The sequence below is a fragment of the Crocodylus siamensis genome, chromosome 6, assembly GCF_052110815.1.
Source record: "Crocodylus siamensis isolate JL-2025a chromosome 6, ASM5211081v1, whole genome shotgun sequence".
Classification (NCBI taxonomy): domain Eukaryota; kingdom Metazoa; phylum Chordata; order Crocodylia; family Crocodylidae; genus Crocodylus; species Crocodylus siamensis.
Window position 1 is genome coordinate 61243705 of NC_143400.1, and position 72089 is coordinate 61315793.

Consider the following 72089-nt stretch of genomic DNA (forward strand, 5'->3'; position numbering starts at 1 on the left):
GACCCTATACTTTTCTTTTTTTGGCGGAGCTTAATACATTTTGACAATGTTACAGAATTATTAATTGCCTTGGTAAAGGCTGACAAGGTTCTTTGGGTGAATCTGATATCTTTTATTAGATCAACTTAAATCCAGTAAAAGCTCTGTTATCCCGCATTGCCCAGGAATGGGGGATACTGGATAACAAAATATGCCGGTTAATTGAGCAGCCTGAAAAGGGGTCCTTACCTGTTCAGGCCGCCACTTCTCCCACTGCGTCCAGGGCAGCACTGCCCCTCCCACGGCAGCACCACCCCTCCCATGGGGGAGTCGGGCCCTGTGCAGCCTGTTATGCTCCCGGGCTGTGGTGGCTTGGCAGTACAGTCTGCTTTGCCCTGGGCTGTGGGGGTTTGGAGAAACCAGAAGTGCCATGGTGGGCACTTCTGGTTTAACTTTACCTTAAAGTATGCCATCTTGTAAGGTGCCAGTTACTGGAGCTTTAACTGTAGTTGGAAAAAATATTTAAGCAAGCTTTTGGGTTTAAAAACCCTTTGTAGGCTGAGGAAGTATCTGCAGCTGGTGTGTGCTTTTTTTGGATGGAATGAAAGGTGAAGAAGCCAGAGGCTGGGCTGGTATGCATACAAGATAGTATGCATACAAGATAGGTGGCTGGGGATAGAGGTCACTTCCATCACCAAAGTTATCCTGATGCCATTCTAAGCCATGTTAAATAGCCAGGATTTAAACATGATTTTAGTCAAAAGCTTCATGTGCATTAGGGAAATTGCCCATTGCTGAAAATCAGTGCAGTGGAATCAATTCTTAAGACAGGTTAACTTTGAGCAGAAGCAGCCCTAGTTTATTTGAGCCTTCAAAAGCAACTGAATCAAATTCAGCACTTGGTCAACTTCACCCACGACAATACAAAATAAGAGAAATTCGGCAATATGCAGTTTTATTTGTGTCGATGGATCAGTGCTAACAGGAGGGAGGAGGACACAGGACTGGGGAGAGAGGCTTTGCTGACTCTTGTCAGTGACAGCCTTGGGGCAGGGCAAGGCTGGCCCAGTGCTTGGGCAGAGCAGACGAGCTCTGGCTGAGGCTAGAGCGCTGCCCTGGGGGGAGGGGGGAGGAGGGGGGTGAGCAAGGTGCGCAAAGCCCCATGGACTGTCAGCTGAATGTGACCTAAGGTGAGTCGCAATGGGTTCTGGTACAGATGTTCATTACAGTGCTCTAACCCAGTGGTCTCCAAAGTGGGGTGCACGCACCCCGGGGGTGCGCAAGACAATCCATTGGGGTGTGGGAAGAAAATATTAGAACTTCTATTTCAATTTATATATATATATAAATATATATATATTGGGGGTGCATTCTCAAAAATTTTTTACTGAGAGGGGTGTGCAATCCAAAAAGTTTGGAGACCACTGCTCTAACCTACACCGCTGTACTGTGATATCAGATCCATCCAGGGAGATCTTAAAGTGGGATCTGGCATTTTTATAGCACTCTATGTGCCCTGACCATCTGTTCGATTATGGGTGTAAAGCACTATTTGTGCACTTATCATGCAATAAATGCAATGTCTGTACCTGGCCAAAGTCCCTAAAATGTACACAGGAGTACTGATGACGTGTTAAGGCCAACAGGTGATGTGATTTTTGAGTTGCTGATAACCTTCCTCTTCATGCCCTTCATTACCATGTTTGTGGTGCTACATGTTGCAGAGGTGAGTGCATAGCTTATAATTGATATTTATGGCTACTTGAAACTTGCCTTAAATTGGACACACCACGAGATTTTTCTATACTGACAATGCAATTTACATGGGAAAAATCAATGTAGGGAAAGAAACCAAGTTAAATAGCATGGGGTTTTTTCCTCCCCGCTTTTAACAAGAACCTTAATTTGCATGGCCAACACTTCATTAGAAGCAAAATCCTCAGAGTGTACATTTCACTAAAATGGAGGCATGGGACTGAGATCAGAAGTTCATATGCACCCAAAACCATTTATTATCAAACAACAAAATGTGAGTAAAAGCCAAAATGTGTTGCCTGTCTGGCTGTATTGATTTGGTGCAGTATTATATACAAACAGTGTAGTTTGATTGTCCCTTCTGATTAAACTTACAGTCACTTCATCTGATCCCCTAGTTCCTGAAAAAGAATTATGTAGAATGACATGCTGCATCAGCAAAAAAGGAAATTTAAAAAAAAAACAGTTTGCACTGTGACACAATGTAATTAAAGAGCATGGTGGTTTAATTAATAAAAAATAGGCAATTATTTTGGCCTTTTGCTTTAGTTTTGTAGGTACAATTTAGGTAGAGTAATATAAGGGTAACCCCTTTTAAAAGAGGATACTTCTCATGTCCCTGCATGCTGGAATCAATGAATTCATGATTTCTGGTAGAGCTTTTGACCTTAAGGAAAACCTATTTTTGATTTCCTGTTCAAATCTATCAGACTTTCATTTCTGTTTCCCCAGAAATGATATTTATGTATACATGTTTTTAGTTTATGCAATTGGATAAGAGCCTAGATCCTTGTAACTTATTTTTGCAAACAGGCTTATGTTTTGGTGACCATTTTGGAATTGATTCACAATAAAAGAGCATTACCATGCTCTGGAAACTAATTTGCAAATGTTCTTGTACATTAGCCAGGTGGTTTAAAAGGAAAGCATAACAGTGTTCATTATTATGGAAACAAATTGGGAGTACAGAATATACTGAGATGTGTCTGTGCATGTGTGCTGATCAAGTGTCTCAGTAAGATGTTCTTAAGGCCACTGTAATATGACAGTCTTTGAAATTTGGTAGGATGACACAGTTTAGACTACTGCTCTTATTGTCTTATATGGTGATGATAAGTTATTATCTCAGGTCTCTCCTATAGCAGTTTTGTAACGGGAGACAAATTTAGTTACTTGAGAGGCCTTAAAATAGTCACTCGCTGTCAAGTTAGCACAATTGTAGTAAAGGTTCTGGGCAAGCCACTTCTATCAATAAGATACCAGTTAAGAAAGAATGTTCCCCTTACTAAAAAATACACTGGGATGTTTTAAATATAATCACAGAGCTAGGTTTTCAAAACTGCTCACTACTGTATGCTGGCACCCAAATCAATGGTCTTTACTAGAAAAAAATGTTGTGGACAATTTTTCCAGAATTCATTTTTTTAGCCTCTTGTTTATGTTATTTTTTTACTTCCTACTCTTCAACAGAATTGCACTAGAAACTAAGGTTAACTGCCCCATTTGTTTGAAAGGAGAATGTGAAAGGTTATTTCTCATGGCAAAACATCATGAGTACCCTTTTCCTACTTATTCATTCACTTGCCCTCAGTATGTATTTTTCAGTGAACTGTTTCCCTTGAGGGGCTCCAAGCAACACCAACTGGCTCATGCTGTGATTTAATAAAGGACTCAGTCCAGGATTTTTTGTGCAACAGAGACTAAAAATAGGTTGACAAAATTAACAACATATTATATAATAGAAAAAAAAATCTTCTATTAAAAAACCATCTCCTGAAAAAGCACACCTCATTTTGAAAAAGTTGAGGTTGCTAAGTGATGGCAATGTAATTATCCACCATATTCTTTACTACCCTGAAGCACTTAAAAGCAAGAAACCTTAAGACCATTTTCAAAATAAACAGAAGCACGGGTGTCTTGTTGAGTATAAAGAAATGCATATTTCAAAATATTGCACCAGCCTTAACAGTGATCCCTATGTTGTTTTCCTATAATGTAGAATAATTATCTTGATTTTGGTACCTGTATGTTTTTGGACAGCATTCTTGAATTATGGTAATATTATTGAAGTGTGTAGACTGCATTTAAAGCTGGTCACCAGGAGTCACTGTTGGAAGCATCTATCATTTTTATGTTTCTTCTTCTGAAGTATTGTATCATGTTTAGTTTTTGAGAGTACTCCTGGAATTTACTTTGGGTCAGAATTAAATTTGTGTTGTAATGAATAATACACTTCTGTGTATGTTTGTGACTATTATGGAGGCAGTCTAATGTAACCCATCTCATGAGGTGGGATAGGTGTGTGGCAGTGGTGACTCAGTTTCCCCCAACAGTACCTCAGTTTAACAGAACGGTACAAACAAGTTTGATTTGTTTACGCACGTAAGCATCTGAACAGCAAGCTGTAACCCAGCATGGAAACCTAATAATACAATTACCCCTTTTCACAGTGCAACTTCAAAGCCACACTCCAAAGAGTCTCACTGGGCCGCCCCAGAATGAGAATTTTCACCCTGTGCACATATCCCAAATGGCACATGGACTTCCACTGCATGAGTGCTTCCACAGTCACACTGACTGCATTAACTTTTGCAGCCTTTTCAGGTCTTGAGCTGTAGCAGCAATCCATTTCTCTCTCTGCTGAGGTCTCATCTGTGGGGAAGCTGATCCTGCACACAACCAGGGAGAGGGGAGTTCAAGAAGAGTGGTTGCTCCTCAAGGGAGTGATCCTCAATGCACAAGCTAATTCTATTCCATCTCGGAGGAAAGGCAGCAAGAGGGCACAGCAGCCCCCATGGCTCTCCTAGGATCTAGCAGACCTATTGAGGCTAAAAAGAAAGGCCTATAAAAGATGGAGGATGGGATTCACATCCAAGGAGGAATATTCTGCACTGGTCCGGTCCTGCAGGGAGCAAACCAGGAAAGCCAAGGCTGCAACTGAACTCCAACTAGCTTCGAGCATCAAGGACAATAAAAAGTCCTTTTTCAGATATGTGGGGAGCCAGAGAAAAAGCAAGGGCAACATTGGACCCCTGCTGAACCAGATGGGGCAACTGGCAACTGATGCCCAGGAAAAACCCAACCTATTAAATGGATACTTTGTATCGGTTTTTCATCCGTCCCATGGGATGCCCATGCCCGCTACGGGACAGGAGGTCCAGGTGAGGGAGATCCTCTGCTTGCCATTAATGCTGACCTCGTGAAGGAACACCTTGAGAGGCTGGATACCTTCAAGTCAGCTGACCCTGACAATCTACACCCCAGGGTACTCAAGGAGCTTGTGAGCATCACAGCCCAGCCTCTGGCACAGATCTTTGAAAATGCCTGTCACTCTAGTGTAGTGCCCAAAGACTGGAAGAAGGCCAATGTGCTGCCTATCTTCAAGAAAGGGAGGAAAGTGGATCCAGTTAACTATAGGGCCATCAGCCTGATTTCTATCCCAGGGAAGATCTTAGAAAAGTTTATTAAGGAGGCCATCCTTGAGGGACTGGCCCAGGCTAACATTCTAAGGGACAGCCAGCACGGGTTTGTTGCAGGTAGATCTTGCTTGACCAATCTCATTTCCTTCTACGACCAGGACAAAGGAGAAGAGATTGATGTCATATAACTTGACTTCAAAAATGCCTTCGATCTGGTATCCCATCATCACCTCTTGGCGTAACTGCCCAGTTGTGGCCTTGGGTCCACCACGATCTGCTGTCTGGAAAATTGGCTCTATGGTCAGACCCAGAGGGTAATAATAGATGGAAGTCACTCATCATGGTGTCCTGTGACCAGCGGGGTCCCCCAAGGCTTTGTACTTGGACCCATATTGTTCAACATCTTCATTAATGATGTGGACATTGGTGTCAGAAGCAGACTGGCCAAGTTCGCCGATGACACCAAACTTTGGGGCAAAGCATCCACGTGAGAAGACAGGCAGGTGATCCAGGCTGATCTGGACAGGCTCAGCAAATGGGTGGACGAGAACCTGATGGTGTTTAACACCGATAAATGCAAGGTTCTCCACCTTGGGAAGAAAAACCTGCAGCATCCTTATAGGCTTAGCAGTGCTATGCTGGGTAGCACTACAGAAGAAAGAGACTTGGGGGTCATCATTGACCACAAGATGAACATGAGCCTGCAGTGTGATGCTGTGGCTACTAAAGTGACCAAAACGCTGGCTTACATCCATAGATGCTTCTCAAGCAAATCCCGGGACGTCATTCTCCCCCTGTACTCAGCCTTGGTGAGGCTGCAGCTGGAGTACTGCATCCAGTTTTGGGCTCCCCAATTCAAAAAGGATGTAGAGAAGCTTGAGAGAGTCCAGAGAAGAGCCACGCGCATGATCAGAGGTCAGGAAAACAGACCTTATGACGACAGGCTGAGAGCCATGGGGCTCTTCAGCCTGGAAAAGCGCAGGCTCAGGGGTGATCTGATGGCCACCTATAAGTTTATCAGGGGTGACCACCAGGATCTGGGGGAATGTTTGTTCACCAGAGCGTCCCAAGGGATGATGAGGTTGAACGGTCACAAACTCCTGCAAGACTGTTTCAGGCTGGACATAAGGAAGAATTTCTTTACTGTCTGAGCCCCCAAGGTCTGGAACAGCCTGCCATTGGAGGTGGTTCAAGCACCTACATTGAACACCTTCAAGAGGAAATTGGGTGCTTATCTTGCTGGGATCCTGTGACCCCAGCTGACTTCCTGCCCTTTGGGAGGAGGGCTGGACTCGATGATCTTCTGAGGTCCCTTCCAGCCCTAATGTCTATGGAATCTGTTAAAGTTCTTAACTATATACAGTTTATTAAGTTATAATATACATAAACATAAAACTAAATATCATATACATATATTTACACAGTGATCACTAACCATTAATCAAGTCAAACCCTAAATAACACTATTTACAACATGACAATACAACACTTCAACTACAAAATATAAGGTACAAACATGAGCAATCTTAATAACATCTATTCCTTAATATAGTTCCTGACCCATAGCCCTCCTTCCAATGGGGTCTCCTGGGGGGTGTCCAGGAAGCACCCATAGGGCCTTGACTATGCAAGTGGCTGCTCACCCAGCCCCTTCTCTGGGTTTGCCCGCCCCAAATATCTTTCCCTTCTGGGGCCCAAGGGCCCAATGACTCATACTTCCTTAGGTGGCGGTGGTCAGGACACAGCTTAATGGGGTCTCCTCTGCTACAGTACCTCTCCAAGCCTCTCCTGCACTATTGGGCTCCTCCCCACCCTGTGTCCTGCTCTGGGCACCAAGTGCTCAGTTCCTCTCAGCTGCTGCAGCACTGCTGCTGGCTCCTGGGTGTTTCATGTTTTCATAGTTGGTAGGGTCAGAAGGGACCTGAGCATATCATCAAGTCTGACCCCCTGCCCTGGGCAGGAAAGAATGCTAGGGTCAAATGACCCCAGCAAGGTATCTATCTAGCCTCCTTTTGAAGACCTACAGGGTAGGAGCCTCATGCTGCAGTACTACTATTTCCCCGTCCCCTATTTCCCCAGGCTTGGCCTGAGGGCTCTTTTAGCACAGGCTGGGCCCTTCAGGCCCTGGCAGTCTGTTCTCATGCCAGGTGGCTAACCCAAGGAGCCTCTGCTGCTCCCTGGCTCCCAAGGCTCAGGCCTGTGTGCCGCCCTGCGCACTGTGGGACCTGGCCGCTTGCTGGGAGATGGGGCCTGAGCTGCCTCACTGCATCCCCAAGGCCTTTGCCCCGTGCGTTGCCCTGTGCACTGTGTGGCCTGTTGGCCCTGCTGGGGTTGAAGACTCGAGCTGCTGCTTGTGGCTCCCAAAGCCTTGGCTAATTTCACATATTTTTTTAACTTATACTGATAGCAGCTCCATAGTGGGATTGTGTAAAAACAGCCAAAGACTTAAGTCCCGGTTGTCCTACTGCAAATGATGCCCAACAAGTGATGTGGCCAACCATCTCCTAGACCACAAGAGACTTTCTGGCAGTTGGTTACTTTCTCTTTTGAGGCAGTCATTTATCACTTGCTCATCCCCATGAGATGGCAAATGGGCCAAACAGCCTGCGGCAGTAAATGAAGGAAAGGAGTGCGTCAGCTAATGAAAGCTAGAAAAGTATCATCATGTGTTAAGTTTGATTGCTATGAATGTGCACTCTCCGCACACCTGCACAATGCTTCGGTACACAAAAAGGAGAAAACAGTGATATGTAATAGTTCACGTGTTTGGTTTTTTTAATTCTATTTTTATTATAAATTACCTGCTTTACAAATTATTCTTTTCCTTATTACTACCATATTCAGTATCAGGAAAATTCACACAGATTTTTGGCAATCGTGTGTCTAGCTACTTTGAACTAGAAATGTGCAGTTATTCAAATGAAGTAGGAATCCACCAGAACTTTAATCAACATTTAAACAACCATGACCCTCTCCTGGCTCTGCTGACTTGTTTGATCTTTTTCCCCCATTTTTCATGCATCTCACCAGCTCTAGCACTATATCCTGGTTCACTATACTCTTGAAATGGGAAATGGATATGTCACAAGATTATACCAAAAAGGCAGAAATCTGGATACTGTTTTTTTTTTAATCTGTTCATATATAAAAGAAAATGATATATACACTGTAAAATATTTTTGTAGTTACTGCATATAAGCCAGTACTGCTAGAAATGGAGGGATAAATACATATAACTTAGGAGTTCTTTGAGCAAGCAATTCTTCCTGTCTTCAGCTTTATTGTCTACAAGTACTACCATAGCATATGACTTAAAACAACATAAAACAGCAGGAAAACCACTTTCAGGAAGCCTACGTATTAGGTAGTCATTCAAAAGTTCCCTCTCCTTTGCACATATTCTCTTGTTTTACATAAGTGATAATCCTGTCTCCTGAGCCAGGTAGAGATATACAAAAAACCTAAAGGGGAATCATAGATTCATAGATGATAGGTGCTGGAAGAGACCTCAGGAGATCATCGGGTCCAGCCTCCCTGCACTTGGGAAGGAAAGACTGCTGAGGTCAGATGACCCCAGCAAGGTGCGTGTCAAGATGTTTTTTGAAGATCGCCAGGGTAGGTGACTGCACCACCTCTGAGAGAAGTCTGTTCCAGACCCTAGGCACTCAAGTTGTAAAGAAGTTTTTCCTTATGTCCAGTCTGAAGCAATCTTCAGTCAGTTTGTGCCCACTGTTTCTTTATCTTCCCCTGGGGTGCCTTGGTGAACAGATGTTCCCACGAGCTTTGACATATGACCCTTACATAGTTATAGGCTGCCACCAGGTCCCCTCTGAGTCTTCTTTTCTCCAGGCTGAACAGTCCCATGTCTTGCAGCCTCTCCTCATATGGGCTGCTCTCCACATCTTTAATCATGTGCGTGGCCCTCCTTTGGACTCTCTCAAACTTCTCAACATCCTTCCTGAAGTGTGGCACCCAGAATTGAATGCAATACTTCAGCTGTGGTCTCACCAAGGCCGAGTAGAGCAGGAGCATGACATCCTTAGTCGTGCTTGAGATGCATTGGTAGATGCATGCCAGTGTTTGATTCGGTTTGCCAGCTACAGCATCTCATTGGTGGCTCATGTTCATTCTGTGGTCTGTCAAGACCCCCAGGTCTCTTTCAGTTGTGGTGCTGGCAAGCACGCCTGTAACTGTGTTGTGGATTATTCCTCCACAGCTGAAGCACTTTACATTTCTCTATGTTAAACACCATCAGGTTATGATCCGCCCACCTCGCAAGCCTGTCCAGGTCAGCCTGTATCTCCAGTCTGTCCTTAAATGTGACTGCAGTCACCCATAACTTGGTGTCATCTGCAAACTTTGCCAGTATACTTTTAACACCTAAAACCAAATCACTGAACATGTTGAAAAGCACTGTCCGAGTTCTAAACACTGAGAGACACCACTGGTCACCTTCTACCATGTTTACTCAGTTCTGTCTCTTAATACTCTCTGGGTCCTACCTTAGAGCCAGTTACCTAGCAACCGGACCGTAAAGTAGTCAAGGCTATGTTCTCCCAATTGATCTAACTGACATGGGTTTCTGTAAGTGGCCAAAGTTAGACTGGTAGGGAACAGAACATGTATTTGCATTTCCAACGCCAGCAGGATGGGGACACTGCTGCACACCTTCCAGAAGACACTGCAGGCTCCCCAGCATAGGCAGCAGAAGGCTGGGGCTAATGGAGCTTAGCCCCCCCAGATTTTTCATGGCTGCTGGAGGCAGCGGAGCACCACTGTCCCATGGTGCCCAGCACCACTCAGCATGCAGCCATTCCTCTACCGCCACGTACAGCACTAGCATGTGCTGGCCCCACAATGGCCCTGTGGGAAGGAGAGGCAGGACTCAGCCCCTCCCCCCCCCCCCAAATAATATTTTCCTCACTGCTTATGCTCCCCAGGCTGCCAGAGACTACCAAGCACAGCTGAGTGCCTGGATCCTTCCTGATTTATTGCCCCCAGCTCCCTGCAGCATCGGGACACACCTCACCTACTCCTGAAGTTTCCAGGGGCATCTGCTTGTTTGTCCCAGCTTGGATGCTCAGTGCCCTCGTACATCTCCCCTGCTATAGTGCTCTGGGCCCTGTAGCTGTGAGCCAAAAAGACCTTGACCACCCCAGATTCCCATGGCCTCCATCCCTGCAGGCAGTGGTCAAGAGAGGTCACAGTGTTGCCTCTGTGCAGGGACAGTCCTGATGTTTTGCCCCCTGCCACTCTAACCCACCAGACGTCGTGTCTGTGTGTATATCGTGGAGTGCTCCATGATTGGGTGCAGGGCACAGCTCAAGGATGCAGGTGCCCAGGTCATGGGGCTTGTTCGGGGGACATAGATTTCCCCCCTACTGCCTGCCAGTAGCTGACAGATGCCTAGAGCAGGAAGTGGAGCTGTGGAAATGGTCTGTGCTGACTTTGCTTTGGGAGAGCTCGGGGGTGGGGCCTGTTGGGTATTCAGCTGGGGCAGCTGAGCGCAGGCCAAGTGCTAGTGTGTCTCCCTCTGAGGAAGGGTTGCAGGAAGCCACAAAGGAGCCTGGGATGTTGGATGACAGTGATCTAACTTGAATTGATAGGGGGTCTGGTACAGAAGTTCAATTAACCAGTCCAACCTAAATCAATTATGTTTGAGTGCACATTGAACTAGGTCTTAGACTGGGTTCTGCCATTTTGAGACCAATCTATGTGCACTGAATTTCTGTATGGGTATGGGTTTAGATTGGTTTTCAATTACTTGACCAGTTTATGTGTAATGTCTGTACCTGGCCTAGTGTTTAATTAGGAGGAGTAGCCATGTTAGTTTTACCTGCAACAGGGAACTTATAAATATTACTGGAATCTGTGGCTTCAAGTGGCTATTTATATTTTTATTGAATTCAAGAGAGTTTCTAAATTACCATTCCTTAAACATGCACAAGGAATGAGTGGTGTACCCAGCATATGTCTTCATAACATTAAGCTATTTTGTTGGACATCTGCACAATTTGAATAGCATTTTCTTGTCCCTTAATATTGTGTATGTGCAAATATATTCCCTTGTTCTTTGCCTATCTAGTAAATGTGATTGATTCCACATTTAAATAGCACTTCTTTTACTTTTTATCCTTTTATTACACGTGGTTAAATCTTGACCCTTTGCACTTAGACTGAAGAACATGTCTTTTCTTGAAGCGCAAAGTGAAGTTTCTAACTAGGAATAGGTCCAATCATACTTGACTGCTTTTAAATAAAAGTACGATGGGGAGGGCAAGGATGGGGCCCATGCCCAAGGGAACGGGGTACTCGGTCCTCAGTGGCACCTCCGGTTTCACCGCTGGTGTTTCTGAGCTCGGCGATTGGCTGTCGGGGGACCCCGCCCCGCTCAGTGATCAGCTGCAGGGGGACTCCCACCCACTTGGTGATAGGCTGCAGGGGAGGGGAGCGCAAATATAAGCATAGGCCCCCAGATGCTGGAAACCCATGGTATGCCACTGACAAACAGTAAATTCTTGTTACTGTGTTTGGTTCTTAATCGTTTCTCTTGGCCTTCGCAAAGTTGAACAAACTTGTATGACACATTTTTGTGCATTGTTCTCATGTTTCAAATGACATATAGGGGAGGCTTTCTGGAGTTTGAACCTTTATTTTTGTTATACCTTCCTGTTACTTTCTGGATTCTTATGCAACTTAAGTATAACAGCCCTTCTAGATGTAACAGCCACAAGCTCTCTGTAACTGAACTTGCGGTTGAAATCACTCCTGCACTATGACTAATTTATGTCAAATTGAAACCCCTGGTTCAATGCTCTCCACACAAGTTTCTGTCCATTGGAGGCACACTGCAAATGGAGGGTGGCATGGACCTGCCTTTACTGCCTCTACCTGCTATTTTCCAGCTGCTACAAATCAAACAGGGGCAGGGTGCAAGAGCGAGATACAGCTATCCCAACCACATCTGTAGCCAGATTGCTGCTAGTAGTCCAAAAATCAAGGAAGTACAAATTGCTTACCCTCCATCCTTTTTTCAGGCTCAGCATCAATGGAGGAATGCTGCAGCCTGGCTGTTTTCATTTTGTGTGTATTTGAGAGAGGAGAATGTACAGGAAAGCCTTTCCTTTGATTTCTTGAAAAATATTCTTTCTTTAGTTGTTCACTAAAAATAACTCCACACTTATTTTCTAGACAGAGCCAGATGCAGATAGAAATAGCAACATGCTTTCAGTCATTGTTTTAGTGATGGAATACCCAGCAGCAACAGTGAAACAAAATCTACAATGGCAGTAAAAGATCAGCTTGTCCCTCTAAGTTCCTGGAGGCCTTTTTTAGCAATAGTAAGGAACCTACATGTCTTTAGCCACAAGAGAATTATATCCAATTTATTTTAATAGGAATCCAAGTTATTATATTTCATATACAGCATATTTGCAATTGCACATGGCATTGTTAAAAAGATCTAATGTGACAATATATGGACCTGTAGTGTTCATGATGATGGCATCTATTCTAAATGGTTATTTTATTTTATTTTTTTTATTCTATAAAACAAATGATTATTTATTTTATTTAATGGTTATTTATTTTTTTAATTTATTTTATCTGTTGTACTTGGTTATTGCAACTCTGAGTTAGGGACTCATACCTTGTTAACTGCATTTAGGGCATGTAGCATAATGAATCTGGAGCCAGAATATGCAACTACTAACAAATAAGAAGTAAAACACATTATATCTTTCACAAAGCTTATTTTTGATATAAGAAGATTCATAGCTCTGCAGCGGTTTGACATGGTGTTCAAGATGAATACTTGCTGCTTAAAGTAATCGTTGCGTTACATCAGTGATTCCTTACAGTCAGTTCATTGGGGGCATTCATACTTTGGAAACATCTTCCCTTATATTAAAGGAAGAAAAATCCAGGCCTAGTTGCTGCATGAAAACTTGCCAAAACAGGACTTCAAGGAAATGCTTGTAACTCATTAAAATTCGACTTGCTTTCTGCTTAAGAAACAACAGAAAGCTGAACACAATGGGTAGGGACAGAAATTACACTGAAGTGGGTTCAAGTGATTGGAAACCAGTTCAAATCTGTAACACAACAGAAGTTCAGTGCACGTAAACCACTTTCAAAATAGCCCAAACCAGTTTAAGATAAACCTGGATGGATGTAGTATCAGACTTAACTGATTTACTTTATTGAACTTCTGTCCCAGATCCCCTCCAGATTCAAGTTAACTCTCAGTCCCCCAGCATCTCAGGATGCTTCTCACCTCCCCTGTAACCCTCCCCCCTTGCAGTGTGGGCAGTCTAGCCTTGGCTCAGGATGTCTGCTCTAGCCAAGCAGGGAGGCATGCTCTAGTGCTCCCCAGCTTCTGGCCATGGCCATTGCAGGCATGTGGCTGAATTTCTGGAATCAAAAGTGAATGTCTGTTCACTTGCTTACTGGTTCAATCTATGCAGCTTAGACTAACCTGGAAAGATTGAACTGATTCAGCCTTCAGCTTTTTGACCATCCGTACTTAGCCAGTAATGTTGGGGAATCCAAATGAGGGCAAGAGAACACCTCTAACCTTCACTTACTGCAGTGCTACCACCAGATAACTGAATGCCAAAACTATTGCATCTCACCAGGTGTGTCTACATGAGACATTTCAAACACAGTATACTAATTCCACTGTACATTAGTGAAGCAGGCAAACCCTGTGCTGATGCACTAATGCCTGTCATTGCAGGTGTGGCGACCAAGTTGGTTGGTCACAGTCTGGGCCGACACAATCGAGCAGGTGGGGGCTAGTGGCGGAGAGTCAGGCAGCTTGTATTCGTATGGTTGCAGGAAAAAAAACTTTATTAACTTACGCTATCAAGGTTCAGCGTGTAATGTAGACAGTTCAACTTGCGTAGTTACAGATTCAAGTTCAGACGACAGCTGCAAGTATTAATTTTGAAAGCTATAAACGAGTCGTTTGAGCATGCAGGGTGGGGTACGCCCAGAAACAACGGTGGCGGAGAGACCTTCACAAGTGGCCGGCTTGTGAGGTAGCCCAAGGTATCTCTGAGTTAGTCTCTGCCTGGGTGGAAACTGTGTTGATTTAAGTATATTGTGGGTAGCCAATCACAACGTGAGCTGTACGGAATATTCTGGGTGATCACGCACTGGCTATGTGCGCTGTGCATGACTGAGCATGCGTAACTTAGGTGGATTGATTGACAGTTGGGAATTTCCGCCTTGGGGTTTTTCCACTTGAGCTTCTAGCTCTGTGTCATCAGCACACATGCCTATTTTGCTGAGACAGCAGGTACTAAACTTAATGTGCTGTAATTATGGCCATTTAATGAATGTGTAGATATGCCCTCTAAATATTTACAGTAGTGTAACTAGGGGTGGGTGAACAGGGCATTAGACTTAGTTGCTGCCTTAGAAGAGGTGCCAGAATGGAGTCCCTCTGGGGAATCAGCTCTGCAGTAGCGGCAGTAGCAGTAGCAGTTGCTGGGTTTGGGGCGCCATGATGCTTCTGTAGCAGCAGCTACAGCCGGGGTGGGAAAACTCTTATTACAGCCTCTCTTGCACCTCCCCTACAACAGCCACTGCTTCTCTCACCACCAAATGCTCTGCTTCTCATTATTGCCAGTGAAGGGAATTGGCAACAGTGTTTAGCAGTGAAGGAAACTATGGCAGCAGCTGCAGTAGGTGAGATGCAATACTGCCTTAATTCACTACCGTGGGGGTGAGCCCACCAAGTTTGGGAAAAAAACACTGACCCAAAGTACAAAATTTCTGAGTTACCCCTCTATGTATTTGTGCCACTCGTTTGAGAAAGACTAATGCTAATTTGAAATTAAGAGAGAGCCTTAAAAAGACAGATTCATACTTTCTTTGTGAAACAATTCTGGTATCGTCAAACACAGTTAGCAGTGGGAGACCTGAGGGAAGGGCATTATGTTTTCTGTGTTTCTGCTTGTGGTCATTTGTTTGTTGTTCTTTCTGAAAATACTGCTTATGGACGTACCCATTCTAGCACTGAATTTACAACACCTCTAGTACCGCCATATTGACTTTACTATATCTGCATTGTTTTCTGTAGTGGTATGATCTCATCCCTGAAAAAATGCTATTCAAAATGCACTGCTTCTGGGAGTGGTATCATAAGCAAAGCAGTGAACTGTATACTTTATTTTTGCCTCCTTTTCTGGAACCAACCACAGTTTCTTCCCCGGGAGTCCAGTCCTACAGTCTTGCAAAGAGATTAGGCCAGGGCAAGAAAAAGAATGGCCTAAATTGAAAATATGTGAGCACTCCTGGTCCAGCTTGCTTGTATGGATGCCTCCATATAAGCTTATAAACATAACGTGGAAAAGAGAAAATGTTTTCTATGTTTAGAAGAAATGGCATATACTCTATGCTAGGTATGTCACTAGCAAAGTATAAGCATGTACTTTACAGATAATGTCCACTATTGCCATTAATTCCCGTGTCACTGTCAATAAAAACTTACATTTGGATTGAGAGAAGTACTTACTGCTGAACTCTACCTCATGAATGATAACCATGATTGTCATTGAAGAGTCGTTATTGTGGAAGGTTGCCTAATTACTATCCAGTACTATGTGAGATTAAAAAAAAATTAAATGGTGAAAAAATTGTGGGAAATAATTATTTTTAGTGGTAACACTGCTCTTTCGTGGAATGAAGAATGACTTGTTTTTTAAACGTAACAAAATTTTCTTTCAAAATAGCCTTTTCACTGGCAATGAAATTTTACTACAGAAGACAGGCATGTTTAAAGTGCCTTATGCAGTATAGAGAGTATACAGCATATTTTTCTGAAGGTTAGGGAAAGAGAGAACTATTTTAAGCCTACAACATCCAACACTGCAATCAGAAGGGCATTGCTAAGAGCAGTGAAGGCATTATTAAGCCGGCTTGACCTTATATACAGACTTTACCATTTGACTGACTGCTCAGGATCTCATGGCTTCACTGCTATTAGTAACTATCCTAAGTGTTTTAAAGCTCCTTTGGATTCGCCTACACAAGATGTAACTCACTTTCTGACTCTTGTAGAGGTACCCTTAGAGACAGGTGTTTATTTCTTTTTCTGTATCCTTCTCTCATAACTTTGTTTTGAAAATACAAATATACACAGTGAAAAGCTGGCATAAAACGATATTTGTTTTCCAGGCATAAAAACAGTTAGGCTTGGGGGTGATATTTTTCTTGTCAGTTTTGTCAAAAGCATGAAGCAAAAATGCTCTTTCCCTCCTCAGTTGCTGCTTTTACTGCTTTTCACTAATCCAAACTCTAATGCTAACCTAGTCTTCCCTCGGTACAAATATAATTACCAGAATTTTCTCTTCTCAATGGGTTTACGTGCTAATGGAGAAGGAACCTGGTTTTGTTTTAAATTTAAAAAAAACCCTCAGAAAAACTGTTGTGAAGAAACAAATAACGCTCACATTTTGAAATCTATTGTGTTACATGACTGAGCATAACAATGTTGTAGTTGCCTGCTGGCCATCATTTTTTCTCTTCTTTCATGGATATTTAGCACCCTAGTCTGACTGTGGACCAGTTCCCCTACTCACTTCTAAAGCCGCAGCTTTGCCCCAGAAGACAATGTCTGGTTACAAGACATTGAACAGGAAACCATACTTCTGTTTTGTGAGAATTTCTGCATTTTAAAATTTGTTTTGGCTGCAAATTTAAACAACATGCACATGTCATGAGAGGAAATATTTTTCAAATCTGTTTCTATTTTGGTTTTTTGGTACATTTCATAGTTTATTTTATAATATAACATCCACGTTTTCAAATGATTTTTAATTTTAAGCAAAATAGCTAAATGTTGCCTTTAAATGGTCAAAATAAAATGTATTGGTCTCAGTGAAACATCTCATGGGTTTTTCCCCCTGAAATGAATTTTCAATTCATGTGTTTCTGCAGAAGGCTTTAATTACAGTGAAATAGCATTTTCAGTCATAAGAAAACTACTGTTAGAACTACTGTTAGCTCTAGAGCTAATATTAAGACAGGATTAAGGAAACAATATGAAAGAACTCATAATATTTAAGTAGAGAGATTAGCTTTGTTAGTATGACACCAGGTAGAAGGCAGGACACCTAAGAGATAAATTGGTTAAAAGAGGACTACGTTTCTGTAGGCTTGGTAGATCAGATCAGATGCTTTGTAGTTCAAATGCTGCATAGTTTATCTGAAAAAGTAGGTTATTACCTATGAGCTTATACCTCTCTAAAATAATTGATTTCTAAGGGCACCTATACAAGTGCAGGGAGCCAGCTCTGATGCACTGGAAATCCAGGGCATCAGAGCAAACTTGATTTATCAAGCCTGCTGGAGCACAGAAATAAACACGTTCCAGCAGGCTCTGGTGTCACGTGTATTAGTGTACCTGCGCTGAAAAATAGTGGCAGGGCGTGTTGAACTAAAGCTCAAATGAGCTTTAGTGCCCCTCTGCCATTTTTCAGTGTGGGGGTTGTTCATACACGTGACACTTGGGCACTTTTGATTAAAAGCACTCCCTAACTAAGGCACCCCCCCACAACTCCTGGAGCATGTGTAAAAATGACCTAAGGTGCCATGCTGCCCTGCCTTCTACCATAATACTTATGCCACTTATTTAAAAGCATGCTTTTCTATCTGTCCCTCTTTTTGCTCTTTCCTTGACACAGGGCTTTGCATATATTAAGCCTGCACTGTTAGAAACCTCCAGATTTCTTTAATGTTTGGTTTTGCCTTACATATTTGCTATGCTTCCTATGTTCATGACAGCGAGAAAATGTGATCAGAGTCAAATTTTGACCAAAGACACAAAGCAGTAATAAGTGGAGGAGTTGACTTGTTGAGTTTAACCAGTCTGAAAAGCCCCTAAAACCGCTCTCCCCCCAACAAACAAGCAAACAAAAAAACTCTAAAGAGGCCTTGTAGGCTTATATCAAGCAATAAGACATGTTATCTGGAGGCTGGAAGACACTGATCCATAAACCACCGTGATGTGCTTAAGGGAGTACCAGTAGTTCACAGGACCTGGTTGAGAATTGCTGTAATAGCCATTTTCTTATTGTCCTTTGGATGTGAAAATAAAAATACCAAAAATAAGAAGGGAAGGAGTAGCAGGAAAATACACAGCTAGTACATGCAAGAATCAAAACCTTTTGAAATCATTTTCGTCTAAAGGAAAAGGGGTGGAGGTTAGATTTAATGACCATGTCATGTGTAACTTCTTATTCTTCTATATACCCTTGACATTTGTTGGGTTGGAGACTAGGAGCTATCTCTTCCCCATGCCATTGAACTACAGACAACCCCTGCATTGGGAGCCATCAAAGCAAGGTCTGAGGATCAGAAAAAACTACTGTTTAAAGCTTAACTTAGTGCTAGTACTGTGAAACAATCTTCTCTCAGGAAACTGAATGCCAGATTGGTAGAAAAGACGGGCTAGGAAAACCCAGTGTAGGAAAGGAAGACCATTTAATTAAAATGTTTAGAAGAAAAAAAAAGTATTTGTTTCACTTACATGTTGGCTTTTTTGTGTCTTATCTTATCCTTTCTCTTGAGCAGGGCCTCAAAGCAGGTTGTTGCTTTGGATTAGAAGTAGTTTCTTATGCCTTCTCTGAGCATTTAAAGACTAATTTACCCCAATATGTTTTCCTATAACTCATCTATGTAAACGGTGTACTGACCATCTCAGCCAGTGCTATGCTATTGTACAGCAGGTCAAAGTGTGGAGTGGGGATACTTGCATCCAGAGAAGGCTACAGAGAATGTAGGCCAATTTCAGTCTTTCTTAGAGGGTGGCACTGGTGTTGGTCAAGATGAGTAATGCCAAAAGGTAGAATCTCTTCCATGAAAGGCAAATCAAAGGCAACAGGAAGAAATAGATCTATGCCTACTATTTAATCATGGCTATGAATTCTTTATTGTGTCTCCCATGTAAGTTATTAAGTACATGATAAGTTTCATTGTACTTTTCCTTTTTACAGAGCTGAAGGTTGCACTTCTGGTGAGCGTAGCGTTTTTCAGTTTGATTGTGCGTGAATACATTTTGGGCTTTTAAGTAATGGTACTGCTCATATTACAGGGGACTGAACCTCTCTAGTACATGAGCATGAATGCTGAGATTGTCTGTGTCAAAGCTTCCACCAGACTTGTCCTGGAACAGCCCACCTTTATCACACAGGGCTCACACGCAGCTCCTGGGACTCACGTGCCCTGGGCAAAAGCCTCATGTGATAGAGGCAGGCTGGCCTGGCTCCAATATTTGCTGCCATGTGCAGCTCCCAGAACTGGCTGAAGCCATGGACTGCTGGGCAGCTGCACCTTGTCTAGGCCGTGAGCATCCCCAAGGGCCTGCCACCTGCTGCTGCTGTCACCAGCAGCTCAGGCTGTGTGTTATGGTGGGGGCAATGTAGGGGGCCATAAGCCCCACCCTCTCTCACACTGCACAGACCACACATACCCATACCCCACCCATATCTCCCCCACAACCCTTTCACACACAGCCACAACCCCTCCCCCCCAACATCTAGAGGAAGATGTTATTTTTGAGCTATTAAGCAATCACTTCTATATACATTATGTAAACACACACAAATCAGGACAAAAATATGTTTTGAAATAAAATTCAAATGTATTATAGTAGATGTTTGACTTTGAGCATATGATTTTTTTCCAGTTCCAAGATGGCAATCTCGCCAAAAGAAACACTCCCAGGGATAAGGGGAGGGACTTCCAGTGGCAAAGGTCAGGGAGTAGGGAGCAGGATTTCCAAGGGGTGGAGCTACCACTGTGGTCCTCAACAGCTCACCAAAACTCTTTAAGCAACCTTTCAGCTGAAATAACTGCTCACCCCTGGATTACTTGCCTCTTCATCGGGTCTCTTATAGCTGTAGAAATTGTGATACTTAGTAAGTGACCCATCCTATGGCCCAAGGATCAACTTACCTACAGAAAGGGGACTGTATCTATGGAATGTGTAAATTGCCTTTGCACTCCTCTACGTAATTATCAAAGCCTACAAGGGTATGCAGGTCTTGAAAATATATGAATCAATCAGGACTTTTTGTTTAAATGGCTTTGTCGGACTCTGTCCAGTAAGGGTACTCAGATTTCATGCACAAAAAAGAGCATACATTGAAAGGCTGAGAAAGATACTATTTGTCCCCTTCTCACTCCTTCTAGGAAGGGCTGGTTTAACATTTTATTCTATTATCCTAGTTTAAAATAAACTTCTGGGCTGCTTGTACATGTGATGAAACTGTCCTTTTTAGCAGTTTAAGTGTGTTGCATTGTACATGTACAGCAGCATATTGTGATGTAAATAACTTTATGTAGCAAACTAAACTACATCCCAGTGTATTTTAGTTTGCTACCTAACAAATTGTAGCTGAGGCTTGGTGGGCTTCCAGTGCCCTGTGCATCGTCCCCACCGCCACCCTCCTGCTGCCTTCCTGCACTACCTCAGAGGCAAGCCAGCCCATTCCCGCATGGGCTCTTTGTGAAGAGCTGGATCAGGCTGGGTGCTGCCTCCAAGCTGGGACAGTATCTGGCGTGCTAGCGGCCCGCCTGGGCAGCCCTGAGGTGCACTGCCACCATGGAGGAAAGGACTGGGTCCCCCTGCAGCTAGGGGCCACTTAGGCCACTGATAGTTGGCCCCCTCACTGCAGGCAGGCTCCTCCAGAAAAAAAAAGTATCAGGCCCCTGTCCATATCAGTGACGGAAGCCCCTAAAATGAAACGGTGGTTTTTTAATTGTCACAATGAAAAACCCACCATTTCAATTTAGTAGAACTAAATCCCTGATGCATGTTCAAGCAGCTGTGGTCACCTGAGCAAAATCTGCTAACGGCCTCTGTGATCCATGGCCTATTTAGTTGCTGTTTTCTGTGGTGCCCATCACTGCAGTATCTACACACTTATTGTAAAGTGTATTTTTCCTTGATACTATCTGTTAAAGGCTGGGAAAATGACCCATCTTATTACTAGAATTAGGTAAATACCAGAAGAATTTATCTGATGAATAAATTATTTGACAAGTGGTGGCAAAGCCTTCAAATAATGAGTCAAATGATAGTGTATTTCTGCTTCATGTATACTTGGAATTATTCTGTTACCATATGGCATACATATCCTTTTCCATTATTTCCTCTTGTTACTGATTATTTCTCATTCCCTACTTCCAATCATCCTTTTTTTTTTGTGTAGCCAAACCAATAACTTCCCATGTCTTTCATGCATAATGTATTTATAGCATCCACCAATTCAAAGCCTACTGGTAATAGGAACTTAAGCCTAGAAGGGGCCTCCTAGTCATTAAGCCCAGTTGCTTGCCTTTTCAAACAACCATTCATAAACATATCACATTCCATCTAGTTAAGTGTCTAATGTTTAGAGCAGTGGAGGTTTCGAGCAGCCTTTCAATAGAGTTTTGGGAACACTCCCAGTACTCCTTCTAACTGTAAGCCTAAATTTTATTCATGGCCAGTTTATACCCACTTGTTCTGCCAGCACTATCATTTAGCTTAAATATTTCTCTTTCCCTTTCTGGTCTATTTATAGACACCATCCTAAACTGTTACTCTTCCCTTTGCTGTGCCTTGAGTTAAGGTCCTTTAGCTTTTTCTCCATTCCCCATATCATCCTAGTGCCCCTTAAATTGCTTTTCATTTACTTCAGTGGATGTCAGAAGGCCCTATATACTGACTCATGTCTGTCTTCTTCCTCCTAAGCTCCACTTGTGCTACAAAATTGTTATACCACCATATTGAAAAGCATAGATTTGGCCAAAACATTCTACAACAGTGTCAAAGAGCTCTGTCTGTTGAGGAACCCCCTCCTCCCTACTGTGTTATACTCATACTGGAGAACCATGTGGGTTCTGATTCTTTGATGTTTATGTAACATCTGGTAACATCTGTTCCATAATCAGGATGCCTCTCTCCCCCAGTAGGCTGACAGTTGTGATTTTTATAATACAGGTAGGGCCTTATAGCAATTTCCTCTTTCTACCGATAGACCTAGCTGAAGAATTACAAAAAATGTTGAGAAGCATATTGTTCCAGCAATAAAGAGATAAGAAGTAAACATTGACATATGAATGCATTCATTCAGTTTAAATTAAGTTATGAAGCCAAGATGCTCTCTACTTTATCCATCTCTACAAGACATGCTTGGAACACTTCACAGATATGGTTCTCTCAGGCTACTGAATGAAGCAGCCAATCTTTAATAATTTCACGAATGGTAATTTTTTTTTTAATGAGTTGTTTGTAAACATTTTGAAGTCTGTGAAACGTTGACCTCCAGGCAACATAAAACTATGTTTAAATGCTGGCTCATTGTTGGATTAAAAATGAGTAATCATTGAATTTTTACATCCTGTTTGATAATCTAAGGTTAATGCTCCTGTAGAAGTTATTTTACTGTGAACAGATTAATTGGGAAAAAGATTTGCTGTCAGATCAGGCCTGCAGAACTTTATATAGGATTTTTTTTGGGGGGGGGGTTTCCCTTTTCACCTGTGGCAAGAATGTTTCAAAGTTAAAATCTTTTAGGATTAAGTCACCAAATACTGTATAGAAGTATAGTGGATAAAATGCAACATGTATTATTTCTACTTTTTTCCTGCTGGAGGAAAAAAACCTCCTTTGAACTTGAATCAGAATCTCAATACAAGTTGTGCTGTTGATTGTCTGAATTGTTAATGGCAGGCAGGTATTAACCTTAATACAGACACTGATTACATGGATTTCAAAGGTCTGGGTGAGGGTCTTCACAGCAGAAAAGTTGTTAAATTGTATTATGAACTATAATGCAATCCTTATTATTGACTGTATTGTCTACTACTTTTTTCATCAAATTCAGTAAAGATTTGAGACCTTCAGCAGGCACTTAAATTTCTCTCTGTATTAAACCAGTATTATCAAGCTGCCTCTTTGAACATTAATTGATGTTTTTTAATCCAGTTTTCTGCTGCTGTATTCATGAAAAATATTCATAAGGTTTTTCCTGCTGTGCTGGAAGGTCTTTTGTGTGAACCTAAGAGCAGCAATACCAAACACACTTGGTTGCCTTGCATGCCCTCCACTTCTCTTTGCTTTTTTCTGTATGTCCTGCCTACTCTTCTGCCTCATTGGTTTGTGCTTTGCTCCTGTTAATAAACAACCTTTTGATGGGCCTCAGGGACAGTGTGCAGGTGAGCTTTCCACCTTAAGCAGTGCACCAGAGGCCACTGATAAGTGCAAGATGTAATGTAACTTGATTATAGACAAAATATTGTTAAATGTGCAAACCGAGCAAAAATGTTTTCACAAATCTTTCAGTTACTACAATGTGAGGAATTACTATAGAAGCAATGAAGTCTTCATAGAAAAATAGATTTTTTCCCCCTAAGCTGCTAATGGCCCTCTTATAAGCAGTAACTTTCCAGGAAAGCTGATGTAACCTATAAAATGCTTACACAGACATAAATGCAATATTAAGCAACTCATATAACAAGCTGAAGCTACAGAAAAAATGAGGCATCCTTCTATTCAGTATGGATCAAATATGGATCTACTGTGGTCTTATTGTTTTTGCAGAAATGACAGGCTTTAAATTGATCACACCTGCTTACAAGAAATGTTACTACACAATTGCAGCTTGCCCGGAAACACTGAGGAGTGACATCAGTACAACTTTATTTACTGAATGGTGATATACCAGGAAATAAAGTCAATCCCAAATGTTACCTATAATAAGTCAAACACAACTGTTTACCATTTTCTTGCTTGGATGATTGCAAATAGCCCATCACATTTGGGTGTTACAGCAATAAAAATGTAAAATGAGGTGGGCCTTGTTCAGTCCTTACTTGTGCTAGCTCCCACTCTTTGGAGCTCCAGATGAATAGTATTGAGTTGCTAATTGCTATACAAGCCACATTACACCAGTGCAAGTACCAGAGATTACATAAAGTAAAACTAAGGTCAAAGGCACTCCAGGTTTGGTTTTGTTTTAAAGTGGAGTATTGTTATGCATGTATAAACAAGGGACAAAATATAGTACAAACCAAGATTCCTGCCTCCCTCCTTTAGCACTCCAGAATTATTAGTAGCATGTTAATTGGGTCGCCAACTGGCTGGAGGGCCGCACCCAGAGGGTGGTAGTGGATGGGTCCTTCTCAACCTGGAAGGACGTGGGCAGTGGGGTTCCGCAGGGCTCGGTCCTCGGGCCTGCACTGTTCAACATCTTCATCAGTGATTTGGATGAGGGGGTAAAAAGTACCCTGTTCAAATTTGCTGATGACACTAAGATGTGGGGGGACGTGGGCACACTGGAAGGATGCAACAGGCTACAATCAGACCTAGACAGGTTACAAGGGTGGGCGGATGAGAATAGGATGGGTTTCAACACAGACAAGTGCAAGGTGATGCACCTCGGGAGGAACAACCGGCACCATACCTACAGGTTAGGGAACTCCCCTCTTGTCAGCACGGAGGCAGAAAAGGATCTTGGGGTCATCATTGACTCCAAGATGAACATGGGCCGGCAGTGTGGGGAGGCAGTTAAGAAGGCCAACCGCACCTTGTCATGCATCCACAGATGCATCTCGAGCAGGTCCAAAGAGGTGATCCTCCCCCTCTATGAGGCACTGGTCAGGCCTCAGCTGGAGTACTGCATCCAGTTCTGGGTGCCACACTTCAAGAGGGATGTGGACAACATGGAGAGGGTCCAGAGGAGGGTCCCTTGCATGATCAGGGGACAGCAGGGCAGGCCCTATGAGGAGAGGCTACGGGACCTGAACCTGTTCAGCCTCCACAAGAGAAGGCTGAGGGGGGATCTTCTGGCCTGTTATAAACTCAGGGGGGATCAGCATGCACTGGGGCAGTCATTGTTCCCCCAAGCACCGCCAGGAGTGACCAGGAATAACAGTCACAAGCTGGCAGAGGGTAGGTTTAGGTTAGATATCAGGAGGCGCTACTTCACGGGCGGCTAGGGTCTGGAACCAGCTTCCAAGAGAAGTGGTGCAGGCTCCTACCCTGGGGGTGTTTAAGAGGAGGTTAGATGAACATCTTGCTGGGGTCATTTGACCCCAGTATTCTTTCCTGCCATGGCAGGGGGTCGGACTAGATGATCTGCTCAGGTCCCTTCCGACCCTAGAAACTATGAAACTTATGGCTACAGGAAATCATCGGGACCACAAGCTTAAGTTCCAAAATAGCCATTTAAATGCCCAGTCCAATAAAAAATAGCTAGACTGTTGTTGCTGTTAATAACAAATCATGTGGAAGTCTGTATTCAAATGTGCTTCAGGGGTTAAGATAGTATCATCCAGAAGTCCAGATGAGACCTAATGTGGAAGGAGTAGATTATCCCATACTTACCTACTGCAGAGTTCTGACCCCTTTCCCTGGAGGGTTGGTTTGGGGTGGTGGTGTTGGCAATGATGATGTGATATGACTTTAGATAGACCTAAGCTAGACAGTTGGACAATTATTGTCCATATGTAATACACAATAGACCAAGCTTACTGTATACTTCGTGTGTCTCTTGATTGATTTTTCTTTGTTCAACTGGCCACAAAATGAAATCATTTTGAAAATGAAGTTACAGTATACATGCCATAATTGAATTATTGATCCACAGATAGAATCAACTTAATAAACATTTTAAAGTACCTTTGGTCTATCTTAAAGATGATTTTTAAAGTTACTGGCAGTGCTCACTGTCTTTTTTCTTTTCCCAGCCAACTCATTTCTATAATCATTTCCTTTTAAGCACTGAGATTGGCAGGACTATTTCCAGTTCATGAAGGATTCTGTGACAGATCAGCTTTATCCCTATTTTCTCCTCAGGGCTGAAGTTGGTAAAGTATATGCCAACCTGTCAATTACAGCCTTTGGTAATTAATCTGGAGTGTTCTATTAGTAGTGGTCTTGGAAGAAGTTAATCGCTTGCTTTTCTGTGCAGAGCTTTAACAGACTATCTCATGGAAGGCTTCCAGTTTTTGTGGAAAAAATAGCTCATCTCTGCCACAAAAAGGAAGGGATAATATTTTGCAGGTGGGATTACTTGAAAGCTACTTTTTATCACTTCATGCTAAAAAGATGGTTAAGTTATTTGTGAAATAGCAGGTATAAGACAAATTCATCCATTATTTCTGTTCATGAACTGATCCTGATTTCTAAAAATGTGGTTACTGAATAATTTGTGCAAACAAACTTCAGCATAATAGGTATCTACCTACCTTTTGAGTTGCTTTTTCTATTGTTATTCTTAGTGTATGATTACCCAAGTCCTGCATGGTATTAGTTTTGCTGCCTGATTGAATAAGTGATCATTTTAAATAGGAGACTAACTGGTAAAACGGAATAATAGCTGTGGAATAGCAGGTACCCTTCCTTGGAGAAGACAAGGGATGTTCATTCAGTCCTTCCCCAATCATTCTTGTCAGTAAAGTTTGCTCATGAATAGGGAAGAAGGAAGGTTATAAATCTAGTTGAATCAAACAAAAGTACAGAAATTTGGTTAGAGGGTCCAGGAAGACTTTGTGCACTGCAGTATTAACTTGTATTATAAACCTGATTTAAGACTGTAAACCCACCGTTTTTCATCCTGGCTTCTAATTCTCTGCACCATGATTTTGCACAGATACCTGATCTCATGGCCCTACTCTTTCTTTTTGCAAGCAAATTGTTGCTTGTGCAAGTTTGTGACTGGCATGTAGAAGTCTGTCACTGAACACTGCCACTGAGCAAGTCACTGAATCTCCCTGCCTTTGTTTTTCCACACCTTCTTTGCCTACCTTTCCCACTTAATTGGATGAAGTTGCATGTTGCACTTAGACCATACTATCTGTGCAATGTTAAGTGATGTCAAAGTTAGAATATGCTGTGAACAGTCTCATGTTAAGGGTTAATACTATTTTTTGCCTACACAGCTCTGACTTGCCCCTAGAGGCCAGGATACATGGCCTTCATCCTTGCTCTGAGGGGGTGGGCAGGAAGCAATGTATTCTGGCATACTGGAGGACTGCAAATTGCTCATTTTATCTGTGTGGAAAAGACTGAAGCTAGGTAGCATGGCCCAGAGTTAAGCCTTGCCCGAAGTGGAGTAACTTTGAGATGCTCAGAGGGCACTTAGCATCAGTTAACAAGGTTTAATGTGTGGATGCTCACATTTAAGTGCCCTTAGTATGATCTAAGTGTAATTTGTAACTTCACCGTTAGACTGGAATCTCCTTAGGATATGGACTATATAGAGCACCTTCCACATAGTACACTGTACATGGGGGCTTACACTTGGTTGAGGAATGCAATAGGTTAGAGATGTTCAGACCCCTAGGCCAGAGGTGTCAAATTCACCCTGTGCCACAGGCCAAATCTGAACCATGGAGCTCCTTGCAGGCTGGTGATGGAGGTGGTGGCAGCAGTGGTGGGGCTGTCAGAATAGCCCTTGCTCACCTTCTTGCCTCCAAGAATCGATTCCAATGCAGTGATAGGTTCTGTGGCAGGCCCCACCTCCTGGTAACAAGGGTCCCAAGATCCCTGGCTCACCAGTAGTCTGGCAGACTGATGGAGCAGTTCCATAGAGTGGATCTGGCCCATGGGCCGTATATTTGACACCCTGATTTAGGCAGTTTAACTCAGCTTCACCCAAATGGGCACCTGGGACGTTGTGGAAGATGCTAACATGTGTTGGATGGCTGTTCATTTTGTCTCGTACACCCTGAATATCAATTTAATAGGAATAATATGAAATTGGAAGCCATTGAGTATCTCAAGGCCATTTAGCTGTTTTGGGGGTGGGGAGAGGGCAGTATTTTAAATCTATTTTGTCTATATGCATTTTCTGTAGTAGTAACTTCAGCTCTGTATCAGGCTAGCAGATCCATAACTCTACAGGCATCTTTTGGCGTGGGGTTGGACTGACGATATAGTACAAAAACTGATATCTTTTCCCCTGCCTAAAGTAAAAGTTGATAGCAAGCAACTATGAGCAAGTGCCCCATCTGGGGTGAAAGGGCGGGGGATGCCTTGCCAGTGATCTATATCATGAAACTTCTGGACCAAGCATACATGAAGCTCCAGGAGGCTGGGGTTTCTTCAGATACCAACTGTTACCTGAGCACCATCTCCTTCCTCTCTGCAGCTGCCTCTGTTCCTTGGATCTCTGTAGAAGCAGAACTCATGGAACAGTGTAATATGGCCTCCAAGCCTTCATCATCAAATTTTAAAGGGCCAGTATTGCCTAGAGCCCTGTAATAACAACAGTAATACGGTTTTGATCTTGGAAGACTACAGCTCAATCCCAGCATAATTCCATCAGTCTGTAACAAAATGAAAACAGTTTATTAGGTTTTCTCTTTATTATGGAGTATAATGAACTATCACAATGAGCAGATAAAACTGTTTCTTACAACAGCTGTTCAGACGTAAATTTTGAGGTAACAGACCATTTTATCACTGACCTCTGTAACCTGGCATTTCATTTCAAACTGATAAAAGAACAACTGCTTTTTAAAGAAAAACTTTGCAAAGTGGAAATTTGTAAAGTTATATTTGTATTTTAATATGTTCATCACTATATTCTCTGGATATCATCTGTCTGTTGCATGCAGAGTTGAATTCAGTACCTGAACCCCTCTCTCTTTCATTCACTTGCACGTATGATGGAATTTCATAGTCAAAAATTTTTTTTGTAAAGTGGAAATAGAAATATGGTAGTTCAGGAAGTAACCAATCACATTTGTTTGCATTATTGCAGAGCTCAGAAGCCCCAGCCAAGATAAGAAACCTCTTGAATGATAGTTGTTTAAAAACTATAGAAGGGGAACCTATACAATAGAGCATGATGATGACCTTTCTTGTGAATTTTGAAAATTTCAGGTTGTATATATATGCTAGAATGATTTTTAACAAATCTGCACTGATTTTTAACAAAAATTCTAGGTAGAAGTATAATGAGGCATTGTTCCAAATGTTTCCAATGTAGCCACACTTTACTTTCAGTAAAGGTAAGTGTGACAAGGGATTAGATGGCTTGCCTTGGTGAGAACTGAGATAAGATTAAGATACTTTATCTAAAATGTGGCCCTGTCTTCATGGTGATCAGTAGCTTTGCCTGGTCTTTACCCTCTAATAACTATGTTTGGAGGCCTGTTGGAATTAACTAAATCACTAGATAGGATTTGTCATTTGTTGACATTTGCTTTTTAGTGATATGCTGTCATAAGAGCCAAATCCTCCAAATTCTACATTGGGAACTCAGTGCTTTGGTCTGGACCTGAATCTAGACTCCCAGTTCATGAAAACTGTTAACTTGGGGAAGATTCAGCTGGGGATCTAATTTCAGCTTCAAGTTTCAGAGCATTTTGTTGCCTTCATACGTAGGGCCAGTTTTGGAGCATGTTAGTTCAAGAAAATCTGAACATAGTTTCTCTTAGAGCCAGAATGAAACGACATGGAGAATGATTTCTCATGTCTAAGAACAGTTCTTCCATAAATGAATCAAAGCACATCTAAGATAGAAGGCTTGAGGAGAAACTTCTGCTAGTCCTGTCCTTGTACCCTTTTTGTGGGTTGCACTTTCTGTGCTAACTGGCTGCCTTTCATGAGTATTAAAGACTTGGGGGGGGGAACTAGAACAGAACACAAAACAAAAAAAGCAGATGTCTTAACAGGCCCATAACACTTTTACAGGCCCAGAGTTCACCTTCAGGACACTTAATATGTATGCCTAATAATGATTACAATTGAACAGATGACTCCATTATGCCATACACCCTTTTATTGGTCTCTAGGGAGTGTTGGTAAGTACACAGAAATAAATGTAATTTATTGTTATGATGATCAAGCCATGTGTGTCATATGGCGCACATAAGTGATATATTATTTAATAAAACTTTTTACTTCATTAATTACACAACACTTAGCAAAATAACGTATCTAGGCACTCCTTGTTCTTAAGTATACAAATATTTATGCAGAGGCTAGGACCAAAATTTCATAAACAATAGCATAATATAAAATTATCCTAGCTGGTAACCTCAAGGACAGTATCAGTTTTTATGTCTTTAGACATATTGTGCTTAAACGATAAACTTTTCCTTCTCCCTCTGCTTTACTGGGTACTAATCAGCTGTGTAATTGAATTGGCACCACTTTCATTGCTAAAGCTATCACTCAATATCTCTTAGTAAATTCTGCCATCCTGGTGTCTGAAAATATATGGAGTTGGGGCTGAAAGAAACTCACAGTTGGAGGTTCTTAGAGATATCTCTTTCATTCATTAAATGCCTGAGACAATAGAACTGAGTCCTTCTCTTGTTGATGTCCTTGCTTTAGACTCTCTTTACTGGTGTTAAGTGTGTTGTAGAGCCTGTGTGCTTAAAAAATGCAATTTTAAAGATAGTTCAGCAAAAGAAAAATAATTCCAGTATATTTTTAGCAAGTGGAAGAAATTGGTTTTATTAAAAGCATCAGGAAGGCTAAGAGAAACTATGTAATGATGTTAGATTCAAAGACTTCTAATACTACTGCCAAGAAAATATTCCTATAATTAGCAACCCCCCAAACAAAACAAAACAAAACAAAACAAAACAAAACACGCCCCCAATAAAAAACCAACAAACCCTCCCCACAAACCGTATCCTGGAAACCCTTGCATTTGAATCCCATAGGATCATTATTGTTTTTCCCTAAGGGTAGGTGCAGATGTTACATTTAGATTGACCTAACCCTAGTTAGGTCAGTTTAAATGCCCATCTGTGCAAGGGAGTTTAAATTGGGCCAAACATTGGTGGGTCCAATCTATGTTACTTCATTTGAGTGAACCCAATCCAGAGAATGTAGAAAGCCCAATCACTCACCCCAGCCCCAGGGTCGCATTCTTCCTACCCACCCAAGGCTAGTTTTAGTCCCTGATCCGCCCTGTCCATGAACCCTCCTGAAGATCTACCAAACATCCCCTCTCCCCTGCAGAAGTGCTTGCCCCCCTGATCCAGCCTGTCTCTTTTCCCATCCCAGGTTACTTACACTAGGTTCCTGACATGGGTCCCAGCAGCAGCAAATCTCTGTACATACCACTCCTGATTTATGATTACAATGTGTAAAGTAAGCGGTGTGATTGTAGACCAGGTGCAGTAAACATTAGTACTTCCCTTAGATCATTCTTTTCCATGCAAGTTGGTAGTAATCTTTCTCTTGATTGGAATATGGACAGGACCAAGCAACTAATAAGGAGACAGAGAGCATCATCAGATTAAACTCAGAAACTATTTTTTATGCATAATCAGATTTAATCGGACGAAACTGACCCAAGAACCACAACAGTGAACTCTGTCCAGGACTTGCTCCTGCTGCAATTGAAATCAGTGACACAAGTCCCATTGGCTCAAATAGAAGTAACATCACGCTGTAAATATGTCTGCATTGTGTTCACCTTTTTGGACATCTTATTTTTCAAGAAGTCCCATAACCTAGTATTTAATGTAATGGTGCATTTACACTGCATTAATCAACTTGAAAATACCTCCTTCAGTGTGACATCCTTCTATTTTTTTTTAATGGATCTAAGCTGGTAGTGTTCAAAGTGATGAGTATTTTCCCTTTGTGTGAAATTTCAGTTGAGAAAGTAGCACAGAAGTTAAGAAGCTTCAAAGAGATTGAGTCACAACACCTCAGCTATTGTGTAATTAAACAAAAAATGTATTCATGTAGACTCTCCTTGATCTTTAAGTATGAAAACAAAACAAGAAAGCAGTACATTCTATATTAATCTCATCTAAAAGATGAGCTTTGGCTTTTCACCTTTTTACCATAAAATGGATTGGCTTGGTATGAAAAAAGAAGTTGTAGCTAGGGCAAGATTTGCATGAACTATAGGAGAGTACTAATATAATCCATATACAATTGATTAAATTGTGTGGAGGTCTGATTAATGATTACTTGTTCAAATGTGACCTCAGATAGAGGAAGCAAGATGTGTGCTATGACTGGCAAGATTTAATGTGGTGTTTTAAGCTGCAGACTAGGGGATACCTTGCTTGTCCATCTTGCTCAGCATGTTTCAAATAGGTTTTAGCTGTAGCAAATTAGGTATAGCTAGATGAAATGAGAAGCACCTCAGGCTGAATTTTCCAACTTAAAACAGATTTAGCATGCTATTTTTAGGTTTGAAATATTCTAGCTTCATAGTGGGAAATGCTAAAATTAATCTGCCTTTGAAGAGACTTCTAAAGTTTCCACATGGGGTCTGTTCTAGAAGGATATGGACTTTATATTTTCCTGTTTTTAAACAAATTGAAGGTAAAGTTTTAATTTTATGTTTGTTCTAGTTTTAAAGAAGCAAATGGTTATTTAAGGGCAGATTTTTCTCTAGAAAGTAGAGCTTTACTCAGAAATACAGTTGTTTGGCCAGACCTGTGGGTGCTGTAAACTGCCATATGTCAATTGATTTCAGTGGAACTACAGAATTTATACTAGCTGATGGCCTCTCCTCCTCCTCCCCTCCACCTCCTTCAGGGACTACTCAGTGTAAGTAAGGGAAGGCGGGGAGGATTGTTACTGGGATGAAGCCAAGGGTCCAGAAAGGAAGGAGAGACCAGGTGCTTATTAATATGATATGGTACTAAGCTACAATAAAGTTCATCTTTATAGAAGCAGTAAAAATCATACAAAACAAAGAATGTGATGTATGTGATGTTTTGATTGGTTGTTAAGCTACTGCAGGTTGTTTAGAATGCTGTTTTTGTATATTTGAGCCATAGTTTGCTATTGCATATATTATACTAAACTATCCTTCATCATATTATGTATATATTATTCTGATCTACAGGTAAAGCATTCAGTGTCAACAACCTTTCAAACAGTCTGGTTGTTGTTATTAGGTAGATAGCAATAGTAAATCTCAGCGTTACCAAATCCAGCTCCTGAAATCCCTGTGGGTTAGTTATGCATGTGTTATTCTGATGTTGTTTTATAAACATCAGTGCCCTTGGCTCTTGATCTCTGTGCTATTTTGATAGGTTCAAGGCATCACATAATAACTAAATCTCCTCTTCATAGACATGGACAACCTACCAAAGCAAATGAATAAAATAATAATTTCAAATGGTTTTTCTCCAAGGAAAAAATATTTGTGTCTAAATCTTTTCAGCTTTAATTTGGCAAAATTCTATCATTTCATGTCTGTACAAGCCATAATTGCTAATGTTTGCATGGGGAAGCTGATGAGGTTGCAGCATGGCAGCCTGTAAAACTGCAAGTGAGCACAATCTGCAATTCAGGCCAATTTGCCTTTAATGACTGGCTGACTTACTGGCTCTGATGGAAAATAATGTAATATGCTGCAGTTAGAAAGTGCTTCAAATAAATGCCCATTTCATAAACTAATACCAACACCTTTAAAGCATGATTGCAATGTGTAAATACAGCCCAGAGTAAGGGGTCGTCCTGATCCTGGCTGATCTTGAGTAAAGAATTGGCTCAGTAAGGCACTGCTGCATAGGTTGTGTTGCCTTCATCTCTCCATCCCCTCCTGGTGCACCCTCCCTGTTGAGATGAACAGGTAATGTGCAGTGGCATGGTCACATCCCCTTCAGCTGTGCAGTGCATGTTCAATGTGCTGTCTGAGCTTACCAGCAGATCAACACAGGCTCTGGTCAGCCGGCTTGGTTTCAAACAGCTCCAAAGCCCAGAGCTCCAAACAGCTCCAAACTGCCACTGTTTACCCTCCCTTTCTCATCTTCGCCTTCCCCCTTCCTTGCTAAATTCAAGCTGCAAGGGAAAAAGAGAGGACAAATGATAGTGGCATGCAGTCCCAGACTCCAGAGCTGCGTGAAAGCACGGGCTCTGCCCGGAACTTGTGCCAGCCATCTGATAAGCACAGAGCCTATATATAGTACATGTGGAGCTCCAGAGGAGCTGCAATAACACACCAGTGCTCTGAGAGCTCCAGTTGCATCCAGAATTGTGGCATGGGGGGTGTACACCCCTTTGAGCTAGTATGTGCCAGACATCTGAAGGGTCACCCCTACTGCCTGCAATCTTCCCATACTTCCAGTACTCTTTTACCCCACTCCACCTTTTTCTATTAGGGCAGTGTGTGCTGCTTCCTCCACACACCTACACCAGACAGTGAAGCTCCCATCTTGCTGTGGTTCCAAATGTAACTCCCAGCCCAATGGAGGCAAAAAGCTGTTTCTTTTTTCTAGTTATGGATGAGAAGACACCTCCACAGGTATGAGTTGTGGGCGGGTCATATTCAAACTGTGATCTAGCTCCCTGAATTATTTTTTGATCTGATTCTTATCTTACTTCCACCAGTGGAAGTTGACTCATAGAATTAATGGACTTGTGCCACTGAAGTGCACAGTATGTGTTAAATCAGAATCAAGCTATTTGTGTCAGCACCTGGTAGGTGAATATTTAGTCCAACAGCAAGATTCACAACATGTTACTCTGACATGCCAACACTGGCTGATGCTTTACAAAGACCCTTACTGCGCACACATTATTTCTGCCAGTGAGATAAAGGAAACTTCCTGTGGAGGACGTAAGTGAAAGCACACTATTTGCAGTGGAGTTATTGCTATGGGCTCTAGTCCGTTATTAAAGATATTATTAACACTGTCTTGCCTGTACTCTTGAATTAAGATCTGTGTATTATGTGCCTGTAACAGGGAGTCAGGGACTCCTATTACTTTAAGGGAGAAGCAGCAGCAGGGAAATCTCCAGGTGGGGAAATGACTACACATTATGGGCTGGCTGCAGGACAGTAGGCAACCAGGGACCCATGGATTATGAGTGCTTATTGCAAGGCTAGCTCCCCAGCAATAGGACAGTAGGGCAGAGTCCTGCTTGTGCAGCAAGTATCTTGTCAGGATAGCCAGCGTAGCAGCTGTAAACTGCCCATTAAAATGAAAGAGGGACAGCCATACGGCTAGAAAACCACCTGACCCAAGAGGGGCTGTACGCCAAGAAACTTAAAAGCCAGCGTCTAGAGAGTGGAAAAGAGGAGGATCAGTGCTTTACAGGGGATGTGGCTCTCAGCAGGGGTAAGCTGCCTGAGAAACCTAGGTAGTCACTAAACACCCTGGAGGCAGTTAGGTTAGAGCTGCATCATAGGATGGCTGGCCAGTTATTTGTTTAACCCCGAGCAGGGGGAAGCTTTTGTTATGTGGTTACTTGCCTTTTGTTCAAGTTATACTAGTGGATCAGTTGTGGCTGAAAGGAGTGATGAGGAGGCCACAGGGGTTTCTGAGAGGCATGTCACTGAGCCCTGCTGGGAGCAGGGGCATGAGCCACAAGGGCCAGGATTTTGAGCCTTGTTAAGGGCCAGGATTCAAGACGCTGACAGGCATGATTTCTGAGCTAGAAAAGACAACAGAGGCAGCCTGAGGCCAGGAGGGCTAGGACCTGATTCTTATCTCACTTTACAGGAGGCACAAGACAGGAGCTTGATGGTGGTGAAAACTAGGGCCAGGGCCTAGAGCCTGAGAGGGGTGAGATGAGCTGGAGCCCATAAGCTGAGGTCTGATGCAGTGGACCTAGGATAAGGAGCCCAGCTAGAATAAACGGGTGGAAACTAGGAAGGCCGAGGCCTCTACATAGGTGTGGAGGCCTGAAGAGGCCTGACATTGAACTGGGGACTAGGTGCCCCACTGCAGTGATAACTGGTAACATCTGTGAAGTATAGGTGTGACTGTAGATGTGGAAAAAAAGCCATGTATAGCCCTTGAGGCAGCGGGTGCACTAAAGCATGGACAGGGCTGGGAGTCCCTACTTAGTGCTTAAGGAAAAGAACTACATAGATCTCTACAGTATCCAAAGTTTCAAGTTATCTTAATCCTTCAGGGTCTACCTTTGCCCTCCGTATATTTTCATTCTTCATTCTTTCTTGTTCCCTCCAAAATCAACCATCTACCTTTTCCTTCTCAATTAAAACTACTTATTTTTAAATGCACTTATTTAACTCATCTCCAGATATGTTTCACTATAAGTTAAAATCATATTTCTCTTGTAGCTGAACCTACCTTTCTACCTCCAAAAATTCTTTCTCTTTCTCTCTTCCAGAGCTCTCTGCAGAGCTCCTCGATGAGTCTGCTATCCTAAACTTGTAGACTGATTTTGTAATCCTCAATGGAGGTCCCTATCCTGAAATTAATGACTGGCTTCAAACTTTATTTCTCACTTGTAGGATGTTTTATTGTTTTAAAGTAAAAGTGAACTGGAAAAATAGCAAAGTAATTTGGTTAGGGGCTAAATTGAATTGCTGGAACAAAACAGCTGGAAAATCTTCATTTATTTCAGATTTGCCCACATTGTCTCCCTCAAAATACTGAATAAAAATTAGAATGAAGCAAATACTTCATAACAAATAATTGGCACTTTTGTCTTTTTTCTTCTTCTTAAGCTTTGCTAGGTAATTTACAATTCTGTTCATTAAACCATTCATTTGGATAAATTCTATAAATAAGTCTTGGGCTATTTAAGCAAGCAATTTTAAGTAAGCAATTTAAGCAATTTCTTTTGGAAAATTTGTATTCAAAATTTAAGCTGTGCAAACTGTGAGCTGTCTGGGACAAAGATGAGTTATGTGGTGTATGATTGTCTACAGTGCCTTTCATTGGCAGATCTAGGATTTTGAAAAGGTGGGTGGAGACGGTGTGATGCATCATCACATATAACACAACGTGTATTTTTCTCTAGTTAAAAAGAAACAAAAAGTGTTACCACTATGCTAGTGGCCTAAGGATATATTATTCAGTTTAAAATCCAATCAAAACCAAATATAGCAAATTAATGCCATACAAATAAAGCTATATCACATGTTATGTATAAAAACACACAAAAAATAAACAGAGGATATTATTTCATTAGTCCTGTAGACTTAGCCTTTTTGAGCATTTTGACAGTGCATTGTTCACCGAAAGTTTTTTCCACACCTGACAACATTTTAGAGTTAGAAACACCCTGCAGGATGGTGAAATAGGATCAACCTTATCAGGAGCTGCTAACAGACAGCAAGATTGCAGAAGAAAGGACGGCTTGATTGGTGGAACATCAAGAACATTAACAAGGAGAGAAGGTTTTTAACATTTGTGGAATAAAGAGTTTAAAAGGGATCAGGTAGATCATAATGAACCATGAAGTCAATTGACTTTCTCACTGCTGCTGAAATAGAAATTCTGGTGCCACTGCCAAGAGTTGTTTCTAAACTTTGCACGGAGTAGGAATCAGTGAGGGTGCAACTGCGCCACTGCACTCCCCTACCCTTGCTCTGCCCCTGGTGCCTTAGACAATGGTTTCCTGATTTATACGTGGGATCCTTACATGCTATTATAATAGAAATAATCATTTTGATTGGAATCAGGGCATATGTTACCTGTGTTCCCTCAGTATGAATGAGGTTGTCTCTTGGAATAGGGTTTCTGGCATAAATAACCATGACAAGTTTATGGTCTGCAAATTTTAAATATTTAGCCCTGCAACAGCTTTAATTTGTACCAAATTCCCAGAACCAGAGTGTGCATACAGCGGCAACTTTGAATCTCATCATCTCCAGAAGTATAAAGTGCCAATCATAAAATCAGAGCTAACCTCCTGAAGCTCCTTCCAACCCTAATTTTCTAATCCAACCCCCTGCTCAAAGCAGGACCATCCCCAAGTAGATCATTCCAGCCAGGACTTTGTTGGGCTGTGCCTTAAAAGCCTCCAGGGATGGAGAGTCAACCATCTCTCTAGGTAACCTGTTCCAGTGCTTCCCCACCCTCCTAGTGAGAGTTTCTCCTACTATTCAACTTAAACCTCTCTTGTTGCAACTTGAGGCCACTGCTCCTTGTTCTGTCATCTGCCACCACTGAGAACAGTCAAACTACATCCTCTTTGGAACCACCCTTCAGGTAGTTAGAGGTTGCTCAGTCTTCTCTTCTTCAAACTAAATAAGTCCAGTTTCCTCAGCCTCTCATAGGTCATGTGGCCCAGCCTTAACCATGTTCATTGCCCTCTGCTGGATTCTGTCCAACTTGTCCACATCCTCTATAGTAGGGAGCCCAAAACTGGACATAGCATTCCAGATGTGGCCTCACCAATGTTGAACAGAGAGGAATACTTACTTTCCTCAATTTGCTGGCAATAGTTCTACTAATGCAGCCCAGTATGCCATTAGCCTTCTTGGCAACAAGGGCACACTGCTGACTCATAGTCAGCTTATCATCCATTGTAACCCCAAGGTCCTTTTTTGCAGAGCTGATGCTTAGCTGGTCAGTTCCCAGGCTGCAGTGGTACATGGGATTGTTTTATCTTAAGTACAGGACTTTACACTTTTCCTTGTTGAACCTCATGAGATTTCTTTTGGTCCAATCCCCCAATGTGTCTCCAGTCTGCCATACCTCTGGATATATCCCTGTGACTAATTACCCAGTGAGATGTCGCTATAATAGTAATAGAACATAGATCCCTTATTCTGGATTTGGAGATTAATAATATTACCATCTGGGAGAAATGTATGCTTTCCTTTTTATGAGTTTAGAAAATAAATTATTCCTCTTTCCATCTTGCTTGCTGTCCTCAGTTTGCCTGGTTCATGTGGATACAGGTCTGGTCACATGATGGTTGTAGCATGGCCTACTCATTATTAGCACAATTTGGAGAGGCACATTCATGAAACACATAGATATATAATGACACGTTCTCTATGCATGTTTTTGGTGTTGCTAAAAACTGAGCTGTATATAGGAATATATTCATCACTTTAAAAAGGGCAAGTTGAGGGGCAAAAAACCACCAGTATTGGATGATCAGGGTGCTTTCAGTTTTGTCTTGCATCTATTTTAAAAGCTCAAAATATGGTAAATTTTACTATATTTAAAATGATTGTAATGGGGTGTTTTTACCTCCTGCTTGACTACTGGAATATTAGCAAATGTGCCATTTCAGCATGCTACATTTGCTGTGTTTCCGATAGGATTTTATCTGCAACTTTTCAAGAAAATCTGTTTATATGCATGTTTGTGGCTTTTATATCTTAAGGTTATATAATGCCATTTTAAAACTTCAGTATGATATATAGGTATTAAACTGGCTAATATATTAGTGGGGAGCCATGTAATTGCATCTTCATCTATTATTCTGAAAACACTAGGAGGGAAGATATAGAAAGGGAAAAAAGAAAAGCTGTGTCCATGTCTTCCTTCTCTGAGGCAACAGGCTAGTCTTCAGATATTTGGCACTTTGGAGTCTAGCTAATCACTTGGGATTACAGATAGACGACAAGACCTACTCTGTCATGGAGAAAGGATGTTTTCTGGTTGCCAGAAGATGTAGCAGGTCAGTACTCTAGTGAGAAAGGAGGTTATCCCTAATACCCAGGTTGTCATGCCAACTCTCATTTTCCCTGGTCTACTTTCCTACTGTGACCCACCTCTTCTCATCAAGACTTCCCAGATTCCCCTGTCTCCATACTGTAGTTGGGCTGTATCTAGACATTCAAGCCATGACACTAAGGATACATGCTTCAGGTCAGAAACTTGTTAAAAGTACATAAATTCTAAAATATGTAGTCCTACCCCCAAACAATGCTGTATTTTCTTGTCTACTTCTCTGTTCTCAAGTGTGAAAGGTCACAGGGTTTCCATCATTCCAAAACCTTTTCTTCACAGGGCCACTTCTCAGTTCCTTCTACTCTGTTACTTTCTCTCTTTCCCAAACCTGTTCCTTCAGTCTGTCCTTACCCACTGGTCAACCTGCTGCTTCTTTACAATACACAATCACTGTCCTGCAGTAGGCCCCTGATATGGCTGAGTCAGGCGCTAAATAAGTTGGGGTTTCCTGCTCCTCAGAAATCACTCTCTTTGCCTGGCTTCATGTACAGAAATTGCTTTCCACATTTTCTGTCTGCTTGCCTCTTACATGACATCCTACAAATGGTTGTTTCTAAATCTTGGTCTGGTTGGATCTTTCGTTATTGGACCAAACCTACTAAAAGTGACTGCTAGCAGAGAGGTGTGCTAGTAATGGGGGGGGGAGGGGTATATTCCATAACCTCAGGAAAGTTAAAAACTTCATAGAATATTCTACAAAGCTGAAATTCTCATTGTTAGCACAGATGTAATATGGATGCCTTAGAGTTTTGAGAGTGCCTGTGTGCAACAAGATTAAACAATGTTACCATAACCATTTTAATACCTAATTTAACTTTTGCTCACTTGTATTGTATTAAGTTATTCCTAAACTAGTAAAAGCAAAATAAGACTCAGGTGGAAGGCTATATTCTGTCCTTGATGCAGGAAGTTAAATCCTGGTTCTACTACTGAAATCAAAGGGTTTAAATCAGGTCATTTCACATACTTCAGTAATATGGAAATAAATGAGTGGACTTCTTTAAGCTGAAAAAAATTCTTCCTAGGAATGTTATAAATATGTTATATGAGAGACTGCAATGGATTCTTTGCAGTTGCTTGATCTATAAAGTAAGCACACAGTTAGTATTTTAAATTGTTCATTATGCTACCCAAAAGTATTATTCTGGTGTATCCATTAAATCAATATTTAGGTAGTTTTAAAGCTATATATTATTCATCTGGGATGGCTTATCATGTATCACTCTATCAAGAATGCATATCTTTAGAAAGTGCTATACAGTACATTGGAAGAACAGCTATGACAACTTGTTGACAAGGTTACTCTTTGTTGACAGCCACATAGGCTAAGTACAGACATTCGAAAAACCTAAAGCTGAACTGATTCAATATTCACAGATTAGTCTATAGATTGAACTGATAAACAAGTGAACAGACATTCATTTTTTATTCTGAAAATGCAGTTACTTGCCAGCAGTGGCCCAGGCCAGAAGCTGGTGGGAGAGAGGGAGAGGTGAGAAGGGGGAGCTAGAACACGCTTCCCTGCTCAGCTGGAGCAGAGAGCTTGAGGCAAGACTAGCCTGCCCACCTTGCAAAGCGGGGTTTCTGAGGGATCTTCAAAGCATCTTGGGATGCTGGGTAACTGTAAGTTAACTAGACTCTGGAGGGAATCTGGGATAGAAGTTCAATAAACCAATTTAACCTAAATCAGTTAAGTCTGATAGTACCTTCAGGTTTATCTTAAACAAGTTTCATCCATTTTGAAAGTGGTTTAAGTACACTGATCTTCTGGGCTAGGACAGAAGTTACACGTAAACAGGTTTAAGTGATCAGAAACTGATTTAAAACTGTAACAGAACAGAAGTTCAGTGCGTATAAACCAGTTTCAAAATGGCTGAACCTGTTTAAGATAAACCTGGTTGAATGTAGTATCAGACTTAACTGATTTGGGTCAAACTGGTTTATGTAACTTCTGTCACAGACCCCCTTCCTGGTTCAAGTTAAAACATAGTCCCCCAGCATCCCATCATGCTTTCCAGCCCTTTGCTTGGCTGTGCTGTCTGGCTTCAGAGAGCAGGGCTGGCCCTGCCCCTCTGCTCCCTAGCTGGAGCAGTGAGGGCTTGCTGATAACGGGGTTGGGGGAACCAGCCCAGCTGGGGATGCAGCCTAGCCTAAGAGGAGGGGGACTGCCCCACTCCAGGCAAACCCAGGCTGGGGTCTGAGGCAAGGGAAGAGGTTTAAATACCCCTTCCCCCACTCCACAGTTACAGCCAGCAGTAAGTTTGAGTACAAATCCCAGAGGCACCTGGAAGCAGAAAGAGGAAGTGATGAGCGATCCTGTAGCCTCCTGGTGCTGTAATTCTTAACTGAAAATCCCAGAGATCTTAGGGGCAGCAGGAAGAGGAAGTGAACACACAGCCAGAGAGCCGTGCTTTAACATCCTCCAGCTTCTGGCCTAAGCCACTGCAGGCATGTGGCTGCATTTCCTGAATCAAAGGTAAATGTCTGTTCATTTCTGTTTCAATTTAACCTGTGCAGCTTAAACTAACCTGCAAAGACTGAATCAATTCAGCCTCGGGCTGTACCTAGCCCTGTTGTGTTACAAATTTGAACATTTTTCTATCACTTATACTGGTTTCACTTATAACGGTTTGTATGTAACACCTGTCCCTAGCCATTAAGAGAAACTAAAATAACATGGACTACCTCATTTGGAAAGAAGAGATGAGGAGATAGGATAGAACAACTGTCATGTTTCCTCTGTTTTCCAAACTAAAGTTGACAAATGAAAGGGGAAAAAATTGGATTGTATTAACTATCCTTTTCTGTGAAATAAGGAAGAATGCTTTAAAACAGATAAAATGTAAACTTCTTTTTATGCAAATGCTATTTCTGTGCACTCGTCGTAGGTTATTATTGTAGTAAACAGTTAAGAACCTTGGAAGAGATGTGGTCTTCTGAAAATGTATGCAGATAATAGCATGTAAATTATTTACAGAGCACAGCTTTGCCTTCAGAATCAGCAGCTGCCAGATAGTAGCTTATATTAGCAGTGCTTTTGTTTTTTAGACAAAAGCTATGTTTAAAAATGGCTCTTATATTTTCAGACTTTTTCTCAAGATGCCATATGTATGTGTAAAACAAATTGCTTGTCAGATTGCTTTTTGAATCTTACACATTTTGAGAAGTTTGAGCACACAATGGACAGGCTCCATCCCAAAAATCCATGCATAAACATTCCCAGAATTAGTTCTTTCTTTCTTAACTTTCATTATCACATTAGCTTTAAAGTTTAAGAAAAATCAGAGTTTTATACTAGCATGTTAAAAATATAAAGACAATAAATATTATTAATACAAGCTGTAATCTTCATCAAAGGCATTCTAAACTATTTTTCATGTAAACAAAGTGTATTGGAAATGTATAAATTAGAAGTGTTGATGTTAGAAGTGTTGTTACAAGTTGATGTCTTGTAACTTAGACAAGTTAGTAGTCTTGTTACAGATGTTAGAAGTGTTGATATATGCCCGTATATATTTCTTCATAGCAAAGCTATTATCACACTTCTACTCCATGTTGTCGGGGTAAACCGAACAGAATGAATCGGGCCCCAAGGTCACGGTGGGCCGGGGTGGCAATCAGATACGGACAGGTGGGATTATTGGCATGGAGTCAGGAGATATGGACCCATAGTGGATTTGAACAAAGATGAATTTATTTAACTTACGCTTTAGGCATAGGCAGCGATGTCTTCAGTTACAGTATTAACAACAGAGAACAGTGAAGGGGTCTGTTGGCCCATGAGGTTCCCCGACAGGGCAAGCCTGTCAGATAAGTCCCAGGGCTGGTCAACAGCTCATAAACGGGGGTAAACAGTCAAACAAAACTGTAACACGTAGGTCAATAACCGGGGTCGTGACGCCAGTCCAATGGACAAACGGATGGTCGATGATGAAAGCCAAGGTCGAAAGCCAGGTAAGTAGAGTCGCGTCGAGGTACCGAGGGTGATCCGGAGGTGAAGTCAAGGCCAAAGCGAAAACAGTCCAGTAACTGGAGAATCGTCAGTATAAGGAGAATCCAAATTGTAGTCAAGGATGGCGAGAAGTCAATCGAAAGCCGAATAATCAAAGCCGCAATCACTATCAGTTGAGGACACAGAGTGCCAAATCAATAGGCCTAAGGGCCTGACTGAGAGACTGTTCCTGGAGCACCAGCCTCTGTCTCCAGCTAACGCGATCTCCCCCCGAGGGAGGGGCTCACTGAACTTTTATCTGAATTTAGTGGCCAATCAGAACGCTCTCCACAGAGAAATTTCTAGTCAGATTACCTCATGTCAGGTTCTGACAGCATGCTCTCAGTCAGAAACTGACACAATCTGAGCATGTCTGTGGGGAAAGTAGGTCAACAATGATTGACAGGTCCGCAGGTCACCCAGGGGGCAAGGGCTGGGTGAGCCTTGGAACTTTCCACTCACAGAGTCCAATATGCATGTCAGTCTCAATCTTCTGTGTTGGCAGCATCTAATCAAAATTTTGCTCTAACATGTTATAAAGGGGAGAAACTGCTCCCAAGTTAAGAAGTGTCTATCTGTTCCTGCTGCAAATGCTAATGTTTTAAATTTGACCATCTTGTAAACGCTGGTGTTTAGACATCAAGCAGAAAAATGCATAAGACATCTTTATTGATTTATATGTACAGTGACATTTATAGTGTATGTTTGCCTAAAAATACCCACATATAATTTGATCTGAGCATGGATATAAGTTCTTGGGATCAGTCTCAAGGATAAACAAATTTGGAATTCAGGGACAGGATCCTAATTTGAATCTTCTAAAGCAATCTTTGCTTTAATTTTATATGTATTGAATCACTAGATCATCTCAGTACATCAGAATGGGAGAAAGATAGTTTCTGCTTTGTAAAGACATGCATTGTGGGAGTAATATGGTAGGAAATCCTATAGGAGTTCAGATACTTTGAGGGACTACTGGGTCACAAAAAGTTAGACCTTGTGGCGGCGCACATTTGCATGCTTGCCACTTTAAGGGCTTAAGCAGGCTGAGAGGCAACTTTCAAGTGACCGCAGATTCAATCAGGTGGCAGTCAGGAGGCATCCTAATTGGAGCAGGGCTGACCAGCCTCAGTATAAGAGTAGGTACTGAGGAGTACTTGCTGCAGTGATGCTGTCAGAGTAACATCGCCCAGCCAGAGCTCTTCTGCTCCCAAGAACATCCTGAAGATTAGGGTAGGAACTATGGGGAAAGAGAAAGTCCTTAGGGACCCAGTGGGGTTCCAAGTCCCAAGGAAGTGGCTGTAGGCTTCCAGCTGTGGAGAGGTCTTTTATATCTAGGCCTAGAGAAGGCACAGGCCAGCATAGGAAGGGGCTTAGAGCTTCTGGGCCTACTGAGGGGCTAGGTAAGCCCCTGATTAGAACTGGTTGTGAGGCCAAAGGCTCAGATGAGACTAGTGGAGTAAACGGCTGCCAGGTATATGATCTCTGAGGCTTTAGTGGTGAGAGTTGATGGCCTTATGGTGGGGCCCAGGGGGGACCGCCCCCTTGAGTAGGAAGGTCAGCTGCTGCTAGATTGAGGCCATGGAATATCAACTGGTCAAAGCAAGGGGGCCAGGGCTGATAGGCTGAAGGGTAAGTAAGCCCACTGCAAGAGGCAGGCCAGGGTTGTGGAGTGCTACTGACACCCCAGCTGGACCTGGAGGCAGGGCCAGAGCCTAAAAGAGGCGGATGGCCCTCTTGATGAAGGGGGCATCACTGCCGAGAGAGGGTAGGCTGTCAGCCAGCAAGCAGGCTGGTATGAAGGGGGCTGAAGTTCAGGCTTCAAATGAGCGGCATCCTATAAGGGAGTCTGAATGAGTTGGGCTAAGTGACTGAGGGCATATGGTGTGGTGGAGGCTGTAATAGAGTGCCCAGGAAGGAGCATCCCAGGGAGAACATCCAGGAGTGGCCCAATGAGAGCAAATAAGACCAGGGCAGGTCGGCCTGTGGTTGGTCTTGCACAAAGTTGGGCCAGAGGCTGGGTCAATGTCTTCTTCAGTGACTTGTGTACTCTGTCCAAGTTTGCGGATGATACAAAACTGTGGGGAGAAGTTGACACACCGGAGGGCAGGGAACAACTACAGGCAGACCTGGACAGGTTGGACAAATGTGCAGAAAACAACAGAATGCAATTTAACAAGGAGGAATGCAAAGTGCTGCACCTAGGGAGGAAAAATGTCCAGCACACCTACTGCCTAGGAAATGACCTGCTCAGGAGCATGGAAGCGGAAAGGGATCTCGGAGTCCTAGTGGACTCCAAGATGAACATGAGTCATCAGTGTGACGAAGTTATCAGCAAAGCTAACTGCTCTTTAGCTGCAGATGTGTGACAGAACCAAGGAGGTGATACTTCCCCTCTATCGAGTGCTGGTCACACCACAGTTGGAATACTGCGTGCAGTTTTGGGTACCACACTTCAAGAGGGATGCGGATAACCTGGAGAGAGTCCAGAGAAGGGCCATGCATATGGTTAAGGGCTTGCAGGCCAAGCCCTATGAGGAGAGACTAGGGCACCTAGACCTCTTCAGCCTTCGCAAGAGAAGGTTGAGAGGCGACCTTGTAGCTGCGTATAAATTCATCATGGGGGCACAGAAGGGAATTGGTGAGGCTCTGCTCACCAATGCGCCCCTGGGGGTCACAAGAAATAATGGCCATAAGCTAGCAGAGAGCAGATTTAGACTGGACATTAGGAAGAACTTCTTCATGGCTAGAGTGGCCAAAATCTGGAATGGGCTCCCAAGGGAGGTGGTGCTCTCCCCTACCCTGGGGGTCTCAAGAGGAGGTTAGATAGGCATCTGGCTGGGGTCATCTGAAGCCAGCACTCTTTCCTGCCTATGCAGGGGGTCGGACTCAATGATCTGTTGAGGTCCCTTCCGATCCTAACATCTATGAATCTATGAAGGTATGTCTGAGGACACCTGAGGCCAAGTTTGGGCCTGAGGCTGTGTGTGGCCCAGCAAGGGAGCCGGGGAAGTAATAGTGGAGGTGATTTTTAGATGCCATCTGCAAGGCATGGAACACAGTTAAGGGCAGGTTGGAGCTGTGTATTACACTCTTGGCATCAGGGCATTAAACGGGCAGCCTCACACATTTTTCCAACAGTTTTCTTTGATACATCAAGGCGTGATGGGTGAATCAAGGTGGACTGCCCTAGACAGGTTGGCAGGCTGAAGTAAGCGACTGGCCCCAAGATGGCCCCCTTTCACAGACCTGAACCAAAATACACAGTACAAGGGTATATTATCTTAAGTGAAGCTTTCATCCTGATGTGGCTCAAACTTCGTGCTGTCTCCTATTTCTGAGATCCCTAACCAAAATCTCAGCTCCACATATTCCCTAACCTCCACTTTGGGGTCTTGCCCACATCCAGTTACAGCTGCTTAATAACATATTTTCTTACACATAAATTACCCCTTTTCCCCCAAAACCATCAAGGGAAAATTGAGATGCACATTTTACATGCAAGGAAAATTGGGATGCATGTTTTATATGCAAGGAAAATGGATCCACAGAAATTTGGTAGGCAGGGGGAGATGGAACAGTGGCAGCATTAATTTATGGATTTCACTGACTTCCGTGAGCTTTGGAGAGGACTGAGTTCAGTACTTTTTTTCTTGCCCTAATGTAAAAATAAAATCCCAACAGCAGTAACATAACTGTGCGCCACATAATATTGTTGGGGAGAGGTGCTTGCAAAGAAAGGTGATTGTTAGGGCTGTGCGAAGCTTTGGCTGCCAATTCAATTTGGAATTGAATTGAGACTCATTAAAAGATCCAAATTGAATCTGAAGCCTTCAAATCTGTTCAGAAAAGATTCAGAGATTTGGATCGGGCAGCTGCAGGGTCTCCTGCAGCTCCTCTGCTTGTGCCTGCCTCGCCATGGGAGAAGCCCCCATGGCTGCCCTGCCAGGCCCCATCCCCTGCCCAGACCAGCCTCCCGTACTTAATTTTTTTTTTCTTTAAAGCCCTGCACTCACTGGTAGTAGCAGCGGCTGTGCTGCACTTACTGGCAGTAGCAGCAGCAGCAGCTGTGGGGGCTCTGGCAGAGCCCCTCCCGTACAGTCCCCCCACTCCCCAATCTCCCCCCCCACCAGCAAAGTTCTCTCTAAGGTGCATGCATGCATGGCCTCGGGGAGCAAGAAGGCACATGGCATCAGGGCTGGGGAGTGGAGCATGGCCTCGGGGAGCAAGGAGGCACATGGCATCAGGGCTGGGGAGTGGAGCAGTCCCAGAGCTGGTGGAGCCTCCCTGAGGTGAGCCAAGGCAGGGATGGAGCCTGGGGCAGAAGCCTGGCATGGGCTCCACCGGCTCCAAGGATGCGCTCCACTCCTTGACCCTGATGAGGGGGAGCGGAGCACTTCCCTGGAGCTGGGGAGCCCATCCCAGGCTCCAGCTCCAGCCCCTGGTCCCTGACTCCAGCCCCTGGCTCCTGGCCCCTGGCTTCTGGCTTCAGTCTCTGGCCCTTGGCCCCAGCCTCCAGCCCTCAGCCCTCAGCCCACTTCGGTAAGTGTCCCATGCCGGACCGAGGTGGTGTGCTCACAGACCGAGGCAACACACTCATGGACTGCTGCCCCTTAGAGGGAACATTGCCCCCCAGCCCTGCCCCAGCCTCCTGGCAATTAAATGCCGTACTCACTGACTAAAGCAGCAGGGATCAGGGACTCTGGGGGCTGCCTGGGAGCTGGGGCTGAGTGCTGCTGGGCTCTGGCTGCCATGTGGAACCACCCCAGCTCCCAAGCAGCGTGCGGTACCCTGCCGAACCATGCTGCACCCACACCATGGGGCAGTTGCCATGAGGGTGCCAGGTGGGGGGACAGGTGATCCCCCCTGCCCCCCACTTCTCTGCACTGCACAGGGGAGGACTCTGCCATGAGCACCCAAAAGCTCTGATCGCTGCTGCCAGAGCCAGTGAGTGTGGGTCTTTTTTTTTTTTAATTGCCAGGATGGTTGGGCTGAGCTGGGGGACTCTGCCATGTGGCCACAGAGCCCCCACAGTGTCTTCTGTTTGTGAGTGCCGGGGGGGGGTTTTGTGGGGGGAAGTTTTTGTTTTTAAATTGTTGGGATGCTGGGGCCGGGCGGGAGAGCCATCGGGGTGGTGCCAGGTGGGGGGGGGATTGGGGAGTAGGGGCTGCATGGGTAGGGCTCTGTCAAGAGGCCCCAGAGACCCCGCAGCCCTGGCTGCAGCCAGTGAGTGTGGGGCTTTTTTTTTTAAAGTGCCGGGAGGCTGGGTGAGGGATGGGGCCAGGTAGGGCAGCCAAGGGGGTCTCTCCCATGGATCCCACCACCTGGGGAGAGGCAGGAACAGGAGGAGGAGCTGCAGAAGAACCTACAGCTGCCCAGCTGTGCCTGCTTCTCCCCAGCCCATCGGAATCTCTGAATCAGAGCTGAATCTCTGATTTTGATTAGGCTGAATTGAATCGACAGTGATTCAAAGCACTGAATCAAATTGCTGTCCTTCGAATCCACCGAATCTGAATCGAATACTTCCCTATTCTCACAAGCCTAATGATTGGAATTAGAAATTGGCTTTTTATCCCTGTGAATTTCATATAGTCACTTAGCTATATATTCCTAGTGCTGAACTGAACATCCATTTAGTTTAGAACTGCCATCAGCTTGTATGTCATTCCTTTCACTTAAACTGCTTTGAATGACAACCGTATAAATGTACCAAAAACTATTTATTAAACATATAGATTGTTTGAAAGAGTATTGATGATGATTTGAACCCAAAATATTATTTAACTAGAACTATTAACAAAATTTAAATTTTTTTCGTTTCAAAATGTGAATGAACAATTTGCTAAGTCTGCAGTTCACACTGTTTTCAAACTAACAATTACTTCCAAACACATTTCCTAACTGTTTTAACTAAATATTGCATTCCTCACAAAGCAGCAGTGCTGTACTGTGGTGCACACAAGCAATTTGCTTACAATCTTCACATCATTTCTGGGTTTTGTGGTCATCTGTCCTTGGACAAAAAGCACAATGTCCACTCATGCTTGCAGGAGGTTCTACTGGGGTGCATTGTGGCAATTTGTAATTTAGAGCAGTCATACCAGACTTGACAGACTTAGACAGATTATGTGTATCCATCATTCTTCATTTTATTTGTCCATTGATCAGCTGTTCTCGAAGCTCCTGCAAAAAAAAGTGCCATCTTCTTAAATGTGATCTTTGCTTCCAGTTTGTATTGTGGCCTAGCCAAATGATGAGGCTGGCACTGGCAACCACATCCAGTGTATTGAAAAATAGTGTCATCAGCCACTTGTTGATTTTCTATCTGCAGGTGGTCATACAGACTAAGTGGTCAAGGTTATCCACCCCTCCCTTGTTTTTATTGTTGTCATGGATGATGTCCAGTTTTCTGTGCTCTCCACCCACTTACAGGTCATCGTGCATGCTTGATAGCAGCAGCACAACTTTGGACTTCTTTGAAACACAGGAATCTAGGGTGAGTTCCCCATCAAAAGCAAAAATGGATAAAAATGTTTCCCTTCTCCGTTTTGCTTGCATTTTGTTTAGGATATCAGCCTTGTTTTTCCAAATCATACCCACATAAACATGATATAACATGGGAAGTTGCCCATTCCCTGCCCTGATACCAGGGGGTGCTATCTGTGGTGCCAAACCTCCCCTACACCGCAGCCCATAACTTCTGGTGCTGTAATTAGCATATTTAACTGCACAGACATTTATGCCTGGAAGTGTTTACTGGGCTGGGCTTATGTGACATTAATAACTTCACAAGGTATCTCATTTTATCATTATGAATACAGGTACCGTATTGTGTATCGCCATGTGATTGTCTATCTGGTGGACTTAGCAGGACAAAGAATGGCAGTTACAGATAAGCCAAAAATACATTCAATCTTTGTACTTCAATCTGAGACCTGATTACAGATTTCCTTTTAAGTTTCTAGGCCAAGGGCGGGCAATTATTTTCGGCAGAGGGCGGCTTACTGAGTTTCGGCAGGCCATCAAGGGCCACCTGACAGGAAGCCCAGAGCAGATTAATATTAATTTTCTAAATTTTTTAGGGGCCCTGCAGGCCAGATAGAATGACCTGACGGGCTGCATTTGGCTCCCAGGCCACATTTTGCCCACCCCTGTTCCAGGCTAAAAGTTTGGCAACCTCTGAGAAACTGCAACTGTCAATCCTGTCAAATGGTTAGTGAAGTGTGTTGGCCTTGTAGTGTCAATGGCATTGTGTAAAATTGGAGTAACTCATCTTTCTTGCAATGGGTGAATCTTGAAAGTCTTTGATGTTGAGTTTAGAGAAGCTGCAGAGGGTTTAGAATTCATATCTAAATTCTGAGATGTAACTCATGGACACATTGAAGTCAACAAGGGCATTTCCACACAGAAAGGCTGGTCCTGTGTTAATCTTCAGTCAAAAACTTGAGAGAACTGGATTCAAATTCTTGCTCTGTCATGGACTCCCTATAGGTAGGTCATTTAACCCCTGTGTGCTTCAGTTCCCTATTCATGAAATGTGGGTGTAAGCATTTCTCTGCTCCATGGGGACAAATAGCTTAAGGATTGATGTATTCAGATAAACTGATAATGGGGGCCCTTTAAGTGCCTTACACATTCATGAGGCCAGGATTTCATTATGAATCTTCTAGAGTATTCATTGTCCTCTTCACTGAGTTTCTTTCTTTCCCCCCAACACAGATCCATGCTCACAATTGTTGGTCTCCGCTCCCTGACATCTGGCTTGTTTAAATCATCAAATGCATAGGCGATGTGTGGGAGGGCATCTGCCCCCACTGAGATTGGCTGCCACAGGCCAGGGAGTGGGAAGCAGTGGTCGATGCCCCCCCTAAGAATGTGGGGACACGTGGAAAAGCACCGGTGGCACTTCCGGGTTTGCTGCTGGCACTTTCGGTTTGCCACCGGTACTTCCGCTGGAACTCCCTTCTCCAGTCAGCGATTGGCCGCTGGTCTACCCCCAGGATCAGGAGGCACCACTCGCCCATGATCACATGCATGTGTGCAGTCTCTGTCTCTCCCTCTTCTCCAAAAGGAGGTAGAAGAGACTTTCTGCCATGCTTTCCTGTACTGTCCCCAGCTGCAGCAGTTTTGTCACCCACAGTGCCCTCTGTGGCACGCTGGACTTTGAAACAGTTTACTCTATCCTGTACCAAGAGGCTGAATGGAGTATGATCTGGATCTGCCTGGCCAATTTCCTGCTAGAACAGGCTGAGATGGAAATGCTGAGAAGCTGCAGGGGCCAGCTCTAATCCCTTCCAACTCTTCTGCTTCTCAGTCCAGGAGTGTGTTACATTTAAGTTTGGACACTTTAACTTACAATGAAATGTAGAGCAGTATGTGTCACACTGGCCATTGAGGAGGTGCTCTGTAAGGCAGAAGACAAACAGCTACTCCTAAATGTGTAACCCCATGAAGGTCATTGAGGGGTTTCAATTTATGGTGATATGAGTGTTTCCATTATGAACAGATATTTCATGCTCTGCTTTTGGCGGGGGGCAGGGGGCACACACTTTTGCATTTTAATCTTTTGCTTTTACTATTTTTGAGTAAAGATTTTTAAATTTAAAATACATCTCTTTCTCTCTTCACCACCTTTCTCCTCCCTCTTCCACCCAGCCCAGTAATAACCTCTGTTTCCCTGAATATCCTTTATCTAAATAGATAAATTTACCCAACTCTTGTCCCCAGATATAGGGGAACAAATGTAAAATGCTATTCTAAAAGAATAGGGAGGAGAAAAAGAAAGGATCACAGAAGAGTCAAGAACAAAATCAAAGCCAGAAAGAACTGAGAGAGAGTGGATGCTTGAAGCCTATGTATTCAGGCAGCAGGAGACCTAAATATCACATTTCACTAATGTACTGAACAGATGATGGTTTATTTTCCTAAACTAAGCAAGTTACTGCCGTGCTTTCAGGAAAATTGGCTAGGCAAGTAGTTATAAAATACAGTAATTGCTAGTTGGATTTCCCCTTCACTGTAATCAGAGACTCTTACCCAAACATCCAGTTGTACTGTTTATTTGTGGAGTGAGATAGGCTGGTCTTGGGCATAATGCTGAAGACTGAAGCACAACTGGCTTCTGTTCCATAGTTTGGCCACGAGCTTGCAGTGAATCGAGTGGACAAGGTGCCTGCAGCTAACGTCTGTGGGACAGGAATTGTATCATAGCCATAACCATGTATATAAGTTTTCCTAGTCAAAAGAGCTTACAGTCTAGGTAGACAGAGGGGAGAGACCAGTGAAATGATCAAGGTCACAGGGCTGAGAATCCTTATTCCAAGTCCAGGGCTTTATTTACTGGACTATGTTTTCTTTCCTGGGAGTCTCAAGTTTGGTACATGAACTGACTATTATTTCAGACTGTACCTCAGCTTCAGTGTTGGTTTCCTTATCTTGAAAATGATGTATGAATATGGTGTAAATTATGCAAAGACTAGAAACAAGGTCAAATTTTGATAGTTTTGGGGCAGAACTGATAAATGATAGAAGACCTATCTCATGTAGATGCTTGTGCTTTTCTTGCAGCTATTTATATTTTATAGTCCCAGCCTTCCTTCAACTAGACTATCTCAAATTTATGCAGTGAGGACCTAGTCTTGAAGTTGCATACAAGAAACAACTCTGCCAGAATCTGTCCTGAATCTTTTTATCCACTTAAGTTCCCCAAGGGTCTTATTAGAAATAGAAGATAAAGGCACCTACTTTTCCAGTATGTAATTTTACAGGATTTGATATTTTGACACTACTTCAGTGTGTCTTTTACTGGGTGCACAGTATAGGACCCACTAACATCTTCTTTATTTCTAATATCTGTACAGTATTGCTTAGACAAAGGCCATTTAGGATTTTAAATGTGAACCTAGCAGTGTAAAAACCCACCTGAGATGATGTTTTTCAAGGGTCTAGGATTACTTGTTTTCCAATTCAGTCTTCCAGGTACCAAGCTGAAACAATATAGATAGATTTCCTTCTGCCTTAATGCTCCGGATTCAGAGTCTATCAAATACCTCTCTAAAAGCTCATCTTAATAATAGCTAGAGCTCATAGGCTCACTCAGCCTTAAAATAAATTGGAAAGTACTAGAATTACTTTTTTTTCAGTGAACAACCTTTGCCAGGGAAGTCCTAATGAGAAGTACCAGATAGATTTAGCAAGGAGCAGAATAATCATAAAACATGCCTGAAGAACAGAAGTTATCCTACAAGCAGAAAATGCTGTAGAAACAAAAGGATGAACAATGTGGCATGCCCACGAGTGAGAATGGGATTCTAGGTAAAACTAATTAAGCATTCTTAGGCAATGTGTCATTTCCATAAAACTGAAACTTTCTGTGGACACACCTTCACTTTTTCAAAAGAGAAATTTAAAAAAAAAAGAAGCAAATGGATAATGTCAAAATGGAATATTTTTATATTTCTGGAATCAAATGTTTCAGGATTTTTCTATATTGAAACATCCCTTTTTCCACTTTGAAAAAATGTCAATATAAAACAAAATTAACCACACTGGTATACTTCAAATTGACAAAATGTTTTGATTATTTTGTTATGTGGGAAATCTTTAAGGTTTTTATTATACTGCTTGCTTTATTCTGATTTGGAACCAATCAGATTTCAAGATTTCGTGTAAAACTGGAAATTCTAGTTCATGCACAGCCATAACTCTGGGACACAGTCATATGCATTATTGATAATGAGGACGATAAGACTGGGTGTGTTAGGCAAATGAAAATATGGGAGAAAATAAAGCAGGATTGGTTTGGTGGTCTAAGCCTGGCCCTCTGTAGTAGTGTAGTGTGTGGGGGCTGGAAAATACTGTATTACAGAAGGTAAAAATGTGAATGTGATGATGAGTTTTACAACCTTAAGGCACTAAGCTGAACTTGACCTCTGGTTCCAAAAGCAAAATGCTAGTGATTTTATCCGCTTAGACATTTGCCTTCCACATAGCCTCATCAGTAGCTTGTGACATTACACTTGGCCATTTCTTATCTGAGCTATGTTTCTGTTAAAGCTGTGAAGGCTGATTTAAACCTCATGTGAAAGATGTCCGTTAACCAGGCTAACTGATATCATTGTGTCCCAGCATCATTAAAAACAAGTTTAGTCTTTAATTTTTCAGTGGTATTTTCGTGTTGAATAAAAGTAAAAAGTATTCATAGATGTATTTATTTATTTATATTGGCCTTTTCAGGTCCATGTTTGAAAGTCAAAACAATTTATTATATATATACTGTGTGAGTGAAGTGGATAGAATACATGTGGATTTCTAGCCATCAATTTTTACTCTTTGCAGTGTGTGTATGAGTAGAGAACTCTAATAACATGCTTATCATCTGTCTGCTTTCTCTTTTTTCTGCTGTGCACATCTTCCACTGAAGATGTTTCCATATTTTGGGAAGTTAATCATTAAAGCCAATGCTATTCACTTTTGTACATGTTAAGGCAGTACATCTGCTTGCAGCATGAATTACACTTTGTCTGATGTTCCTTCTGTGTTTGCTGCATAAAGAAAATACTCTGTTTGGGTCTGAAAAATAAAATTCAAATACGGCTTTAAAAAGTCTCTTTGCATTGATGCAAGCCTTCCCTGGCACACATTGATTGCCTGTCATATTCTGTAAATCACAATTATATATATGCATGCTCCATAGTACTGCTGCTAAAAATAATCTAATTGTTCTTTCATTCAGCTTGAAGGGCAGTAAATATGTATTAGTAACTATATACCCAAATAACTATATGATAAATATGAATTCTGATCTTTATACCAGTGATCTAAGAATCAGAGATGTCAGACATGGAAAAGGTCCAATAGACCACCCAGTTTCTTAACCATTCTGTGTTGTCTGTTGGTTCCATATCGGCTCTTCTCTTTCCATATATTATGTACTCATGAAATATAGGCTCTATTTTTGGAGTGAATTATAAATTTAAATGAAATTGTCTTGCAAGCTTTTCATAGGTGGTATCGTAGCAAATTTGCTGTGACCACTTGTTATATCCGACTGGCTCGGGTGCAGTGTGCTTTGAGATGGGGATCTGCAGCAGAGCCCTTGTGCTGAGGCACATGGTGACAGAGGAGCAGCCAGCCCAGGGCTGCCTGTTCCCCTTTCTCACAGAACCCTGTGCAGCCATGAAGCAGCTGCAAGGGGTGCAGGATGCCTTACTATGGGGGCTCTGCAGTGCATGGAGATGGGGGAGCCGGCAGCCCTGGGCTGGCTGCTCCCTTGTCTCCATGTGCCACCCCCCTTAGGTTGGCTGGGGCATAGGGTGCCTCAGCAGGGGGCTGCCTGTGGGCTAGCCTGACACTAGCCCTGTACCCCAGCCAGCCCCCCAGCCAGCACATGAAGCAGCAGGACAATGTGTCGCACCGCAAACTGCATGAGCAGGGATGTGCGCTGCAATACAAAGTAGAGGCATAAATTTTTGCCACTACTATTTATACTACTGCAAATGCATACCCCGCTTCTGTGGACACTTCATGTCTTCAGCATAGGAATCAACACGTGCTAAGCCACAGATGCAGTTTGGACTAGAAATCCATTTATATTTTGGTCCTCCTAGAATCCTCCAGCCAACAAGAGTACAAAGGCTCCATATGGATTTCAGCCTAGTCTAAGGCATAGTCCAGAACTAACTAACCCATTTGCTGTTGGATTTCATTATTATGCAAAGCTCATTTATAAAATTGGCTTATGATGTGTCCCTTGTCTTAACTCCTTTGGAAGGCAGTCAACTCCATAGTACAGAGGCAGGCAATTATTTTGGGCGAAGGGCTGCTTACCCAGTTTTTGCAAGCTGTTGAGGGCTGCATGGGTAGCCCCGCCCCTTGACAGGTGCCCCACACCCTAGTCACTATCTTGGGACCAATGTCCCAGGGCTAGCATCACTGGGGCCCAGAGCAGGGCACAGGCTGGCAGGCATCTGCAGAGCCAAGCTGGGCTGCACCAGCAAGGAGATGGGAGAGCTGGCTGGGCTCCATAAAGCCCCTGCAGCCGGGACCCCGTACCTCTGTCGCCCTGCTCTGGGCCCTGCTGGTGCTGGCACTGGGACACTGGTGCAGGCCCTGTGCTCCCACACCCACTCACTCCCAGTGCCCCTCAACCTCACGGTAGAGGTGGGGGGCAGTGCGCAGCCCCAACCCCCTGCTCACCAGCAGGGAAGCAGCTGGTGTGGAGTGTGGGGAAAAGTGGCCCTTCATCCGCCCCCTGGCTGGTGCCCTGTGCTGCATGGCTCACATGCTGCCAGTGAACAAGAGCTGAATAGCAGGATTTCTCTATTGTAGTACCTGGCTCTGTATAGGGCACAGACTGGGAAGAAGGATTCAGCATTCTTCCATAACAGGAGACACAGCCCTCCTTTATACTAAGTGCAAAGATGAGTCTCTCCTGAAGTTGCTGGACGCAGAGATATCCTTTAATGCTTCCTGGCCTCCCAGCTCTCATTAGGACTGATCTGACCTGCAGTACTTACTGGATGCATGCAGGGTCTCTCTAAGTCCTGGTTGGGATTAAGCTGTTTGAAATGAATTGTTTCTGTTAACAGAATATGGGGTTTCAAAAGTGGAGTTTATTTAACAATAGGAAGAATTTTTCACAAAGTAAGATTTCTTCCAAGGATCCTAACTCACTTAGGCCCTTAAGGTTTTGAATCTTTTCCTCCAGTAAGCTTGCAAAAAATAATAGCAATCCTTATCAAAAAGAATAGGAGGAACATATTGTTCTAAAGCCTTTTGACAAACTAAAATTCAGACTTTATTTCACTACAACATCACAGTCTTTGCCAGCAACATTGTCATCCTACTATAACATCCAGGAAAAAAAGAATGAGAATTTCAGATGTTTTCAATGAATACAGGGGCTATTCAATTAATGCTAGGTCTTGCCTCCAATTTAGACACACTTTTTTTAAAGAATCCTTACACAGACTTTCACAACTCAGAAGACACATTTGTTGTTGAATTGTGAATGGATATCATTTCACTGCAGTTTCACAAGCTGTAGTAACAATCCTTTTGGCTACATAAGGGTGTCATTGATATAGCATTGAAGCACCACCTGCCTACAGTGTCTTGTGTATAAGGCAGCTTTCACTGAACTCTCTGACAAAATTATCCTTACAAAAACAGCAATAGCAAAGGAAAGCAACAATCTACTATGCTAGCTCAACATCCTTTTCATTTTTAGTACACACACTGATTTTTCAAGGTAAACTGCTTGTCCTGAAACCATTGTATAGTTAGATGGATTTATTTCATTCCTGGCCACATATCAATCTACTTCCATAGATTTTGAATCAGGCCTCTCAAAATTAAGAGAACAATCAACCCCTTTTTTTGCTTTTTTTATATCTTAGTGATACATGGATGTGTAAGAGAATAAAGTTTGGGATCAAACATTGACTTTTCACATGAACAGTTCTAACTGGTTTCAGTGGAAGATGCATTTGCAAAGTAAGAACATGTCTACTGGAGAACACAATTCTTGGGTAAGCACATGTACACGATGTGCACTCTTTTGCTCAGGCTTATTCGGTGAATATTAATCCCATGCACGTTACTTTTGTCTTTCATGCATTTTGATGTACTATCTGAAAACAGCTGAGTTTATAAAGATAAAATGTTTACTTATTTATTCAGAAAATAACTAACGAACTTATGATTCTGGCTAAATAACTGACATTAAAATGGTGGAAGATTTTTTTTTAACTTTTAAATTTAGGCATAAAGAATTACCATAATATAACATTAACATAACTGTCCCTTTTCTATAAATAGAGACTCCATAAATAGACCACCAGAGTGCTTTTCAAAAGGAATTATAATGTTAGTGTACAAGCCCCCGTAAGCCTTTCAGGGCTGGGTGAAAAGCAACTCTGAAAGCTGCCAATATTGATGTATACAACATTTGATTCAGTTAATTTATCATATTAAGACTAGTCCAGACCTTGAAGGGGGTGGGAACAGTTGGAGACAGAGAACAAGAAAAGTTCATTAATATTTCCAGAACCATATGTGGCTGTTCCCTTGGGCATTTCTCTGTAATGTTCATGTATATTCACAGCTAGGAAAAATATGCTTAGTTTGCAGAGGCTGTTTTAATTTTGCCAGGTGTGACAACTGTTGTTGCCGAGATAATGCATGTTTCCATCACAAGAGTGAGTTGATAGTCAAAGAATGAGTCAGTATTTTGCTTCTGAAAATACAACATGTTAGATTCAGAGTGGTATACTCAGTGTGCATCATGTTGTTGCCAGATTTAGGCCATAAGGGCAGGATAACTATCCGTGGGAGAATTATTTGAGTGGAAAAGACTATTCTATGGTAGTGTAAGGGCTTTGGTACCATCCCATTTCCTTGTGAACACTAAAGGGTGTATAGCCAGCAGAAAGAGGAGGTATTCAGGACATGTCTGTATTGGGGTTGGTGATTATCATGTTGTGGGTTCAGTTCAGTGAGACAGGAGTCACCTTTACAAGGAGGTTTCTTTGTTTGTGCTGCCACCACCCAGACTGACATCAGACAGACTCTCTCTCTCTTTTGCTTTCTATCCAGCTCTCTGTCAAACTGGGTTTGTCAAACTCTGCCTAACTCTTAAAGGTATACAATTCTCCCAAGATAAGTAACAACTCTTATAAGGTAGAGTTGTTGGGAAGCTGGGGGCCACTTCCAACTTCAGCTGGAGTTTTGAATAACCTTTGTTGACATATCAACAAAAGTAAGACAGTCCATACCCAGGAGGCTGGGGGGCAGGAGAGTATAAAAATGAAGAGGAGACTGACCAGGTTTTCAGCTCGTTGCAAAGAGACTCTGGGGTTGGAGACAAGGGAGCACCTGAGGAGGTCTGGGGGTTTGAGGCCTGGAAAGGGACCAGCTGAGTGTTCTTTTGCGGGGGGGGGGGGGGGAAGGTCTAGGCTTTATGGACTAGACTGGGGGCAGAAGAACAGCTTTACCCTTTGGAGTGGGGCAGAGAACCTCTGGCTGGATGGCATTTGCCTCAATAAATGCCTGTAATAAAGCAATTGCCTACTTTCCTCTGTGGAACTTGGGTTGCACTCAGACTCCCCACAAGAGGTAAAGTCCCTCTGTCTCCGGAAGTCACACCTGGGTTGGCTTGGGGAATCCTGTCAGAGAACAAATAAAATGTCAGTGGTCCTGAGCAAGCACCTCCTGGATGGTGCTCCTGGACCCAGCACATCTATAAAAGAAATTCTACAGAAAAAACAGTTTCAGAATATGGTGAAGCAGGATCCTCAGATACTCTCATCAGTAGAACAGTGTGAATAACTGACCCTATAGTTTGGTGGCTGAACCAAAAATCAAAAAAATTGCTTTAGATGAACTTGAAATGTGACTTCCTCAGTTTTCCTTCAATAATGAAAAAGCCAAAATAAGAGTTTACATCAGTAAAACTATCTGCCCCCAAATAAAATGGTTTGGCATTAGGGATTTTAACTCCTTCAAATTTAAATTTAGGTAAACATTTCAAAATGCCCAAGTTGGTGTCATCTGCAAATCTGCTAAGGGTGCACACATTCCCATCCTCCAAATCATTAATGGAGGTATTACATTGTATCAGACCCAAGAAAGAACCCTGAGAAGCTCCACTTGCTGCCTCCTCCCAAATAGACATTGAGCCATTGATCACTCCCTGACCATGATCCAACCCGTTATGTATCTCTTAGGGCTGTGTGAAATGGCACCCTTCTATTTCGCCTTGAGTTTCAAGGTTTCGACAGAACATTGTTTCATATCAAATTTAATTTGGATTTGAAACAGCTGTTCCATTCTGTTTTGTCAAAACAGTGAGGCCGTTTTGGTTCTGTTTTGACATTTTGCTAGACAGGGTTGGGGATGGAGAGTCAGCCCATTTGGATTGACTTCTATCCCCAGTGCTATGGTCAAAACGTTTAGACTTTTGGAATGTTTTGACTAGCCTCATCTTGTTTTGAGGCTGTTTCGAAGCCCTTTGTTTCATTTTGATTTTGCTGTTTTGACCTCGAAATGAGTCGAAACAGTGTTGAAATGAAATGGGTAGTGAAATTTTGCATATCCCTCTTATGTATCTTACAGCACCTTCATCTAGACTGTATTTCCTTCATTTACTAATGCCAACGTCATGAGAGATTGTATAGAAAGCCTTGCTAAAGTCTACGCATATCATATCCACTGCTCTTCTTCCCTCCAGAAAGCCTGTCACCTTGTCATAAAAGGAAATCAGATTGGTGAGGCATGATTTGTTTTTCACAAATCCATGGTGGCTTTTCTTGTTCACTGTGGTATTCTCCAAATTCTTAAGGAGAGAGGAGTGGGATTAAAATACCCTTCTAGTCCCTGTAATGGAGTCATAGCAAGTATTGGGAACCCTGTTATGTTTTCTCTCTTTCCACCTTAACCTTGCATAGGGTCCCTTATTAAACCAGTCCAGACTGTGAATATGGTTGGGATGACCCTTCCACCATACACATGTAATGCAGTTCTCATATCCTTTGAGAGGGGTAATTGTGTTTTACTACCTTTAAATTCAGAACGTTATTAATTCAGCCACTGTGTCTCAAACGATCAAGGAACTGGATGCAAATCAAACCAGGGCCATCTGATGGTCTTCCTTTCCTCACGAATAGGTTCTGGCAGGTAGAAAGTCCCCTTGCCTCTGGAGCAGCTATGAGCTACTCCTCCAGTTCATCATCAGGCATGATGGGTAGTTCTGTAATCTTTAGGGCTTAGGACCTCATTTTTTTTACGTATTTAAAAACCTTAATATACTGTTTCCTTTGCATGCTATTTGTGCTGTCTATTTAAAGAGAAAGTACACTACTGTTGATTAGATGCCTTTGGAAAAGCATCTGTAAATTGTTGGAAGAAGCCTTCAGTTGGAAAGATTAGAGACTGTGGAAGTTGCCAAGCCGAGCATGGCTCCTGCGTGGTTCACTTTTGAATCTCAGGCCCTTGAGCTCCAACTCATTTCATTCCTAAGCTTAAACTTTTTTTCCAGCATCTGTTCCAAAGAGTCTTTATTCCTTTCTATAAATTTCCTTCCACAAGAAAATAGCCCACTATTCATGTCGGAATTTTTTCTACTGGTCTAAAACCCAGCTATAATTCATGGCTAGAGTATTTTGTTAATTTATTCAACCTGCATTTACATACTGACTTAGTAATTTACAGGGATCTTAGTTTTCAATGAGGGGGAGGGGGAGAAAGCAAAAGTCTCCCAAAAGCCCCCATTAAAATGTGGGGGTTTTCCACAAGTAAAATGAAACACTTATTAAAACTGTGGCAGAAGCGCAAAGTGTGCAGGGTTTTATTTAGCAGCAACTTTATTCTCACTCTTCTTGCTCTACTCCTCCACTGCTGATTGGTACTTGGGCCCTTGCAGCCCTATGCCTTGGTGCTGATTGGTAAAAAGCAAAAATGGCAGCAGAAATGTGTTTTTTGCCTCTTGCCAATCAGAGGCAAAGCATGAGGCTGCCAGGGCCCCATGGCCAATCAGCAGCTGGGGGGGAAGGAGGGGGAGAGGAGAGTGGGGTGGGATACACAAAGGCAAATTCCATGGTTTTCTGTGGCGATCCTGCTCTGTCACTTCCCAGCCCATTAGGAGGAGAGTGCACTGTACAGGGAGTGGATAACAAACGATTCTAGTGTACCTAAGCACAGGTAATGCGAGTCTCCCCAGCCTTCGTGTGATCCAGGCAAGACCTCAGCAGGTTTTAACACCTGTGCTGCAAGGATCTTCATATCCAGGCTGTCTTTAATCATAACCAGTTTTCTGTAAATATAACATATTACACTTCTACTTCACCTGCTCAAAATTACAGTAATGTTTAAGACTTCCTGTACTTGTATTATGAAAAAGGCATCACTGGAACATGGTGAATCATCATACTGAAAGAGAATATCAGGCCCTTTGTTAAAAACCTGCTGTGAGCAGGCTTGAAAAGTAGCATAAAAATGTTTCCTTTTATAGCCAGCCATACCAGTCTGTATAATTTGTCTACCTGATCTATATAGGATAAGCAGATTTCAACATGCCATTATGGCCCTTGGTGTCCATACTTCCTTCCAGTGGTGCAAGTATCTAGTTTAGTTCCCAGGGGTGCATCTACATGAGACACTATGTCACCCTAGCTCATTGCTATGGCAATGTAGTGTCAGTGGGCACAAACTGTGATGCTGACGCTACTGCTCAGTAGCAATGAGCTCAGTAGGTTGTTGCTACTGAACAGTAGCATAGGAAAAAACCCATGTGGTGTCTGGGCTACCCAGTCTTTGCTTAAGTAGAAACTATGAAAACTATGAAACTGTAAGTACTAAATGACTGTGCATAACAGCTGCACAGTCCTGTGCATGTATAGATGCATGCACTGTTGGGCAGTATAATAACTCTCAAATTTTCACAATAACATTGTGCCACCAGGATCAGTCACACTGTCTGTCCACCTGCATTCAGGCCCATATATGAATGCCCATTTGTATTACCTTCTTGGTCCTGGTTATATTGTCAAGTGAGTCACTTTTGGGTCAAAGGTAATGCAGAAGACATATGTTCGAGTGAGTGAGGATAGGAAATGAATCCCCTTAAGAGAAAATAAAATTTGAAGTAAAGAAAATGCAAACAGAATGTGTTAAATTTGTTCATATGTGGGTAATTAGCTCAATGTAAAAATTACACTGATGTTACTATAGCAATACTTGTAGTTTTTCGAATCCATGGTTATGATCCTTCCCTCCCTGCCCCCATCTGCCATTATTACAGTTCTGTTGAAATCATGTTTACAGGGATAAAAATAGTATATGTTGGCATCCCAGCTCTAATTTACAAATATAATGTATGCTAATCTTGAAAGCACATTTCAGATACAAAGTAAAATGTGTCATCCTATATGTATATATATGTAATTTATTCAAGTAGGAAACAGCTATTTCAAAGCCACTTCAGTTCTTTATCCTCAGAACATTTGCTAAGAATGGAGACTATGAATATTATCTGGCATAAATGTAAACAAGTGGTTAAAGTAGTGTTAAACTTTTATTTATCCATTTAAAGTCAATGCATATAGCCAACACAGATATGTCTGAGTAAATTATTTGTATATCTCTGAGTATTAGTGCCTTGTGTACAGTAAATCCTTGTATATTTTTGCCTTTGTCTTGTCTTCCCTCTGAATCCATGTATCTTCTGCTGTTCTAGTCTAACCTACTGTAGGGGGTTACATCTTGTGGGTCTACAAGCCCCCTGGTGCAGCTGACTTTGGCAAGATCTCCTAGTGCATGTGGTCTAGTTCACAGCATGCCTCTTTCTTTCCCCTCCCCCCCTTATTCTAGTGGGATTTGACATCCCTAAAATGAATGTTTGTACCTGAGGCATGAAACCAACAGGCTATAGGTCTGAACTGGTAAGAAGGGATCTGGAAAAAATGTCGGCCAATAGTGAATGGAAAATTTGGAATAAAATATAAATACAATATTGTAATTTAATGGAATGTATGCATGCACATTAATTCTCAAAGTCCCTCCAGCTTTATTTGGAAACAGGATGTTCTAGAATATCTGCAGTTAAACATGGAGGGAAAAAGCCAATATCCTCCCCCTCTCCTTCCCCCTCCCAACCCTCAACCTACAACAACAACAACAGCCCATACCTAAGTGTTAATTTTCCTCAAAGCATTATTTAATTCAATTTCTAGTGGTATGATTTCCATAGAGCAGCAGAATATCCATTATTTGCAACACAGGGTAGAAATAAAGCAAGATGGGAACAGAAACATTGCTGTTTCTGGGCACATTTTCCCAATGTGAAAACAATATTTATTTTCCACATTTCCCTCTTTGGAGTTTGGAAGCTTCTTATTATGACTGCTAAAACAAGATACAATTGACTAATTCTGTCCTTTAGCTTTCTATTATTTATTCAAGTGATTTATTCATGCGATTTCCTCTGTGATAAAGTGATACATACTTTGTAAGCATTGGCACCTTTTCTTGGAGGATCTCCAAGCCATGGAAATTATTTTTTTAATACATCCTATGTGGTTTGACCAAAGCAGTGAAGGTTATACCATCCAGATGATGTTACAGTACATGAGTAGAATAAAAATAAGTACAACATAATTAACTGCATGGTAGTTTGGACAAGACACTTAAGGTAAAAAGCCAAAGTTGGGCAAACTAATACTGCAAATGATAATTGCCTTTTGATTAGCGCATTCTACCCATCTTTTGAACCTGTGATCATCTTGACTAAGATACTAACATATCTGAAGGCTCAGCTGGTTTTATCACATTTTGAATCTTGTCATTTTCAGAGTTCTTAAGAACTGGGGTTCCCTTTTTTTCCCTTGTTCTCCACTGCAACCTTGTTAATCAGAGGGACAAAAGCTTGAAAAGTGACTTCATGGCTTGAATGTTACTATAACATTAACTACTCTTTCTATTGAAGAGACATCCTGTCTTATCTGAGGAGTGCAGTAAGACTCTTGAGGTCTAATTATAACTCTCCCTAATGGGGTGAGAGGGGAAAGGCAGGGGAATGGAGCTCTTTTGTCCATTACTGCTCCAAGAAGGAAATGCCTAGCATGCTGGCAGTGGTGAGTGGTCAGGTGGGCTCTGGAAAACTTACATTATGCATCTTTTAAGTAGTGCAGCTTTTGAATGCGGGCCCTTAATGCCATCAGAAAGCTGTTCTTCTGCATCTGTGCATACTTCTATTTGATGCTACTAAGCCATGACCCAAGCTATGCACTGCAATGTATCTTTACCTTCATAACCTTAACATTGCTCTGAATGTGGAACATGAGCATTTCACAGGATCATTAATTTATTTATTAATTGTTTATATTACACAGTATCTCTTCTGTAGAAAAATGTCCATAGGGTGTGTCTACACAAGATGCTTTACTGCACAGTGGAATAATCTACTGTGCAATAAAGCATCAGTGTCTACATATGTACCTATTTACTGTGTAGTAAATTAGTCTATTGCGCAGTTAGCTACTACCTCAAAATTCAGGTAGTAAACTAACTGCATAGTTGATACTGTGCAGTAACACACATGCAGGTGCTGACTGGAAGCAAAATTGCTTCTGGTCAGTCTAGGCAGCAGGGGGCACTACTCAGCTCCCCAGCTAGCCCCAGGAGCTGGGACCCAATCAGTGCTGGGACTGGGGAGCTCTCTACCCCCTGTCCTGGCTCCTGGCATGGAGCTGGCTGCTCCAGAGGGAGAGAAGGGGCTGGAAACCCACTCCCCACTCATCCTCCCAGAGCAGCTCTGTGTGGCACAGAGCTGGCTGCTCCAGGGAGTGGGCAGGGTCTGGAAAACCAGCTGTCACCTGTCCCCTAGAGCAGCTTTGCCCAGCTGCTGCATGGAGCTGTTCTGCGGGACAAGCAAGGACTGGATTCCCCGCCCCTGCCTGTTCCCCAGAGCAGCCAGCTCCATGCCAGGCACAGCTGCTCTGAGGGACAGGTGACGGCTGGATTCCCAGTGCCCAACTGCTCCCCAGAGCAACCAGCTCTGTGCCAAGCAGGGCAGCTGCTGGTAAGTCCCTTGTCCACCCACCCGGCCAGAGGCTTTCTGGCAGCTGCCCCACACCTGGGACAGCTCCCAGCAACTCCTTCCAGGCAGAGAAGCACTGCCCAGCCAGGGGCAGTGTCCCAATGGGCCTGGAACCAGGAGAGCTCTGCCTGCTGCAGGGGAAGCTATCTCTCAGCCCTGTGGACATCACGTACCTTCCTGATGTGCATGAGACCAGGAGACAGCTGGTGCTGTACATGATAGAGCTCTCCATGGCACAGACCCTGTGCCCCTTGCCAGTCCCTGGGCTAGCACTATGGGGAGACTGGAGCTCCCTTTGGCTGCTACAGGAGGGCAGGAGCAGCCCTGTATCAGGCTGTTCCCATTGACAGCAAAAAACTGCTCCCGAAGAGGAAGCATGTGTAGATGTGCTCCCAGGAAGATTTACTGTAAGCTTACTTTGAATTAATAGCATGTGTAGATGCTCACACTGTGTTTTTAACATGTTGTTTGTGCCATTTTTCTATTTTTGCTACAGAAGCAGTTGATCCTGACCCAAGTTCAACTTAAAGCTTCACTAAAGGATAAACCAATTTCTGTGTATGTGTATTCAAAATTAGGTTATGCAAGTTGCTGAAAATGTTGTGCAATGTGTGTGTGTGTATCTATCTATGTATCTATCTACACACATATATATACACACACACACATACATTGCACAACATTTTCAGCAACTCGCATAATCTAATTTTGAAATGAGAGAGCCTATTATCAGTGCAGGGAAGAGCTCAAGCTCTTCCTGTCAAAAGTAATAGAGTGAGATCATCTATGCAATTATTATTCCTAGCTGTCTCTTGTAGTCCTTTATGCAGCAAAGTACACATAAATCTTCCTCGGTTGGCTGTGCTGTAGTGGGGCATACTAGCCCCAGATTATTCCTCTACTTAAGAGTAGGAAGAGCACATAAATAAATCCTCCAGTTCTGTCTGGCTACTGTGCTGCCAGCAATACATTGCCATGTAAGAGGCCCAGGTCTTGACTGTTTCAATGCGCTTGTTCTTCCAGATGAGGAAGACAAATGTAACCTGAAGAACAGATGATTGTCATCTCATTTGTTCTGTTATAAGTCTGGAAAGACTCTGGATTTAAATTTTATATAATTGAGATCAGAATTTGACTCAGAGCCCTGAGTAAAAAGGAAAAATATAGAAGGCACCCTACTAAAGAATACAAGCTGCTATTCAGTTAATTGCCACATTGATCGCATATAAGGACTATTAAACTTTGTAATTGGAACCAGGAACTGAAACCCAGTCTCTTGGTAGCAATTATGTGTCACAATTTTTCATACAGTTAAGAATTTTAGAAGAAGCTGTAGTCTTATTTGACTCCCTGGGGAATTTAAGGGATGAATTTAGCTGTGAATGTTTGTCCTATTAACAAAATAAATCACCATTGTAAATACTAGATCTAAACATGGACGTAGGAATTGCAACTCCAAGTGTAGCATCTTGTAGGTACTAGATTCTGGAAAAGCATCCCTAACAGCCACTCAAGCTGCCCCAGTTGATACCCTGGAAGCTGCTTCACTCCCTTAATTCTAGACTTCATATGTACAAGCTGTAGATGAAAGGCATAAGCATATATGTCCATCTCCAAGAGTGCAGTGGAAGAGGTGCAGACACATCCCTGAAATCAATTCCCTTCTTTGCCTGAGGGAATTCAAAGCACCTTCTTGGAGAATGCCCTAACCACCAACCTTTAGGGTATTGATTTTGGTGTGTGTGGAGAGAATTGCACTTCAGTGGGCATTTGTCCTGGCTGTACATTTACTCAAAGAACCTTCTCTGCCTTTGTCCTCGCTATACATTTTCTTAGATAAAGGGTCAAAAAAACTCATTGAAAATTGTACATGTAGGCTAAGTACAGACATTCAGGGAGGTTAAATGGATTCAAAATGGCCTTTTAAACTTAATTCATCACAGTGCTGACCTTACACCCAATATCAGCGACTGGAAATCAATCTTAACCTGTAACTCTACAGATAGAAGTTCTAGGCAAACAGACTGGTCTAAAAATTGCACAGCCCATTTTAAGATAAATCTGCATTGATGTAATGTCAAACTTACTCAATTTAGGTCAAAACAGTGTTTGGAATTTCTGTACACTTTCCCTGCACAGCCCCAGCTCTGAAAAACCCAGCCTCTGGCCCCAGTCTTAGGGTTGCACTTTTTACTCCCCTCTGCCCTGCACCAATCTATTTTTTGCCTAGCTCCTCCCTCTGCCCCTCACCTCCTGCCCCCTGGACCAGCCAGCCTCTCCAGCTTCCATCCTGCAGGATGCTGCAGTTGCCTCTTCTGTCAGAAGACATAAGAGGAGGGGCGAGAGGGATCAGAGTGTAGGTTCTCTGGGGGGGGGAGGGAGGAGGGGCTAAAAATAGCCCCTGGTTCCTCAAAGCTCCCTCCCCCCCAGACCTTTCAAGTCCCCTGATTTCGCCAGACCCTCCAGGACCCCAGCAATGCCCGGTGGATTGTAACTGGCCCCACATCTCCTGATCGCTCCCATGGGTTGCACTTGCCCTCTCCTGCACTAGGCCTGTGTGAAGTGGCTAGTATTTGCTTCAGATTTGGCTGATTCAGGGGACCATGATTCAATGTGGTGATTCGAATCACTGTCCCAAATTGATTTGGCTGAATCTGATTCGGCGATTCGGCTGCTGCTGAATCTCCGAATCACCAGGCCCACCCCAGCTTCAGGCCCTTGGGAAAAGAAAAAAGCCCTGACTCACTAGGTGCTGCCTGGCTGATCCCCACTGCCCCCTGCTGTGTGGGGGGCTCTCCATGAGCCCCCCAGGCTCCCCATGACTGCCTCATCCACCGCGGCTCCAGCCCTTTAAGAAAAAAAGAATGAGAAAACCCCTGTACTCACCATTCCTGATGGTGTGGGGGGGGACCTACAGCACATGAGGGGCTCTGCATGAGCCCCCTAAAGCCCCAAGGCCACTGCAGGAGCAGTGAGTCCTGGGGTTATTCTCTGTTTATTTTCTAAAAGGGCTGGAGCCATGGCAGGTGGGACAGCCACGGGGGGGCTGGGGGAGTGGGGGGTTCATGGGGCTTGTGGCAGAGTCCCCCACTTGGCATGGGGCCGTGGGGGACAGCAGGGATTGCCCCCCTGCCTGGCAGTACCTGGTGAGTGGGGCTTTTATTTAAAGGGCTGAGAGCTGGGGCAGGCAGGGCAGCCATGCAGGAGCTGGGGGAGTGGGTGAGGGTCAGGAGGGCCGGTGGAGCAGGCAGGGGCTGGGGACTGGGAGGGGTCCCCCCCATGGTCCCCTCCCTCAGCCCCTCCTCCCCCACCCCAGTACTTATCAGCTCAAGAGTCCAGATGCAGCTCCCTGCTGCAGCCACCAGGGACTGTCCAAATCATCAAAGGTCTCTGAATCTTTTCTGAAGATTCAGAGAGCTTTGAATCAATTTCAACCTTTTAATTGGTCCCCTAATTTGATTTGGATTTGGAGATTCAGCCACCGAATTGGGCTGAATCGCCTCTGAATTGAATCACCACCCAAAGCTTCACACAGCCCTATCCTACACCCCTTGTGGGTTGTCTGCCCCTTCCTTTCCCAGCAGACCCCTGATACCTGCCCCCAGCCTTTTTGCCCCCTAATCTCCTTGCTAGCCCTACCATCCCAGTTTACTTGATATCAGGTGCCATTTCAAACCAATTTAAATCCCCCTAATGGCTGTATTTAGTGAGCATGTCTGTACAAGATGCTATGTCACTGTAGCAATGACTTATGGTGACGTAGCTTATCGGTACAGTCAACGGGCACTAACCATGATGCTGCTTCTATGTTGCTGTAACAGCAAGCTACTGCACAGTTGCTCATCACCATGGTGACATAGGGTCAGAAATGACCCATGCGCCACTGGTTCTGTGCAGTACTAAATGACTGCACAGTACCAACTGTGCAGCCAAGGTCACATGTAATGTTTACCCCATATGTGGAAGTGAAATATTGCAATTAACTAGATATCCTGCTCTGAATTTTTATGAAGTGAAAAATTAAGATTTAAATTTTGTTCATTTTATTTATATATATATTGGTCCCCTAATTTGATTTTTATATATATATATATATAATATAGTACAGATTTAAGGAGATAAAAGAAGACCCCCATCCTGTCTACATCCTTCAGTAGGTTTCGATACTAATCCTCTTTAAATAATATGATGTGCATTTTCTGCAGTATGGCATCAGAGGATTATATTATTTTCAGAAAAAATTATGGCAAGATTAGTGGAGACAGTTAATCATTTAAATTAACTACAGGTTTTTATATTAATCATCAGATTATGGAGAAAAATAATGAGTTCTGCCTTTTGATCTTTTTTGGTTGAAAACTCCATTGGAATTGATACCAATTATGAGTCAATAATAAATTGGTTGTAAATATGAATTTGCTTAGGTCACAAGTGGATAGGAGGGGGAGGGGGCTGCATTGGTGCACTTGCATCCCCCTTTGATTCCTTGTCCACTCCAAGTTTAAAACTTAATGCCTGGCAGTGGCAGTAGCATTTCTTGTCAGGCAGTACTGAGGAAGTCAATCAACTTCATGGCTCATTTTAATCCATCTGATCCTTTCTAAACTCTTTATTCCATAGGTGTTAATGACCCTTTCTTCTTTTTAATGGTCTTGATGTTCCACCAGTCAGGCTTCCCTTTGTTCTGCAATGCTGCTGTTTGTTAGCTGATCCTGGTAATCAAGGTCCTAACTTCACAGCCCTGCTGATTCTCCAGTGAAGTTATATTTGCTTCAATACAATCTCAGGCCTCTAGAATATTAGTAAAACTCCTAGCCCTGCAACAGTGTATATTTATATCTTGGTCATTTTCTGCAATATTTTTCCATTAGCTAGCTCCCCCGCCCTTTCCCTCCTCCCTTCTCTCTCTGAGCGGTGCCCTTGCATTCCACAGATAACAGTTTTTAGGGAGTTTCAGTTTGCTTGCTACTCATCCTGTTTTCCAGTATTATAGGAGGTTACAAAAGTTCAAAGAAAGGGTTACAAAGGTTCGGGGGGGGGCCTAGAGCAGAGGGGCTTCATCGACACTCGTGGTCTTCCATCCCTCTGAGTTATCTAGGGTTATGCCCAGTGACACCAACAGTTTTACCACTATCAAGTACTGTTTGAAATCTCTGGGTGCCTATACATATGCAGCGAGACTGCTCTGATATGTAATTACAGAACGTTGGCACAGACTCCAGTGTCTCATTTATAAGCATCCCTGTACTGAAAAATGGAGGCAGGGGTGCTTTAACTAAAGCTCATTTGATGAGCTTTAGTTAAAGTGCCCCCACCACCATTTTTAGCATGGAGACACTGACTCATAAGATGCTCCAGGCACTTTAATTTAAGCATTTAATTGAAGCATTCCCCACCCAGTCTTCCCCAACTCCTACAGCACATGTATAAATCTAGGTTTATCTTGTAAATCATCTTTGCGCACCTAAAAGTGCAACTTTCACTTGTGTACAGTTCCTTCTGACTCACCAAGGGGTATCTTTATCTTGCAGTGGAGGGACTTGCTGGCATAGCTTGTGCTTGTTTCTGCTTCGCTGCCTGTGCCCTCAGAATGTTATGGTCTAATGTCTCAAGGAGACCTTCCAAGAGAGAAGTAGAATGGGATTCACCTGGCTGGTTCTTCAAGGGGTATTAGCTTTATGAAAATAAGACGTGTTCAGCGCTAAATCCTACACTTTTTTTTTTTAAAGCCAAGAGCAATATCAAACAGGGGACTGAAGAGGGAGCACGTTAGCTTGCCCAAGGCATCTACAACTTGTATGTGTGTTCCTGCAGGAGCACTACAGCTGTTGTAGGATCTTTGTGGGACTTTAAACACCATCCACAATTCAATCTACATGTCCCTATTCTAACACTCCTATCAAGCAAATTTTTCCTTAAATTAGTGATAGGGGCATTGTGGCAGGGCACTGTCTGTGCTTGCCACTTT